Source organism: Peromyscus eremicus, chromosome 1 (assembly GCF_949786415.1).
Source record: "Peromyscus eremicus chromosome 1, PerEre_H2_v1, whole genome shotgun sequence".
Classification (NCBI taxonomy): domain Eukaryota; kingdom Metazoa; phylum Chordata; class Mammalia; order Rodentia; family Cricetidae; genus Peromyscus; species Peromyscus eremicus.
The window spans coordinates 114,756,264-114,828,352 of record NC_081416.1 but is presented as its reverse complement, the minus strand read 5'-3'; the positions used below and the strand labels follow the sequence as shown (position 1 = coordinate 114,828,352).

Below are 72,089 nucleotides of genomic sequence, written 5' to 3'. Positions count from 1 at the left end.
AGTTGTAATATAGAAAGATTTTTCAGGCTTTAGTGAAAGACAAATGAATTGCTTCAACTCTGAGAAAATCAGAACTCCATTTTAATTGCAAAGAATATACATGTTTAACATGTTTACCGATAAGTCAGGCTTTGCCAAAACTCGAACATGAAAAGCAAGGTTTTTCTGGTCCTGTAGGTAGGTTTGTAATTAATTCTGCAGAAGAACCACTGGCAAGGGTGGCTTCCAGGGACCCACACAGCTCCAGGTTTTGCCATGTCAGTCCAATCTGGATTCCCAATGTCAGTGTTAACAAAGGAAACCTCTGCCCCAAATTCCAGGTTATAGCCTCAGAGGGTGGGGCCACAGAGCTACAGGTAGCTTCAAGTATTCTGTGTCTACAGACTTTCCAAAAATGTTGTCTGTGGTGGTTAGAATAAGAATGCTCCCCATTGGCTCATATTTTGCATACTTGGTCTCTAGTTGGTGGCCGTTTGGGGAGAATTAAGAGATGGGGCCTTGCTGGAGGAAGTATGTCACTGGGGTTGGACTTAGAGGTTTCAAAAGACCATTTTGAGTTAGCACTCTCTCTGCCTCATGCTTGTGGATCAAGGCGTGAGCTCACCTGTTGCTTCCACTGTGCCTTCCCTCCACCATTAACCCTCTGAAACTGTGAGCACAATTAAATGCTTTCTTTTGTAGCTGCCTTGGTCAAGGTGTTTTACCACAGCAATAGAAAACCTAACTAAGACCCAGCCCTTCTCCTTTTTTGGCATGCAGCCAGGAAAGCACTTGGGACCACAGCACTGCAAGAGTCGCCTCAATACAGAAAGGATCAAGAGAGGGCGTGAGAGAGGACTACGTGGGGAAGACAGATGAAAAGGAGAGCACAGCTCAAACCATAGGGTTATAAGAAGAATGAGAAGATGTAGGGGGATCTTCCAAGCCTGGGAAGTGTGGGATAAGGGGTGGGGTAGGAAAAGCAGAGACACCAGCATGGACCCTGAAATGTGTAACAGGTACTTGTGTGTAGTAGGAAGTTTTCCTATGTCCTGCCTAGCCCATGGTCAGGACAAATTTCTCTCACCCACCAATCTCGCAGCCACTGAGACCCAAATAAACACACACAGGCTAATGTTATTTTTAAACTATGGCCATGACAGGCTTCTTGTTAACTAGCTCTTATATCTTAAATTAACCCATTTCTATAAATCTATATTTTGCCATGTGGCATCTTGGCTTACTGGTATCTTTACATCTTGCTTCTCATGGCAGTGGCTGGCAGCTCTGTCTTTCTCTTTCCTCCTATCTGTTTGGATTTTCTGCCTGCCTCTAAGTTACCTTACCATAGGCCAAATGGCTTTATTTATCAACCAATCAGAGCAACATATTTTCACAGCATACAGAAAGACATTCCCCTATCACTTGTGATACTGAGGAAGCCTGGAGGCAGACATGCCTTTTGTCTCTCCTGCCAGTAATAAGGGAACTGGTTCCTTTGGTAGTTCCTGAGGAATACTGACTTTTGTCTAGATACCAGTGTTTGGATCTAACAGACACTGACTCCATGGGACAATTGGAGTCTGTTCATTATAGTTGGAGGTTTTTTACTTGCCTTCTGTGGCTCTCCACATCACAGAGAAGCAAAATACAGCCATGAAATTTACCTTGGGAAACAAGTTACAACAGAGCTGGATGAATTGTAAAGCCAGAGGCAGAAACAGTCCACCCAAAAGGGTAGACCAAAGCTGGAGAAATTCAAGCCAAGTAGTTGTTAATCCTGACACTTGTGAGAGAAAGACCAGTTCGACAATATTGAGCCAAATTTGAAGCAAGCTTTAATTAAGTACTGACCAGAAACATGGACTCTGGTCAGGTCCACCCCTGGGTTCCCAATGAGTAGACCCGAGTGACATTTTGCAAGGGCTTAAAAAGGCTTAAAAATGCATAATTCATTGCATTTCTCATCAGGTCCAATTAGGGACAAATATACATCCTGATGTATTTCCTGCCTACACACCTCCCACCTATATATGATCGAATGTATCTGGTGTAGTTGGTTAAACAAACTTGCTTAGCAAAGTAAAAACATGTGGTTTGTTATTTCCAAATAACTACAAATCTCAGCTTTCCAGGAAGTTACCTTGTTTGTAGGTGGGTGGGGCTTACTTCTGCTCTTATATTCCCCCATTAAGTTGTATTCTGAATTAAATCCTTGACTCTGTGATTGGTACCTGTTTATATTGGAATCTAATAACCATTAGCTTAATGGTACCCAGACAGGAATTATCATTTATGTAAAGCATCAATGATTCAAGAGCCAACAGTAATTAGCAGAAGCAGAAGGGCCAAAGGCCTGTGGTAGTTGACATTAGAGTTACTATCTAGAAGGAGCCTGGAAATGGACTGGGAACCAGTCGTCTTTATTTTATCTCAGGTCCCCTTTTTGCAAAGTTTCTTTGAGTATAGACAGATTATAATCTTGGATGGTTTGTATAGAAACAATATTTTTTTCTTAAAGCCATATAATACCTCTTTTTCTGCATACAGCAGGCCAAGTGCCCTATCATATTGTAGAACTATTTCAGTTGAGAACCTACCTGTTGATAAATCTGGGTCCACTTTTCTGGTATGCCAATTGGCATTATAGGTAGCCATTTTTGTCCCCTATGAAGGGAGTTTCCTTTTGACTTAGCATTTCAGCCTATTGGAGGCCAAGGGACAGCAATCTCTCTACTATAACTACTTCCAGCTGAAACTAGGGTATCATTGTCAGGGCCTAGGAAGGCTGAAAGTCTAGGCAGAGGCTGGGAAATGTGGCTTTCATCAGAAGCATCTGGTTAACTGACTCAGCTGAAGAGACAGGGAGCAATCACATTGACTAGATTGGTTCACATCAGCTTTCAGCAAGTCCAGAGCTCAGCAGTTTGCAGTCTGCAGGTGGTCCTTGGATGGTGCCTGCCCGCTAAGTGGAAATTTGCTAAAACATATATAGACTAGGAACAGAAGTTAAAGTTTAGGAACTTAAAGGAAAAATCTTACATTTGGAACTTTCAGACCCATTGTCCTAATAATTGGGGTGGGGGGAGGGCAGGAGGAGTCCCAAGCCAGCGGGGAAAGAGATTCCATTCTCAGGAATAGACAAGTAGGGAAATTTAGACTGTACTTATCTGGAGTCTGTTTGACCTGTGACAGATGGATCCAAGTCTTTTGATTATCTTGGCTCTCTGACACTTACATGAATTTTTTTAGTTTACAAAGGAGTTAAAAGTTTTAGATATATGAGCATTAATCTGTACTGAAATCCACATTGTAAATCAGCAAGGATACACTCATGCCTTTGAGTCCTATCAAAAACTATAGCTCTGAGTTAAAAAGCATGAACATTTTTTTCCTCTGTCCAGAGAACCAGATATATAGACTGGACAGAGATATTTTCAGCCCAATGAAAAACACCTTTAAGTCTATATTTAGAAGACAACCAAGGAAAATTTAAAATCTTAAGCTTGTGATGAATAGTAAATAGTCAGTGCTCTATCAACTTATCAGAACTCTGTTGATCAATGTTAAAACTCAGAACCTTTGAAATCTTAGTATAACAATAGCATGGGGTGGGGAAGAAATCTAAAACATCTCCCATTTTTCAGATACCTTAAATCATTTTTATACCTTTATAACTTACATAAACTTTAAACCTTTTTTTCATCTAATCATTGACCAGATACATGAGTTGTTATTGAGATTAGTCAAGACATGCTCCTCTAGTGAAATGTTATGTCTGAAACCTAGTTATTTTTTAATCTGAAGCCTGTTGGCAATGCAAACCTGCCTGCCTCTTCTTAACCAGAGACCTGGTAACCCTAGATGAACTAAGTGGCCGCAGCTTTGGGGGAAGAAGTTAGTGGCCTGCCAAGCTGGCAAAGCTACAGTTAGCCTGGTTATCAATGCCATCAGAGATCTGAGAAGGATAAATTATAGAGTGCAATCCAAATGGCCTATGCAGCAATTAAAACGACAGAGACTTACCCATTACCCAGACAGCCACACCACCAGGCTCCTGTGCTGTTAATGGCTTCATTGGAGGCAGAGACCCAAGGACAGCATCAGTCTTTGGCTTCCAAGCACAGCAAATCTGAGAGGCCTTCCTGTGAAGGAGGAACATGGAGGACTGACCTGACTTTGTCTAGGCAAAGTGGGGCCATCAACTCTCCAGGATCCTGTTTTCCACAGTTTGAGCTGGGTCCTGGTGACAGGCAAGGCATGGGAGCAGTCTATATTAGTGGTTAGTGTTACCACAATCCAGGTGAAGCCATCATCATGCCCCATTATGTTCTTGGAGACTTAGTGGTCACTGCTAGAGTCTGTCTGTCATAGTAAGTTTTTTTCATTAAATATTTTAAATGCCATATTCAGCAGATCTCTGACAAGTTTGAGGACCATTATCTATTAAGTATATCCGAGCTACACAGCCCTTGCTTAATTTTAGTTACTTGCTTTAGGCTGTACCTTGGAAACATATACAGGAGGCTAACTCAAGCATTTTCCTGTAATCAGTTACATTAGTACTTAGCGTGACTACAAGTATAGTTCTGAAGGAGGCCCAATTTCTAATTGAAACTTTTTTAATACCAAAAGAAAGACTTTAAATCATGAGTATAGTCCATGAGGAGACTGGCAACATTTCCTTCCTGGTCTTTATATAGTGCACTATTATAGAATGTCACAATTCCTTGTATGACTCGGTTTACCAAAATAACTACAGCAAAAACAAGGGTGTTAGACATACATTCTTAAATCAGTCTCTATTAGCCTGAATAGACCTTAGGTAAGGAGAGACCCTTTGCCAAACTGCTTAGGTCATTGTCTTACTGCATCATAAGATAGGAATATCCTAGTCTGTGGTATTTAGTGTTTGGTGCTCATAACTGTGGCCCTAATTCTTTAGCCTTTTTATTTGTCTATATATTAAGATTATATATTAATAAAGACATTAAAATAAAATATCTTATAAAATTTCCATAGCCTTATAAATTTAAATATTTTAAAAGTTGTTCCTTACAAAATACCCATTTTTTATTTAAATTTTCTGTAAAACTCCAGAATTTCCTCTTAAAACAGTTTAAAGTCTCTCAACTTTAAACTCCTGTAATATCTTTTTAATTTCAAGAGTGATAATATGGGGTACAACCATAATCTGTACAAGGCAAAACCAAATGCCAACAGTGCAAACAATTCTGGGGTTCTTCTGGGGCTTTTCCAAGGGGCTTGGGTCATTCTCTGGTCCCACACTTGGCAGCTGATGACTACTACATTAGCATCACCAAAACTGTGAGGGCCTGCTACACATTGGCAAGTCTCAGCTGTTTCCCATGATCCCTTCATGTCTCTAAAACCAATACCACCTGGGTGACTCTTACTACAAAGTTTGGCTGCCAGCAAGGTACATTCTTATATATGAACACATGGAGGTACAATTTTAATGCCTCATTAAACCAGCATTGTTTTAAAATCCTGTCTTTCATAAGCCTTGTTTTTCAAGACAGGACAGGAATTACCATATAAAAATCTATCCCAATTCAAAATATCTTGGAGATCTGTTGGTTGGCCTACACCATGTGGTTGCTCTTAATCAAGATGGCAGTGAAGCATGGGACATGCTCTCCAACCCTATCAAAGATGGCTGCCAGCCACATGGCTGCCTAAGGATAGCAGAAGGCCATATGTTGCTTATATCCCCAAATGGAACAATGCCACATGGTTCTTCTGAGATTACCTATGCATAGATTCTGAATTACCAACAACATGTTATTAGTTTTAAGTTAACTTTTTATTAAAGATAATACGTATTTTTAAACATACTCAATAAACTTACAAGACAATAATCCCTTTAGACGTTCTGCTTTGCTCTTTTTTTCCCCTTGTCATAACCCCTGACCCAAACAAAGAGATTTCAAAAGAATGCCTGGGTCTGAAAAAGGGAGGGGGGGGTATAACCCGATTCCAGAGCAGCTTTTCGATAAAGTAGAAGAGCATAAAACAACTTTAATATTACCTATACCCAAATGACATTTGAATCCTATTACATTAGGTCCAATGGCCGGAAAGCTCAGAGATCAGTTCTGAGCCCTGGCAGCTAGTGGCTGGAGAAATGGAACAGTAAGTACACACATTCAAGACTAATCAGTGTAGTGGGTAGCCATTCCAGCTTTGATCTGGAAGTTCCAACCCCCATTGAGGCTTTGGCAACTGTCATGCCTACAAGGCGGGGCCAAGGGAGACCTCTGGAGACCTGAGATCCGGATGGGCCAGCGCTCTCTCTGTTCCTGGACCCTTGACGGTGGAGGTGGACCGAGCAGAGCTCCAGAGAACACCACTGGACTGTGATACACCTTCCCCAGACCCCGCGCGACCTACCTATCCCTTCATTTGTAAGTTACCCACTAAATAAATCTTCTTTTAACTACGTGGAGTGGCCTTAATAATTTCACCAATAAATCAGAGACATGTGGTGGCCACCAAATTCATATATTCAGACAAAACTTTCCCTGCCTCCTCCTGTGTTGTAATTCTGGCAGGGTGGTGGGCAGAGCAATGAAACCTTTTGATATGGCTGGAAATTGTAAAAGTGGTGGCTGGGCACTCGTGAGCTACCACAGCAGGCAATTACAGAATGTGGTGTTGGAGTTGAAGCTCCATTCACAGTACTTCAGTGAGGCCCACCCACTTGCTGGCTTCTGTGTGGGACCCTGAGCTTTTCTCCAAAGCTGCCCATTGATCCCCAAGCCTAGCCCACCAAACCCCATGCTCCCAAAGCTCCACCATTTCTGTTATTCATCCATTCAGTAGCTCTCATCAGAAATAGGGGTACAGATATAAGACAAGACACAGAGCCAAACCAACAACAGAAAACACAGAGCCAGAATGACAATAGGAAACACAAACAATTGGAGTCATTTAGGGGTCTACCAGTCTGACCAAGAGAAATTCTCTTAACAAATAGGGGGCCTCTCTCTAGCCTTCCTGCAGAACCCAAGCACTAGGAAACCATCTGAGGCTGGGCCTCTCCAAGTTCTCTGCTCCTGAACCCATGCTGGGCCTCTTTAAGCCCTTGACTTGGCCCCCAGTGTCGTGGAATACTCTATGGTTTCTTAGCTGTTGTGCAGCCTAAGCATTGGAATCCTCTCCATGTTCTTTGGCTCCCAGAATCCCCACGGGGCCCTCAGACTCCAAGGCAGGTCAGAAGAGAAAAATTGGTGGTTCTGGCTGAACTCCAATTAGCCAGAAATAACCATTGGGCCATGGAACATCTCATTTTACCCTGAATAGGAGTGAATAGACTTCTTCAGGTCCTCCTCAATTCCAGATGAGGGTACTCCATAACCAGAATCCAGACACCAGGTAGGAAAATATCACAGGAAGCTAAAAATGGCTTCTATGACCTACCAAAAGGAGGCCTCTGTAAAAACAAACAAACAAACAAACAAAAATGCTTACTACCTCTTTCCACAGTAACCATTCACTTCAGGAGTTCCTGAAGCCACTGGGTTAGCTGTCCCTAGGTGTGCCCACCCCCATGTGGTCCATCAGTCACAGAATGAAGAGCCCCACTCCAGAATCTGGGGGGAAAGGCTTTTTCTCTCATCTCACTGGGGCCTCCAAATATTAATCCTGAGATTTGTCCAAGAAACACCAGTTCCACACTTTTGAGCCAAATTTGAAGCAAGCTTTAAGTACTGAAATGACCAGAAAAATGAACTCTGGTCAGGTCCACCCTTGAGTTCCCAGTGAGTGGACCCAAGTCACATTCTGCAAGGACTTAAAAAGGCAAAATCCATAATTCATCGCATTTCCCATCAGGTCCAGTTAGGGGCAAACATACATCCTGACGTAGTTACTGCCTACATATCTCCCACCTGTATGTGATCAAGCATGCCCAGTGTAGTTGGTTAAACAAATACTTGTTTGGGGAAGTAAAAATATGTGGCTTGTTATTTTCCAAGAACTACAACTCTCAGCTTTCCAGGAAGTTACCTTGTTCTTAGGTGGGTGGGGCTTACAGATTAACTTCTGCTCCCACATAGTTCCAAATGGGATGAGAGCAACACAACTTTATCTGACAGAGTAGCTCAGTTCTGTGGGACTATGTAGTGCCTTCCTGTGTGTCACTGTGCTGATTATTCATGTCAACTTGACACACAAACTAGAGTTATCTGAAAGGAGGGAACCTCAATAAAGAAATGCCTCCATAAGATCCAGCTGTAAGGCATTTTCTTCATCAGTGATTGATGGAGGAGGAACCACTCCATTGTGGGTGGTGCTATCCCTGGGCTGGTGGTCTTGGGTTCTACAAGAAAGCAGGCTGAGCAAGCCATGGTGAGCAAGCCAGTAACCAGCACCCCTCCATGACCTCTGAATCAGCTCCTGCCTCCAGGTTCCTGCCCTGTTTGAGTTCCTGTCCTGACTTCCTTCAACGATGGACTACAATGTGGAAGTATAAGCTGAATAAACTCTTTTCTTCCCAACTTGCTTTTTGGTCAGCAACAGGAACCTTAACTAAGACAGTTACCTTCTTCACTCCTGTGACCAAATTCTTTATGGGAAACAATTTAAGAGAAGGTAATATTTTGGCTCATAGCTTGAGGGTGCAGTCAGTTAGGGCCGGGAACAAATTGCAGGGTTCATAGCAACAGAAGCATGTGGCTGTGTATCCTCAGCTTCAGGCAGTGCGGCAAGAAAAGATGAGCACTGGCGTCCTTTATTCCTTTGAGGGCCCTAGCCCACGAGATGGTACCACCCACATTCACAGTAGGCCTCCCTCCACTCAGTTAGCTCTCTGCAAAGGGCCAGAAGTCTATCTCCTGCGTGAGTCCAAAATCATTCAACTTGACAGTGAAAAATAGCCATCGCAGAGAGGATGGATAAAGGCTGGGTCGCAGAGCAAAGGTGCAAAAAATGGAGGGGGGGGGACAGGAGATGGGTTCTTTCTCTCTGGCCTGGAAGGTAATGTCTTCAGAGTGGGATTATTTAACACCTATTTTATTAGCTCAGATGTCCCCTCTACCCATCCCCTGCTCCTGATTTGGACAAGGTCTGGATTGGCTGATTGTTACATGGGAGGGTTACCTCAGAATTCTGAGACAAATCTCTTCTGATGTCGAGCAGTGGAGGAAAGCAGGCATCTGGACTCACCATGGTTACACCATCAGATGTGTTTTCTTTTGCCATCAAGATGAAACTATAAATGTAGAGCACTCTACATTGTCCAGAGAGAATGATGGTTTTCAGAATGTTCTCAAGCCTCCCTTGAACTTACCCCATGTGTAAATTCCTATAATATCATCCAGGACACATTTCAGCAAAAAATTAATTAATTAATTAATTAATTAATTAATTAAAATTAAAACAAAAACATGACAGAGCCCTTGAGCTCCTAATGGTCTTGAAGGACAGCCCTTCCACCAAGATGATGGGAGAAGAGGCAGAAGAAGAGGAAAATATCCCTTTACATGACCCACGATGCACGCTCCATGTGGTTGTTACGTTTGTAATTGTGTCAGGGGAAGAAGTAATCGCCCTAACCAATGCTGGGAGCAGGGCTGGAGCTCACATTAGGTCACAGTGGCTGTCGGAATGCGCTGTATGAATGTTCATTTCCTTCAGACACATCCTCTCCAAGACCTGGAAACAGGCTTAGAGAAGGGGAGTGTAAACAAAATGACAATAACTCCCTCCCCCTCATTGTTAGATAAGAGCATATGTTTAGTTACACAGGAAACTCCCCCTCAGTTTTACATTTCTACCAACATGGCATGGAAATGCAGCTCTCCCTCATCCTCACTGTCCTTTGCTTTGATTTTTTTCCTTTCTTTCTAACAGGTGTGTGTCAATTCCTTGGTGTTTTCACTTGACTTTAAAATGACTCCTGCGAGTGGATGCCTTTTCACGTACTTACGTGCTATCTGTGGGCATCCTTTGGTACAGAAGGGATTCATAACTTTGAGTTAAATCTCTGTTTAATTGGGCTGTTTGTTTTCTTACCATTGAGCCTTAAAAGTCTTCTACATAGTCTAAACAGAAGCATTTTCTTAGATACGTGGTTGTGTACATATTTTATCCTAAACATTGGCTTCTCTTTTCGTTTTCTTAATGAGGATTCTCGAAGAATATATACTTTATTTTTTGTGAGTTGAATTTAGTAATTCTTCAACTTTACAAATGATGCTAGAATTATAAAAGTTTATATTTCTTCATTTGAGAATGGTGTTAGAAACCAAGATCTGGATGCTGGGTGCTGAGTGTTAGGCGTGCTCACACCTTCTATCTAGGTCCTCCTACTTGACATAGCCAGTTTGTGTGTCTGATAATATAAGCACAAATATACAAACCTAGATTCATTAAGAATGTGTGCATAGCTGCCTGTCTGAGTCTATAAGAAGCTAAACATGAAATCGTATTCAAGTCTAATTCATTGTCATGGTCATTCCTGTCTTCTCCCATGCTTGTCTATAACCTTCACCTCCAGTGGTAAGAAACCTGGCTCCCACCACCTGCCTTCCACTCACTTTATTGTTAAACTCAGTCTGCATGGTAGCCTGGTTTCAGAAATGTGAACCCATGCCCTATGGGGAACAACATCATCAACTAGAGGGCTGGTTGGGTGTTGTTGCTTTTTAGAGGGTGGTCTTTAGTCTTAGAGAGCCTATCCAGTTCCAAGGTCATACGGGCCAGCATCTTCCCCCTACCATCTTCGCAGGGGGTTCATGCATGCATCTACCCTGTGCTAGGACCCTTCCCCACAGTCTGCTTTCTGTCATAGGATGATAGCCTTTCAAATGATTTTTTTTGTCTACATCAAGACTCATTACATAGTAAAAAGCTTAAAGAGCTTAAGCATAAGCGTATTGCCATGTGTCTTTCACGTTAGTATAGAGCAGTTTCCCTGTCTTAAAAACTTCCCACATGTTATCATTTTCCCCACCCCTAGGCAGCAAGTAACACCCAGATAACCATGGAGCTGTTGCCTAACGCCATGCCGTCGTTTGTGCCAACTGGGCTTTTCTTCACTGTGACAAAATGCTGTGACACAGCAGCTAAGTGAAGAGGTTGATGTCAGCTCATGTTTTCCGTGAGTGCTTGGCTGACTCTGTTACCCGGGGCCTGAAGAGAGGCTGAGCATCGTGGTGGCAGGAGGAAGCAGAGGAGGCTGCTTACCTCATGTGTACAGGAAGCAGACACGCCCCTAATAAAATACTTTCTCTGGCTAACTCCCTCTTTTTCTTTTTCTTTTTCTTTTTTTTTCTTTTCTTTTCTTTCTTGTTTTTTTTTTTTTTTTTTTTTGTTGTTGTTGTTGTTGTTGTTGTTTCAGACAGGGTTTCTCTGTGTGGCTTTGCGCCTTTCCTGGAACTCACTTGGTACCCCAGGCTGGCCTCGAACTCACAGAGATCCGCCTGGCTCTGCCTCCCGAGTGCTGGGATTAAAGGTGTGCGCCACCACCACTAGGTTCCCTCGTTTTCTATCAGTATGTCAATAGCACATGGACATGCCTCGTTCAGGAGCCTCTGTGGCTGCAAGACTTCCTTGTGAGACTCCAGAAATCTGCCAGCCAGAAATGCTGGAAAAGGAACTGTTGTGGGCTGGACATGTAAATCTGGAAGACAGAAGAAAGTGAAGCCAGAAAAAATGTGAAAATCAAGAGAGGTACCAACGGAGATGAGAAAAAAAAATGCAGAGGTGACCTCATCGTGGACCTCCTCAGAAAGACAGTTCAGAGAAGGCCTTTGGGGGAGCCATGGTAATGATTGTGGAAGGCTTTAGGGAGAGCACTGAGCCCCAGATAGGGAAGCAGAGGAGAGGAGACTGTTCTGATGAGGGAGAACCACGCAAGGGAGTGTGTTATGGTTTGTTCCTTTTATTATTTTAATTGTTTTATTTTTTTTATTTACTTTTTTTTGAGATAGGGTTTCTCTGTATGGTCCTAGCTGTCCTGAAACTCACTCTGTAGACCAGGCTGGCCTCAGCCTCAGAGATCCACCTGCCCCTGTATCCTGAGTTCTGGGATTAAAGATGTGTGCCACTACACCCAGATTATGATTTGGTTCTTGAATGCCCCCCAAGATTCATGCATTAGAGGCTTACTTAGTCCCTAGTCCCTGGCACCGGTAGAAAGTGATGGAAACTTTTATGACTGGGGCCTTATTGGAAGAAGTTAGGTCACTGCGATGTTCCCTAGAAGGGAATATTTAGGCCCTGGTCCCTGGCTCCTCTCTTTGCTTCCGGTCCACTAGAAAGAGGGCCCTTTCCAGGGCTTGTTGCTTCCTGACACGATCTGCCTTACCACAGGCCAAACAATGGAGCCAGCAGGTAATGAAGGGAAGCCTGAAATCGTGAGCCCATAGTTACCTTTCTGGGGAGCTGTTTCTGTCTGGCATTCTGTCACAGCAGTAGAAAAGTGACTAAGTTGGCAGTGGGGAAGAAAGCCACTCTGCAGAGGAAGGCTGGAAAATGGAAGTGCAGGTTTCTTGTATTGAAGATGGCGGGAATAGCAAGGGTATTTCCTTAGAAGAGGTATAATGGGATAAAACAGCAAGGACGATCCCGGTTGGCCAGAGCCATGTAGCACGAATCTTAAAAAGGTCTTATTAATAAAAACAAACCTGGAGCCAGGTATTGGGGTGAATGCTGGAAGATCAGAGAAGCAGAACAAGCCACAGCCACCTCACCTTGCCAATTTCTCAGCTGATCCTGTTTCCTCAGACTGGAAGCCTCTGAGTCCTCATCCAGAATGAATCTCAGCTGAACTGCTGCTCAAAGCCTAAAAGCTTAGCCAGCCTAGTTCCTGGTTTTCATGCCTTGCCTTATATACCTTTCTGCTTTCTGCCTCACTCCTTGGGATTAAAGGCTCACTTCCTGGGATTAATGGCATGAGTCACCATGCCTGGCTGTTTCCAGTGTGGCTTTGAACTCACAGAGATCCAGCTGGGTCTCTGCCTCTGGAATGCTAGGATTAAAGGCGTGTGCTACCACTGCCTAACCTCTATGTTTGATATTATGGCTGTTCTGTTCTCTGACCCCCAAATAAGTTTATTGGGATGCACAATATATCAACCACAGAGCCATGACACAAGATTCTCAGATCTCAGTAATAGATGCCTGGGGCTATGGCTTAAACACATTCCTTGATGTCTGTATCATGGAAACAATCCCCAAATTTGTGTGTTGCTAAGAATTTGGGAAGGCATACGGGAGTAGATTCAGTCTTGAGGCTGGGGAGGGGTCAGATGATGGCTTTATAAAAAGAGAAAGGAAGACACACATTGGCAAACTCTCTCCCTTGTCTCGTCTCACCCTCTTGTGTTCTGCCTAGGGATGAGACAAACAGGATTGACCTCACTAGGTGCACACTCCTTGATCTTGGACTTCCCAGCATCTAGAACTTGAGAAATAAATCTATGCTCCTGATAAGTTACCCTGTCTTAGGTAGTCTGTTGTAGCAGTACCAAACGGTATAAGCCACCAGCAATGATGTCCCGCAGAGACAATAGGGTGGCATATTGTGAATGCCAATCACTGTTGATCAATAAATTACTGAATGAATGAGATTGCACTTAATGAATGAGTAGGTACACTTCAGACCTTCTATAAACTCTCATTTGGCTTATCCAGGTCTTAAGGTTGAGCCATCAACTCCCACAGTCCAGGTTCCCTGGAGGGCCATAAGCTAAGCTGTGGATTCTGGATCCTTTGATCTGCATCTTCTCAGGTCTTCAAGGGTCCAGACCCTGTGACTTCTGGTGTATCTTTGGGAACTCTGCCCTGCCAACATGGCCTGGAAAGGAATCAGTGGGCTGTCTGGGTTCTGAGGCATGGTCTTAAGCTGGAGAAGTACAACAGATATCGTCTTCCCCCACAGGCCTTTGTAGATTTCTGTCTTGACTGGCCAGCCTCTATCCTCACCTGCCTGCCACTGTACTTTCAGAACACGAATTTACCCCTCCAGACTGAAGCAAGGCAGCCCTCCATCTCTCCCTTCCTCTTCTCTTCCTCAGCCCCGAGCATCCATCCAGCATAGCTGTTAGCTCACTTTGCTCAGTCTTTGATTTGTCTGTCTGGCATGCAATAAGCTAAATGCCTAGCTGCTTCCAGGAGAAGGGAGGCAGGGAGGAATTTCATATTTCCATCTCATTTCCTAAGGAAGTGTACTGGGTCAGATACAGGCCACTAAATGCTTGTGCAAGTACGAACGTTTTTCAGTAGATGAACACTGCTTCACCTAGATAGGGCATCAACGGGAGGAACAAAGAAGTGATTCCTTCCAGATATGTTTTGGTGAATTGGTGGATTTATTCTGAGTTACAGGACTATGCAGGAGGGGTTGCTTACAGAAGCAAAGGCAACTATACAATGGAAGGAAAAAATAACTCTTCCCCACCACTATTTAGCAGCTAATAGGTAAATCTTCAGGCTGGATGTCTCATATGTCTCCTGTTAGCTTCTTTTAAAAAAAATTATGAGTATGAATGCTTTGCCTGCACATATGTCTGTGAACCTCGTTAGTGGGTGCTGAGGAAGGCCAGAAGAGGGCATCCGATCTCTGGGAACTGGAGTTAAAGATGGTTGTAAGCTACTATGTAGATGCTGGGAATTGAACCTGGGTCCTCTGGAAAAGCAACAAGAGCTCTCAACCACTGAACCATCTTGCCATCTCACCATTCCCCTGCTCAGCTTCTTATGTATCTCTGGGGAGGAGTGAGGCTTGTAAGCCTCTCCCATCCTTTATAACAGAAAGCCTCATCTTGTGCAGGTCTCCTTGGGGTAATCGCAGCTGCTGAGGTCAAAAGTGCAGGAGCTGTGTCATGCCTGGAGGATGTCATTCTCCATCAGCTTGTGGGAGGATTGATGAGCGAATATTCTAATTCACTTTAGATTATACAGAAAGATCTTCTCATTCTCCTCGCCCAGACCATGCCATCTCCCACTTTAAATAACTGTACTTTAATCTGAGGATGGGCTTGTAAGACACAGAGCAGAGAGTCGTAGACAGAAGGAGAGAGAAAGAAATTCTAGAACTGAGCATGCAGAAGAACTCAACCGCAGTTTCCGGAATCACGAGTTTTAGCAAAAGGAACCTCATCAGTTTTCCTCTGCTGACTGCCATCTCTGTTTCATGGCCATTTGGGGGATCATTTGAAGTCCATCCTTTGATGTTTTTTCTTGCTAAGTTTCCTTTACACAGAAAAATGATAATGTGGTTAGGATGCTTTCAAAATCCCCTAGGGAAATTAGTTTACAAGGTTGGGTATCACACAGTGAAAAATGACAGCACAGGACAGACTTCCCCCTCAGTCCTGTTGTAACTCCTACCTCATGAGGTCAATACACAGGGGATGAGTGCAGGGTCCTAGGAACTGTAGCCTCCAGTCCTGTCCCATGACACTAGTTCAAGTCCTCACTATGACGCTGTTCCTAGTAACAGTGGCTTGGCCCTCTGCTCAATCTGAACAGGGCTGATGTGTGGGGCTCAGCCCTCTGCTCAATCTGAACAGGGCTGATGTGTGGGGTTCAGCCTTCTGCTCAGTCTGAACAGGGCTGATGTGTGGGGCTCAGCTCTCTGCTTCTTCTTACAGGGCTGGTGTGTGGGGCTCAGCTCTCTGCTTCTTACAGGGCTGGTGTGTGGGGCTCAGCCCTCTGCTCAATCTGAACAGGGCTGATGTGTGGGGCTCAGCCCTCTGCTCAATCTGAACAGGGCTGATGTGTGGGGTTCAGCCCTCTGCTCAATCTGAACAGGGCTGATGTGTGGGGCTCAGCCCTCTGCTCAGTCTGAACAGGGCTGATGTGTGGGGCTCAGCTCTCTGCTTCTTCTTACAGGGCTGGTGTGTGGGGCTCAGCTCTCTGCTTCTTACAGGGCTGGTGTGTGTGGCTCAGCTCTCTGCTTCTTCTTACAGGGCTGGTGTGTGGGGCTCAGCTCTCTGCTTCTTACAGGGCTGATGTGTGGGGCTCAGCTCTCTGCTTCTTACAGGGCTGATGTGTGGGGCTCAGCTCTCTGCTTCTTACAGGGCTGGTGTGTGGGGCTCAGCTCTCTGCTTCTTCTTACAGGGCTGGTGTGTTCAGCCTAGGTCAGCATTTCTTCCAAGTCCACCCCTGATGCTTTCCCAAGAGGGGTCTGGAAAGTCAGCCCTCATGAACCTTCCTCTCCACCTTCCATCACCCCGGTGCTCTGATGGCACCTGCCTTCACTCTTAGCACTGGAGGAGAACCCAGACCACATCGAGGCAGATGGTGCGGCAGGGTGATAAATAGGCACATGGAATTGAGATACAATAATTAAATGAATGCAAGGCCTCCATCTAACAGCACAGCCTAATCCAAAATTTCCAAATGATAGCACTTAACTCTTCATTTTTATCCTCTGTTATGTATGCCAAGTCTGAATTATCTGTTTCCAAATTAGCAAAGTAGGGATGTGATAATATCCCTTTTTAACTTCATCAAAGACACAGTTACCAGAGTTGTTGAGGTCAGATCCTGGGCCCTGGCAGTTCTAACAAGCTAGGCTTGCTCATCTTTCTTCAATAGGTTAGTTAAAGAAACATGTAACAGTAAAAAGCAGAAAAGAGAGTTATAATCAATGTGGCCACAATGGGAAGAGAAACAAAGAGGTTTGGTGAACCTACTCCCCAAGTCCATCTTCAGAGTCCCAACAGGAGGTTTAGGTTTAAACAAAAGGAGGAGGAATGTATAACTAAGCAGTCCTGGTTGAGGTGTGGTCCCGCCCATCCCTGATCCATCATCTCAGCTCCAGTCTCTCCTGAAACAGTGTGCAATCTCTTTCCAGAGAAAAGCCCCTCCTCCTCTGCCTGGCACCAGGCTTCAGCCTTTTCCTTCTCTCAGCATGAGACTCCTGGGGAAATCTCAGTTCCTTAGGGACCACTGTTTCAGTAGTCTGAGAACCAAAGAGAAGGGTACAGAATACCTGAATTCCTGCCAGGATGGTTACACCACACTTAATACACTTCCTCTTTCTTGCAGTTGGGCTGGGACCACATGCTCAGCTACCCAGCCAGCCTCACTGGCCAGCCAGCGGGCCTCCACAGCTCTGGGAATGAGTCTCTGTGTCCCCCCTCCCCCGCCCCCGCCCCCACCCCCCACCCCCACCCCCGGCTTTGTGAGCTGCTTCCTTAGTCCACGACAAGATGTAGTAAATTTAGACCTGAGTTAACGCCTTCCCACGGACTTGGATCGTGTTCAGGCTGGTTTCTCCAGGTCGGGGGAGATATTTTCAGCGTTCTGCCTGTCTGTAGAATAGGCTAAAAGAGCATGTGGAATGTGTCCATCCAGGAGTAAAACCAGGGTATAGTTCAGAAACACAGTTGCAACATTTCCTTTGTAAATCCCCTACATGAAATCGGGTTGGTTATCAAAAACATAACTAATCCCAAGCTCTCTAGTCAAACTTCTGTGCTGATGTTAAAATAATTTTAAGAGTCGTGGTAATCATCACTGTAACAACAATTTATATGAAATTAATAAGCCCAAGGCATCCCAGCCAGAGTTTCATGATGAGGTTCAATTAATAAATAATGTTGTAATTATAGACATAGCGAAACGTGGTTGCCAATCTGGGAACTCCACTATGCCCAGGCACTGTGCTGGGCCCATGACACACAATATTGCTAACAGCTATAAACTTACCAGGTTTCAATGTGATAACCCTACAGGATGATCTCTCCATTGTATGTAAGGAAAAGTCTCAAAGACAATCACTGCTGGCCCCAGGCAAACACAGGGCAAAGGCTGTGTTCATGGTTGCACATCAAGCAGATTATTTTTGGTTGAAAAATTAGATTTTTAGGACAAACCAACTAAGTCACAGACTCAGTTGTTGTTCTTTTTAATTCACCCAAATACAGTCTTTTTTTGAAATAAAGATGAAATATACAAATTGGCATGTTCTGGTTTTTTTTCCCATTGTCATGTAAAGGTATCATGCTATAAAAGGCAAGCTATCAAGGAGTAGATGTGTGTGTATATGTGTGTGTGTATGTGTGTGTGTGTGTGTGTGTGTGTGTGTGTGTGTATTTAACACCTAGAAGGGACAATTGTTGTAAAGAAAAGCATAATTTGCTATCATTGTATCTGTTCGCTGTCATAGGTACTGGGGATGAAGCAGAGACTGAGTGAGGGAGAACTCCGAGTGAGCTGTGTTAGTCAGAGAGAAGAGGGCAATGTGGTCAGAATAGCGAGGACCAGAGCCAACTTGTTTTAAATGAAGCTACAGATGAACAGCGTTAGCTTCTCAGAAGAGGGGATCGTTTCCAGGGTTCTAGCGTATCTGTAAGTGGCTAGAAGAGCACAGGTGGGATATTTATAATAAACGTATCTGCAGGACTTTCCTTCTCCAGTTCTCTAGACAGTCGGGTCAGTTCTGGAACAGCTCATCTCAAGCTTCCTTCTCAAGCTTCCTTCCCGAGTTTTTGTGTGGATAGTGAAATGTGAATGTCGTGATAATCGTGGTTGTCAGAGCTTCTGACTGTGCTTCTGTGTTTAAGTGACAATGCCATTGCAGACAAAGAACAAAGACAAAAATATAATTAAACCAGGCTTGGTGGCAAAAGCCTAAAATCCCAGCTAAGAAGACTGAGACAGAGGGATCACAAGTTACAACCCTGCCTGAGCTATGGAGTGAACTCCTAGCCAGCTTAGGACCATTTCAAAAATAAAAAAATACACATGTGCCAGGGATAGAGTTTGGCAGCAGGCATTTGTCTAGCATGTGTGATTTAATCTCTAGTGCTGAAAAACAAAACAAACTAATTTTTTTTAATGACAAAAAAAGACATTAGCCCTAGGTGAGAGGTAAGAGCATTAAGAATTGAGGCAAACCCTGTACCCAAAGACATTTGTTACAAGGACATTAAGGCTGTTGTTCCTTTTCTGTATCTGAGTAATAAATAATCATGGTACTCCTGTGCACACATTCAAATACCCATTTTGTCTTTCTGACAAGATATCAAAATTAAAAATATTTCTTATGAAACTGCTATCACCAAGGATTGTATCAATTTACCTGAAGTGTGCTTCAGGTAAATCTACCTTCCTAAATCTTGACAGCTTTCCTAGTTAACTTGAGCTGTCAACCTCGTTGTCTAAGGGCTCAGCCGACCATGGGTGGTGCCATCCCTGAGCCAGTAAACCTGAGCTATATAGAAAAATCACTGACCGTGAGCTGGGCAGCAAGCCAGTCAACAGTGTTCTGCTGTGGATTCTGCGTGTACTTCACGCTCCTGCCTTGAGTTCCCTCAACGATGGACTGTGACCTGGTAATATAAGCCAAATAAATACTTTCTTCCCCCAAATTGCCTTTGGTCATGATAGTTATCACAACAGCAGTAAAACAATCAGAACATCAGACTTTGACATTGTCTTTCAAATATCTTCCTTATCAAATTTTACTTTATTATTGTTTCATTTTTTAGTGCAGTGAGTACCAAGAGGGTACAACTTAGGGCGGTAGGGTGGCCAAGCAGTCTGAAAGGGTAAAATTTCACCTGAATTTGTTAGTCATTTATATTTAATTTCAGTGAATAGTTTTTATTCACTTAAAAATCAAGTGCCTTAATTTTGTGTAACTTTCTATATATTAAATATACCAACTCCTTGACAAAAATGAGCAAATCTATCACAGATATTAGCCTAATATTTTAAAATGAATTTATCACAAATACACATAACATTTATGAATAGTTTCTAAGCCTAACACTCTTCTGGGCCTCTTTTAGAGTTTTCATTCATTTTTATCTTTACAAAAATCACCTCCAACTATAGACTAGTACTGATTTCATTTTAGAGATAAAGTAAATCTATTAGTTGTCTACTGTTGTTATAAAAAATTTCCCTGAGGTGGTGTTTTAAAACAACAGAAATCAGCTAGGTGTGGGTATGCCCATCATCCCAGCACTTAAGGACCCGAGGCAGGTAGACTCTGAATTTTAAGGCCAACTGTGATACACAGCAAATGCCACACCAACCTGAGAAGCACAGGAAGATGATGTCTTAGTTACTTTTTAGTTACTGTAATAAAAAACCATGACCAAGACAACTTACAGAAGGGTTATTGGGGCTTACATTTCAGATGGTGAGTTCATGCCCATCATGAGTGCAGGAAACCAAACTGGTTTCTTCGGAAGAGCAGTAAATGCTCTAAACCACTGAGCCCTAAACCACTGAGCCATCGCTCCAGCCCCAGAAAACAGACTTGAAAAGGACTTTTAAAAAGCAAGAAATGAAAGTGTTCCATGTAAAATACACATGTGACATGAACACAGTGTCTACATCCATGGTGTCAACTCATCATACATCTTAGTCCATTCAATCTGTGTTGGAGTCTTAAGCACCTTAAAATAGAAATAAATAAATGAAAAAGGGTGTCAGCAAATCTTAAAGGAAACAACGATAATTGTCCTGGAAGAATTTTCAAATGTCACCTTAAGACCAAAGCAGAAACCTGGAAGGCAGCAGAGCTATAGCAACAGACGAACGCAGCAAAACTGTTTTATCTGGTACCTGCTCTGTTCTGTTCCCTTGGCAACTCCAGATACTCTGGCTTCCCTTTTTCTGTTGATGGGCACACAGCAACTCTGCAAGAAACCTACAGAGATGCTGTCAGAGGTGACACCCTGTATTGGCTAGCTTTTTTTTTTTTTTTTTTTTTTTTTTTTTTTTGTCCACATGACACAGGCTAGAATCATCAGACAGGAAGGAGCCTCAGTTGAGGAAATGCCTCCACAAGATCCAGCTGTAAGGCATTTTCTCAAGTAGCGATCAATGGGGGTAAGGCTCAGTCCATGGTGGGCAGTGCCATCCCTGGGCTACTGGTCCTGGGTTCTGTAAGAAAGCAAGCTGTAGCTGGGGCGGTGGTGGCGCACGCCTTTAATCCCAGCACTCAGGAGGCAGAGCCAGGCGGATCTCTGTGAGTTCGAGGCCAGCCTGGGCTACCAAGTGAGTTCCAGGAAAGGCGCAAAGCTACACAGAGAAACCCTGTCTCGAAAAACCAAAAAAAAAAAAAAAAAAAAAAAGAAAGAAAGAAAGAAAGCTGAGCAATTCATTAGGAGCAAGCCAGTAAGCAGCTCGCTCCCCATGGCCTCTGCATCAGCTCCTGCCTTCAGGTTCCTGCCCTGTTTGAGTTCCTGTCCTGACTTCTTTCAGTAATTAACAGCAATGTGGAAGTGTAAGCCAAATAAACTCTTTTCTCCCCAACTTGCTTTTTAGTCATGGTGTTTCATTGCAGCAACAGAAACCCTAAGACACCCCCTCCTCAACAACAGCATCCGCTGTGCCAACTCAGAGTCCCTGAGCAAAAGGGATGAAACAAAACCACCAAAAAATCATTATGGAAAGTCTCAGTCAACTCCTGAACAGTTATTTGACGAGGAATTTGACTGGTTTTTGTTTGTTTGTTTTTTGCTTTGATTTTTAAAGAAGTTCCTTCTTTTTTTTTTTTTTTTTCCCTTTTCTGAAGACGGTGCATATGCTTGATCAGACATGAGAAGAATTTTCTTCTGTGACCAAGTTTGACAAGAGGCAGGGCAGAGAGTTCTAAAGCTCACATATGTGTCAGCTGTATATCGTCTTTGGATCAGTTCCTCTTCATCTTTTTAAAGGTTGCATTATATTAATTATTTTTCTAAGTTAAAACATAAAAATTGTATGTATTTATTGACTACCGTGTGGTGTTTCTGCGCATGTATACATACAAGCTAAACATGCGTGTCCCCCATTCTTCATGGTAAAAAGTGTCTCTTTTTTTAGGAAGTTGGGGAGAGATGGGGTCACATTGTAACCTAAACTGGCCTCACACTCACAGTGATTCTCCTGCCTCACCCTCCCGGGTTCTGAAATTACTGGGCTGGGCCGCCAAATTCAGCTAAAAGCATTTCCTTTGAAAGGGTTGTGTGGTGCCAACAATCTGTCTTCACTTGTTTTAGGGGACAACTGTGGTAAAGACCAGCCCACCCATGTCCCTGTCACTGCTCTAAAAGAGCAGAGTTTCACTGTCCCCAGGGAATCTCCACATGAATGCTGGGTTTCCAGATGATTTGTAGCTGGTAACAGCTAGAAACTGTTCTCATGACTCAAGCAATTCAGCTGTGGCTCAGGTCGCTGAAAACTGTTTTGACTGTCTTCCCCAAATTACAAACCCTAAACATTTCTCATCTTCAAATCAAAGCTTTCAGAGTCACTAAAACAATGTAACCAGCATTCAGCTAAATCCCAAGAGGAGGAAAGGCTGCCTTCTTATAAAACCCAAGGCTAGAAAACTGTTACCTGAGAAGCAGGCGCTTGGCAGATGGAGGCAACAGACTAATGTCTGCAGGTCAAGATGCTCTCGGGGATATTAGTGCCTCGGAATAGAATTCCCTCAGCAGGACAGAGAAACTTAACCGGCAATGTAGGAAATGAACGTTTGTGTTCCTGTAAGCTAAGCCACTCGGGGACTTCTACCCACCTCTTCTGAGATGTGTCACTGCATTTGAGTCTGTTTTCCCGTTGGAAACGACAGGATGCACATGCTATAGAGCAAGGCCATGTCTTCTCTCTTCATCTCCCTCCACTGCTCTGCTTCTCTCACGATGTAGACCCTGTAAGCGGGTATGGTGTGTAAAATAATAGCTGTAGGTCCTTTTGATATTGTTTCGGTCCCTTTTAAGAAGAATGTTTGACTTGTAAGTATTCAGGGGGCGGGGCTTTTCAGTAGTATCACTCTGCAAATGCTGAGCTGACTTAGTTACCCAGTAGCTCTCAGGCTTCCAATCATTCTCAGAGGGGGCCGAAGGCATGCAATGGCATTCGTCCCTGCGTTCAGAAAGACACATCAGTATTTATACTTTCTGCCCTGATTTCTGGAGTCCCAAGGGGGCAGAACCCTGGAGGAAAGGGGGTAATGAATCTGAGTTCATCTGAGCTCATCCACAGGACAGTAAGGACCAGCTACCAGGGCCTCGTTCACATGTCCTTAGCAGAAAGTGGTGAGGTGCCACGCCGGGGGTGGGGGTGGGGGTGGGGGTGGGGTGGGGGTACCGGTTGGGGGAGGATTTGGGATCAAAGAAACCATGAAGAGACCCTACAAATGTCATCATGTGAAAACTTCTATTTAAATTGATTGTACACTTGAAAATAGCCAGAAAAATGGATTTTGACAGCTCCCAGGATAATGAAATGGTAAACACTCCAGACCATGTTTGCTCACTATCCCTATTTGACTCTATTTACATGTTATTGTATATAAATATAACACACAATACCCCTTAAATGTGTACAATCATATATCAATTAAAATATTCTAAAGTTAACAATTATTGTTAAATTCATTTTATCAATTTCCATAAGAACACATTAAATCAAAACAGTTGTAAAAAAAAAGAGAATTACTCATTTGATACAAGTTCTCTCTTGCCTTTGACCAGAGTTTTTGCTCGTGGCCAGTAATTAGAGCAATGGAGTTTTGCTAGTGCGTTAAAGGGGTAGTGAATAAGCAAGTGAATGAGACCTTCTCCCTTCCCACACTTGCAGCTGCCAATGCCTGCCTTCCTGCTCTGTTGTCTGCCCTGACCTCTGCTCACCAACATGTGGAGTCACAGAGGGCTCAGCAAAGCCCAGGCATGCTTTCCAGAGCTGCGTTATCTTGTTCAGCCACACACAGGTTAGTGAACTCAACTGCAAGCAGCGAGTATTCTGGAGATTCACCAGCAAACAGGTTCGTAATTCACAAATGTGGGAAGGTCCTAGGGTTGGGATGAGATGTTTGGCTGAGAAGCCAGTATACAGCTAACAAGGGAAATGTGCAGGAGACACGGGAATGGGCTCCATTTTGCCTGTAGCTGGGACAGGGAGGAGTTTGGGGCCTTTGCCCAAGGCCTAGTATGGGAAAGGTGTCTTATTTTCAGAGGCTAGTTATATTTTGATCTCCAACATACATGGATCTCCAGAGTCTTATTTTCTAAAGATTTCTTTTTGAAGAGAGAGAGGGAGAGAGAGAGAGAGAGAGAGAGAGAGAGAGAGAGAGAGAGAGAGAGAGAGAGAGAGCATATGCAGATGTCCACAAAAGACAGAATAGGTCATCAGGTTCCCTGGTTTTGGAGTTACAGGGGGTTAGTGAGCTGAACTCAGGTCCTCTGGAAGAGCAGCACATTCTTTTAACTGCTAGGCCATCTCTCCAGCCCTTAAAAAAAAATCTTAATTTTTCTCAAACTCAGTTTTATGGTGTCATTGTATGTATTGATATGTCCACACTTAATACATGTAAAACTATAAAGTAATTCTGTTTTTATTACTAGAACACAGAAGTCTTTAAGGTTGAAATGCCATTATTTCTGACATTTCCTCGCAAATGGTAGGTGGCAAGGAAAATGTGGGTAGAACTAAGGCAACTGTGACAAAATGTAAGTGGTAAATCCATGTTGGAAGTAACCAGATGTTTATGGTACTGCGATGACAGCTTTCTGTAAGCTTGACATCTTTCAAAGTGCAAAAACAAAAGGATGTGAAGGGAGCAGGGAAAGAATAGAACGCTATTGTCTGGGCCTGGGTAGCAGTGTGCTTGCTGTTTCTAAGCCTCTTCTGGTGAAACAAGAATGAGAACACCTCACCCTGCCTTCTGTGGTCCCTAAACATTCAGTGACTGTCAGTCACGGTGAGATGGAGTGGAGTTTGCAAGTCTCTGAGTCCTGTCTGGGCAGAGCAGATTGCAGATAGACTTTGGGAAGAACCAAGTCATCCCTAGACCACCAGGCCACGCCTCCTACTGTCCAGATCCCAGCCAATGAATATGGGCACGCCCACCTCACTATTACATATGTATGACCCTGGCTGGCCTCCTGGCTTCTTTTCTGCCCCAACACCAGATGCAGGCTGGCTTTTGCTCCTGCTGCTGAGGGAGGAGAGCAGATCAACTCTGCAGGCCCCTTTCCGAAAGCTCATTTGCAACAGACCCCTGCCGGCAGGCTCCCAGCATCCCAGCTCCCTGGCTATCCCCAGGGACCACTGGCAGCAGACCAGGCCTCATGAAAACCTCAAAGGCATCCCAGCGCTACAGAAGCATCCGGAGAAACGCCAGCCAGTGCTACCTCTACCAGGACTCTCTGCTGCTTGGGTGAGTGCCCTGCTGGGGTCTCCAAAATGAATGCAAACACTTACTTCTCTGGGGTCACATGGAACTGGGGTGTCAACCACAGCCATGCTCCGAGAGGGAGAAGCTGCAAGCTGCTGCTGCTGACAGGAGCTGTATGCTGCATGCACTTCATCGCCCGCCAACTCCACCATAGGCTTTTTCTGCCTGTCCCTGCTTCCTCGATTGCTAGTGTCAGAAGAGAACAGACAAGACACCTGCCACCTCAGACAATTCAGGTGTTCACTGGAAAGGCTTCTGATGACATAGACGTGGGCAAGGGTGGGAACTGAATGTGTTAGGTTTTTGCCAGGAATGGTTTTTGTTAAATACTGAAATCTCCGCTAACTCTGGAGAAATTTTTCCTTCAAGGATATAAAAGACATCTCAATTAGAATTCAAGGAAATGTTTTCTTTAAAAAGTCATAGATTATTCATCTCCACTTAAAAAAATGTATTGAGTTACATATTAAATATAACTAGGGGGAAAGGCTCTGTTATAGGTTGAAAAGGTGTTCTTCTACACAGTTGCTATACCCTGGAGGAGTCTGCCCCATGCATTCGCTTAACTCATTTTTTCTTTGAAAACAAAAACAAAAACAAACACACACAAAACACTAACTTTCTTGTCTTGGGTTTAAAATGAACACAAGTGAACAGAGAGGCATCTCTAGGTGATACAGGTTTGTGTTCATTTCTTTGGCCTTCAGTGCAGGAGAAGGAGGAATTCCTCCTCTAAATTGGCTGGTCACCTTGGTGAGCCTATAAATGAGATTGTATCCCCTACCAAAAATGCTACTCAAGAGTGAACTCAAACAGGGAAATTCTCCTCTGCTCTCTCCTTTGGTGTCTCTTACCTTGAGAAGTCATTCTTTTTCACTTACCACTGAAGTAATAGAATCCCACAAATGAGTTTCAGTGGGCTGCTAACTCCTGGTCTATGAACACACACACACACACACACACACACACACACACACACACACACACACACACATACACACACACACACACACACACACACACGCCATACAGTTGACCTCAGGATAGTGAGATGCAGAAATTACTCAAGAAAGATGCTCTTTGCTGGAAGCAATGCTATAATCAGATTTCCTCCATGATGCCCCGTTTCCATTCAGTAACTCGGATGACAGCTTTAATGCTGATGAAACGGGGGACAGCAATGATCCGGAACAAATCTTCCAGAATATACAGTTCCAGAAAGACCTCATGGCAAATATCCGCTGCAGACCCTGGACCATGGGACAGAAGCTGCGGGCACTGAGGTAAGGCTTCCACGGCAATCGTTAATAAAAGGGAATATACTTTATGATAAACAACCACATCCTGCCCATGGAAGCTGGGGTGAAGAGCTATGCGAGAACTGTGACTGTCTTGCGTCTGACTCAGAAAAGTCCTAAAGATGCTTGAAGGGACCATCTAGTCACGTAGCTGTTACTCTGTGTGTGTGTGTGTGTGTGTGTGTGTGTGTGTGTGTGTGTGTGTGTTGTGTTGTGTTGTGTTGTGTTGTGTTGTGTTGGCAGACAGTTTGGGGTTTCTATACTCTTTTCTAAATACTAGATTTTCACGTTGTCTCCCACTCACAGGAGACAGGGTAAGAGCCAGAATCAAAGATACATCCCCTTAACTCCCTGCTTTATCTCTCCTGGGAAGGAACTCTCTTCAGTGGCCAGGTTATTAGGATATTTTGAGTCTATTAGAGACTCTGCCTCCCTCAAAGTTAATTCATAGTTATGAATTCCAATACTACCTCTTTCCACCAGCTGTTTGACGTTGGACAAGTTTCCTAATTTCTTCAGATCCGGGATCCTCTCTTTGAAGCAGAAGTGATGGTAAACAAGGACTCCTACCTCCTGCAACAGTGTTGCGGGAAATATCAACAGCTAAGCACTCAGCTTGCTGTCAAAAACACTGCCTGGGGTGCCTCTCGCCAGAGCCAGACACTACCAGAGATGAACCCAGTCTTCCTTACCCTCTCTCTCTCCTCTCATCTCGGTGACACTGGGGATGGACCCCGAGGCTTCATGCATAATAGTCCATACTGGACCACTGAACTACATCCCAGGTCCCCAGCATTTTTGATATTCATTCAGCTTAATCCTTTTGTCCACTCAAGTTTGAACTTCTGAAGTTTGAGCTTATTGAACATTAGATGTGCTAAGCATTGTGGGTGTTAGCTATGTGTTCAATATGTAATATGCATGCCTAAGAAAGGAGTGATTGCCACAGATCCCATAAGAGAGCTGGCGGCATTGTCTTTGTGACTGATGCTACTGAGCTGTGGTGGTGAACTTTATGTTTAGAGGATAAATTTACTGTACAGCAATCCCATACCCGCTGTTCAGGCACCTCCTGTGTATCCAGAACTACTGTCCCATTGTGCTCTTCCGGGTGGTTTTCTAGATGCCAGTGTGCATTCCTTTTCCTCCATACCTCCCGTCTATCAGGCTGGTACATCTTCCTATCAAATCACCCTTTCCTGAGATTTGAATCCCAGTCTGACCAACAGGCCCCTTTGGCTAAAGACATTCACAATTTCATCTCAGAAGGCTAGAGTGGGTTCTCCTCTGCCCACTTCCCATGTCTGTTTCTGGATCTCATCATCTCCATTCTTTGGGGGTGGGGCAGCACTGTGCCCACTTGTCAGATGAGAAAGATCGATTGAGACCTTAAGAAAGCAGCCTGAGCAACTGCAGCCAGTGAGTGCCCAAAATAGAAGAGATTTCCTGGGAGGACTGAGGGCAGGTGGGGATGGGAGCCTGAGCGATCAGGTTGGGGGTGGGGTGACGAAGGGGGAGAGTGCTGAAGAGACTACTGGAAAGTGGGAGCATTTCCTGGTCAGGTAAAAACCTGGCGCAAGGGAATCACCCAGGAATCTTCAAGGATGACCCCAGTGTAGCTAGAGTTTTCCTGCCTGCCCACAGTCAGGACAAATCTCTCTCACCTGCCAGTCCCACAGCCTCTCAGACCCGACCAAGTAAACACACACAGAGACTTATATTGCTTTCATACTGTATGGCCGTGGCAGGCTTCTTGCTAACTGTTCTTATAGCTTAAATTAATCCATTTCCATAAATCTATACCTTGCCACATGGCTCGTGGCTTACCGGCATCTTCACAAGCTGTTTCTCATCGTGGCGGCTGGCAGTGTCTCTCTGACTCAGCCTTCCACTTCCCAGCTTTATTCTCCTCCTTGCCCCGCCTATACTTCCTGCCTAGCCAATGGCCAATCAGTGTTTTATTGATTAATTAGCAACACATTTGCCATACATCCCACAGCACCCCAGCTTACACTCCTAGCAATAGTGGATATGTAGCCTGAACTGGCCATCTCCTGTGACCAGATTGGTGCCTAGCCCAATTGTTATCAGGGAGGCTTCATCCAGCAACTGATGGAAACAGATGCAGACCACAGCCAAACATTAGGCAGAACTCGGAGAATCCTGTAGAAGATGGGAAGGAAGGATTGTAGGAGCCAGAGGGGTCAAGGACACCATAGAAAACTCATAGAATCAACTAACCTGGGCTCATAGGGGGTCACAGAGACTGAACCAACAACCAGAGAGCCTGCATGGGACTGACCTAGGCACTCTGCATATATGTTACAGTTGTGTGGCTTGGTCCTCTTTGGGACTTCTAACAGTGAGAACAGGAACTGTCTCCAACTCTTTTACATGCTTTTGGGACCCTACTCCTCATACTGCGTTGTCTTGCCCAGCCTTGAAACATGGGGAGGTGCTCAGTCTTACTGCAACTTGATATGCTGTGTTTCGTTGATACTCATGGGAGACTTGCCCTTTCCTAAACAGAAAGGGAGGAGGAGTAGATTGGGGGGTGGGAACAGAAGAGGGTTGGGGGGAAAAGCTAGGAGGAGAGAAGGGAGAGGAAACTGTGGCCAGGATATAAAATAATAAATAAATTTATTTTAAAAAATAAACTATATGCTCTGACCCCAAGTCCAGGTTTGTGTTAACCATAGAGATCTTTCATAATCTTTGGAGCAATCAATTTAAAGCTAAAGATTAAGTTCTACCAGAACTTTCAAACACCATTCAGAAATGACAGGTTTTTTATCTGAGTGATGGGAAGTTAAACTGTGTGTGTGTGTGTGTGTGTGTGTGTGTGTGTGTGTGTGTGTGTGAAAGACAGAGACAGAGAGAGACAGAGAGAGACAGAGACAGAGACAGAGAGAACTGACTTGTGTGTGCACTAATAATGCCCAGGGTCAACATCAGCCATCTTCCTGTCACTCTCCACCTTATTCTTCGAGGCAAAGTCTCTCACTGAACCTGGAGCTCACTATTCCAGCTAGACTAGCCCGTCAGTGAGTTCTCTATATCATGTCTTCTCTCCCACCCACCTGGTGCTAGGCTTACAAACATCTGATGTTGTGCCCAGCTTTTACCTGGGTTGGGTATCCAACTTCAGTTTCTCATGTTAACACCATAAGCAATTATAGTGGTTTGAAAGAAAATGGCCCCCAAAGGGAGTGGCACTGTTAGGAGGTGTGGCCTTGTTGGAGGAAGTGTGTCACTGTGGGGGCGGGCTTTATGGTCTCTTTTGCTTAAGCTTCCCTCAGTGTGATTATCAGTCGACTTCCTGTTGCCTGCAAGATGTAGCACTCTCAGCTCCAGCCCCACATCTGCCCGCATGCCTCCATGTTCTCCACCATGTTAATAATGGACTGAACCTCTGAAACTGTAAGCAAGCCAGCCCCAATTAAATGCTTTCTTTGTAAGAGTTGCCTGGGTCATGGTGTCTCTTCACAACAATAAAAACCCACACTAAGATGTGATTCATTCCCTTGAGCCATCTCCCCAGCCCAAATTAAACCTTTTTAAATATTGAGACCAGAACAGAGGAGCTGCTTACCATTCTTTCAGATAACTTCAGGAATAAAACACAAACTTGGGTGTCTGGTGAACTCAGTCATGTTGCCTGACTCACCAGAGCTCCAAAAATGCCAGACCCAGGCCACAGCTCAGGCTGACAGCAAGGCTCCTCTGTCATCCCCTTGTGACCGGAGTCTCTTGCTCTTTATCTTGAAAAGCTACTGGAGCACCACTGCTCTAATTGGACCCACCCGGACTTGTCCTGGTGTCTCTGGAGGCTGCAGAAGGCACTGAACCCTGACTGCTTAGAAATCAAGGAGGGAGTCCAACACCAGTAAAAGCTATCTGTCTTCGAAGATGCCACACACGCTTGCTCCCTGTTTCTGGGCCTGCATTGTGTTCACTTCGCTCATCTCTCTACACCTGTCATCCTCCACCACAGAGCTGCTGTGACCTCCTCTTCATCACTGCATCTTGACAGCTGGGTCATCTTTACTGAGTAGGAAGCCCTTCTAGGACAACTCTTTTATAAGAGGGCTGGGGAGCCAGACCATATCCACGACAGGTTTCTAAAAGCCCCGCCAGGGACCAGGCCTTAGTTTCGGGTTACTGGAACTGGCTGGAGCTGAGCACACAGTCCTCGGGAAGACCACAACTCAGGGGCAACCAATCAGCAGGCGCCCCACAGCCTTCTGCTAGCTAAAGAGAGCTTTTCCTGCCCTGTAGCTGGAAGGTCCCTAACCACTAGAACCTCCTACCAATCAACCACCAGACTAATCTTTCCTTCACCAATTAGTACCAGATTAATCCCTCCTCCCTGGAATTCTCCCAACTCTGCTTAAAAGGAGCTTGCAACCTCCCTTCAAGGTCACAATTTGCCACCCCAACATGTTGGAAGTAATAAATGCTCTTGTTGATTGCATATGTGACTGATGATCTCTCTTGGGGGCTTCTCTCAAACCCCAACATTTTATGCATGTCTGTATTCCACTGTCCTTGACCCAAAATAAGAGTGCAAAAAATACATGCAAGGAACAAAGTTACAAATAAAATGATGAAATTATTTGCCATTTTGACTTTTGCAGTATTTTATTTTTTACATGCATACTGTATATGTGTTTAAAAGATCTCCCTAGTGTGAGGGGCATGGCATGGGCTAGGACATCAGCTTTCATCCTTTCTGTACCTGTTACTTTGATCAGAGTAGAGCCAGTGAGTGTGGGTGGTAGGCTACAATAATGAGGGCATTAAAACTCAGAAGGGGGAGACAGGAGGAAGAGGAAGTGCAAGGTCATCCTTGGCTATATAGCAAGTTCAAGGCCAGCCTAGGCCACACACGAGACCCAGACTCAACAAAAACAAAATGTAATGAAGGTATTGCAATTAGTGGAACAGAAGTCTAAACTCCAGAATTTGGTGAAGTAATGATTTGGGGAGGTCACCTTGTCTGTGGAAACAGGAATTGACTTGTCCCTTGTGCTCCCAAAGGATTTATGTTCAGTGGGTGTTATCAGGACGGCTTGGGGAAGTACATACAGGAATGCCCTATTAAATAAACCTGTCAAACCCACAAACGGACTGAGTGGAACTGAGCTCTTCAACACTGAGTGTAACCCCACAGAGAGGCTGATCATCAGGGGTGGATGAGGGGTAGATTATTATATGTATGTATGTATATATATATATATATACATATATATATATATATATATATATATATATATATAATCATTAGATTACTTGAACAGTGTGCATCTCTGAGAGCCTCTGACATCAGCTCAGCTCATGGTGCTAACACTCACATTCCAACCCTGTTACTCATTCAGTTATTATTTTAACCATAACTATCCCAGTGAATTCAGCCTACTGTGCCTATGTACATGTGAATACTTGCATGTGTATGTGTGTGAGTATATGAGTGGGAGAGAGAGAAAGAGAGAGAGAGAGAGAGAGAGAGAGAGAGAGAGAGAGAGAGAGAAGGTACATGTCTGTGTTCTGTGTACATACTGTGGAGACTAGAGGATGGACTCTGGTGCCATGCCTCAGGACTCTCTCAACCTCATTTATGAAACAGGTGTCTTACTTGTCTGGATCTGGCCTCACCAAGCAGGCTAGGTCGACTTGCATGTTTCTAGTACTGAAATTCCAAGTGATCACCATCACACCTGGATATTTATGTGGATTTGGGAGATTGAATTCATGTTTTCATGCTTGTAAGGAGAGCATTTTATTGACTAAATTATTCCAATTCCAAATGCTGTCCATTTTTAAGAATCAAGCATTTTCTGGGTATAGTGGCATGTGCCTTTAATCCCAGCAGTTGGGAGGCAGAGGTCAGGTTCACAGGCATATAAACGCAGCTTCGTTACACTCATTAACTTGACAGTGCCCCTTTCTTGAAGCAGGCTCCTTGAAGAAAGGTATGGCTTTCACTCCTAAAGAAGTGACTGAAAGGGGCTGGGGAGACAATGATCTTCCAGAGAACTGGGGTCAGTTCCCAGGACATACAGTAGCAGCTTGCAGTGGTCCATAACTCCAGTCCCAGGGGATCTAACTCCCTGACCTCCACTGGCACTGCATCATTCATGTGGTACACAAACATATATGCAGACAAACATTCACACGCACAAAAATAAAATCTCAAGAAATACAATAGGAAGAAATGCCTGGAAGAGCCAAGCCGTCAAGTGGAGGAGCTGATGCATATTAGCTGCTCTTGGGATACCCAAAGCCTGTGATCCCCAGCCGGCCATGAGCCTAAGAAGCACTTGGAGAAATTCAGTCATAACTACTGGTGTGAATTCACTATTTCCAATTAGTTCACCCACATAAATGTTATGACAGTTGTAAGATTTGTATGTGTGTGTATGTGTGTGTGCACACACGTGTGTGCTTGAGCACACTGCATGATTTTCTGTGCACCATGTGTGTACAGGTGTCTGTGGAAGTCAGAAGAGGGCATCCAATCTCCTGGAACTGGAATTACAGGGGTCTGTAAGCCACCATGTAGGTGCTGGGAGGAGGGCTCGGGTTCTTGGAAAGAGCAGTAAGCAGTCTTAACTCCTACACCACCTCTCCAGCCCCTTAGAATAGTTTTAAAGGCATTCTCTTGTTAGCAAAAGTCAGGAAATGAGATATGTTAATTCTACTCCTCTATCAGTTGGTATTCTTTTCCTGTTGTGCCTTCTCATATTTTGAAAAATGTTGAATGTGGTAAAGTTGTGGTAACTTTTACGTTTTTCTTCTCTCAGACGAGCAAAGGAGATTGTACTGAAGTTTGAAGGGAGGTTGACTAGGACCCGAGGCTACCAAGCAGCAGGAGCAGAGGTAAAGAGCACACACGAGGCCCAGTCAGCCTCCTCTCCTGCTGTGTCTAGAACCCAGAAGCCGCCATTGCCCCAGTCATCACCTGTAGGTTAGGAGCACCCAGCGTTAATAACTGCAGAAGAGGGGATGAGTCAGCAAGTTCGAACTACACCAAACCTGGCTCTTAGTCCTGGGTACCACCTGTTATCAGGTGCATGCTATAGGTAAGCCTAGTTCATGGGGAAAAGGAAATTTTTTGTGAGAATAATCCAGAACCCTTCCTGACTGACTCAACCCCTTACCTGTAAGTTGCACTTGCTTTATCCCTATATTTGGCTATATCCCCATGGCCCTCACATTGAAGTCCTCAGACAATTAAAAATGGGAAAAGGACTGGGTGCCACTCACTGAGCTCTGCTGCTCCTTCTACAGATGAGCCACTGGCTGCCCAAGGAAAGAAAAGAACTTGCTGGGGGCTCATGATAAGACAGGTATATAGTGAGAACTGGAGCTCACATCTGACTCCTGCCCTGTGCTTCCGTGACTTTAGGACCTTAAAACAGTGCAGAGACCCGATGCTTACTAAGCCCAGGCCTTTGCTGAAGGATGCTTGAGCAGCCCTGCCTTTGAGGACCATAGGGATGGGAAGGGTCAGAAAGTTTGGTGTATTTCTGGGCTCTGGATATGAGGCAGGTGTGCAAAATGCAGATAGTATCAGGCAGACATAAGACAATGTCAAGAAAGACCAATGACCCTAACAAGGTCATAGACAGAGACATCTGCTCCTGGCTGTTCACATGCGGTCTGCGTGATTGCTCACGGGAGTAGCGCCTGTCATTGACTTGATTCTCAAATCATGAGCTAAAGACAGTTCCAACTTCTGATAAAACTCAGATGTCCATGTGCAAGCGGCTGTCTGGCCTCAGCAGATGCATCCAGAATGACATTATCCTGTGAGTCTGTGTTAGGACCGTGTGCTGTCTTACAGTTGGGAACGCGGTAATTACATTTGCGGCTCTTCCTTGTACAGTGATATCATTTGCCTCCAACACAAAGCGGGACTGTTTGTGTGTTAGAATGCACAACCTGTCAGTTTTGCTGGAGAGCAGAGCCGGCATAGGCCACATTCTGCTTTGTTCTCCTCTGAGAAGGAGAGTAATGATTTCATACTCTTGGCAATGGTATGGCAAGTCCACAAGACAAAATTCCCGAGCTTATTCTTGGCAGCTTTGGCCAGGACCAAGGCCAGGAACTAGCTTGTAGGATACAAGATGAATCTGGGGTGGAGCTCATTTTCAAGGAAGATTCTAGACTTTTGGTCTTTTAAAAAAGGGTGCAGATAGAATCATCTGGGGAGCTGGTGAATCAAGTGGATTTATAGGCTCCACTCACCTATAAATCTACTAGGAGCTACTAGGAGTCTATGGCTGGGTCAGATGGGTATCTTGAGATAACATTCTTTATGTGATTTCCACTTTCCTAGTCCTCGACCCATGAATAAGGCAGACTTTGACCCAAAAGAGTATAGATCTCATGGCTGGGGTGTAGCTCAGGTGGTAGAGTGGTTGCCTAGCATGTGCAAAGTCCTGATCTCAATTAGCATCACACTAACTTGATGTTGTGGGGTCCCCATACTTGGGAAATAGAGACAGAAAGATCAGAAGTTATACTTAAGTACACAGTGAATTTGAAGCCAGCCTAGAATTCTTAAGAGTCTGTCTCCAAAAAGAAACGCAGACCCCATAGCACAGAGTGCAAACTGGTGTACCTTGCCTGGTCAGGACACAGGGAAAATACAGGGCTATTTTGGTCTTAGAAATGTTTAAAGGCCTACGAAGCCATAATTAAAGGCTCTGTGGGTGTGTCTGGGAGCCCCTCCTCTACCCAGAACCCCAGAGCCCTAGCCATTACCAAAGTTATGAATGAGAAGTTTTCTAATCACGGCCTCTCCTGTCTAGCTCTGGCGGAAATTCGCTCGTTTGGCCTGTAACTTTGTGGTCATCTTCATTCCCTGGGAAATGAGGATAAAGAAAATTGAGAGTAAGTATCCACTGGAGGAGTGGAGGGGGGTGTGCAGCTGTGGCCAGCACACAGCCTAAGGCGTCTGGTGAGCCTTGGCCGTTTATGACATAGAGTCAGCCAGGGTACTTACACAGCTAGAGACCCTGCTCATGTGCGGATGAAGAGATGGAAGACCTGGTGCCTTCACCACCTCCCAGAAAGGGAGCACAACTCTGAAGGATCAGTGAAAAACTGTAAGGAGAAGTAAGATGTAATTCCCAGATATAAACATGAAAATACGTGTTTTCATAGAAGACTGTAAGCATTTAGAAGATCCAGGCTAAAAATAAGTAAATCATACTCCAAATCCCTTTCTCCTCCTGGCCCACATGCACAGAGGATAAACAAACTTTAAAATGTCCCGAAGTGAAGAAAAGCATGAAGCTGGAGCCAAGATGATGATGTTCTTTTGAAGAGACAGGGGGACATTTATTCAAAGTTGGAGACTTTCCCAAAAATCAGTTCCCAAGTTTAATGCAATTCCACAAATATGCTCAGTGTATTGCTTAGAGTCCTTGATCACATGATCATAAAATGCAAGAAGGAAAACATCCAAGAGATAGATTGGGAGATAGGAGTAAGAAAATATTGCCAAGAAATTACATGAACAGAAGGTTAAATAAAATATATTAATAAAAGTTAAAAACCAAACAGCACAGAGCAGCACAGTGTGAGGACTGACCGACATTCAAAGGAACAGGCAAACATTTCAGAAACAGATAAAGAAGGCAGACCACTCCTTCTATACCCAACTGTTACTGGAGTCAATAGAAATCACTCTGTAAATATTGCTGAGACAATTGATTCAGCCATTTCAAAGAGTAAATCTAGTCCTTTCATTTTAATATTCTATTAAATAGTATGAATATACAGTCAGAAATCATGAAAAAATCATTGAAGAAAACATAAGAAATGAGACCTTAGCACAGAAACCTGTTTAATCATAAAAGTGAAGGGGGAAGTTATCCAGAAAACTGCTTTTTAATTTACTTATTGGAAAATGCTTTTTAAAGATTTGTTTATTTTTCAAGTGTGTGGGAGCATTACCTGCATGTATGTGTCTGTTCACCACATGTGTGCATTGCTCACAGAGGCCAGAAGAGGGTGTCTGGAAGTGGAGATGGTTGTGAGCCACCATGTGGATCCTGGGAATCACACCCAAGTTCTCTGGAAAAGCAGCTGGATACTCTTAGCTGCTGAGCCATCTCTCCAGCCTCAGAAAATAGACTTCATATACATAAAAAATCAAAGGCTAGATGGAAAGTTAGAAAAACCATGTTTGATATTTCAACGGAGTTAAATGCTCTCTTACCTTTAAATTTAGAGGAAGTGTGTGTATACAGAACGTTACAGAGTTTCTACATACCCTTTATCTGGCTTCCTCAGTTGTTAACACCGTGATATTTTTAATGTTGAAATTAAGACAAAGGATCTTAGAGAAACCTTGGAATGTGCAAAGTGATTCAAAATGGGACAGAAGTATATGAAAGTCTCGAAAGTTTCTAACTTTCCAAAACATGCATAAGTTAGTAAATTTTTCTTGGCATGTTAGCTGAGTACAGCACCAGGGACTTTATCAGATAGCGGTCCTGGTGAACTAGAGCTAGTCTTCCGTACGTAGAGCTGGAGACCAGGCACAGGATGCTGACCCAGCCGGTGGGGGGCATCAGTACAACATCACTCTTCCTGTGTGTGCTGCTGGTAGAGGTGAAGGCAGTTCTGATGAGGCAGGCATTCTGCTCTGTGAGGCCTGAGCCGAGCCATGCTCCTGTTGTCTGCCCATAGGTCACTTCGGATCTGGCGTGGCCTCCTACTTCATCTTCCTGAGGTGGTTGTTTGGAATTAACATAGTGCTCACGATGATGACAGGTGCTTTTGTTGTCATTCCTGAGGTAAGAGTTGCGCCAGGAGGTGCAAGGCGTGTGAGAGAGGCAGGTGCTATAACCTGCTGCCCTCATTGACATCATAGGAAGGCTAGGCAGGACATGGCAAGCTTTCTGCAGAAGAACACAGTGAATGTACCAGACTCAGTCACCACTGCTTAGATTTGCCATGTATCACAAAAGAAGGTTTGAGCGTGGCAGAGACCCATGAGGGTGGCTGGAATCTGAATTTCATATTATGTTGGTTTTCCTTTGATTATTTCTCCCAACCGCTTAATGATGTAAAAACCATTCCTGTCCATATCTCTCCAGTCATACAAGAAGAGGTGACACACTCTAATTGGTCTAGACGCTGGTTTGCCTCCCCAGTATTCCAACTGAACTCCTTCTTATAAATAGAACTGTTCCTTTCCTCAGGGAAAAAGAGGTCTGGGGACCTCAGTGATGTAGCCACAGAAGCCACTACTAATTCTCTCACATGGGTTTGCACAGTAAGAGCACAGGCAAGCAAGCCCTACTCATGGCATCTCCACAGACACATGGGGAATCCACCATCCCTCTTATCTAGTCCCCTAGCCCAGAGGAACTTCTCAGCCCTTCCTCTCTTACCAGCTGATTGCAGGCCAGCCCTTTGGAAGTACAGCCAGCAAGACCATCCCCCAGGAGCAGGTCATGTCTGCACAGGATCTGGACACTGTCTGGTCCCTGGGGGTAAGGCTAATGTCGGCTACACCCAGGCCTTCGGGGGGGGGGGGGGAAGCCTGAAAAGGCCACAGTTCTGGGATCTGGGAATCAGAGACAACTCTTTGCTCTCTTTGCAGGGTTACCTTCAGTACTCTGTCCTGTTCTACGGGTACTATGGAAGAGAGAGGAGGATTGGGAGAGCCGGCTACCGCCTGCCCTTGGCATATTTCCTGGTGGGGATGGCAGTGTTTGCTTACAGCTTCATCATTCTCTTAAAAAAGTATGACTGTTGATTTCTCAAAACCATGTCTGGAGTTTGGTTAGAACATGTGTGATCTCACATCATCCCATCAACAGCCCTGTTAAAGTTATGAGTCACTGTGACCATTTTTGTAGAGGAAGAGACCAAGGCTCGAGAGTTATATAATTTTAACCAGCACTTACAATACGTTGAGTATTTTGTGCGAGGCTCTGTGAGGGGTTTGGAGAGACAAGTGTAGTGATTTATGTGTAGTGTGTGATTTTAGAAAATGCCATAGCTGCACTAATAAGATACGATCAATGACATCTAGGTGACTGGAGGTGGTTGAAAGCAGACAGCTCTCTTTGGTTTGTGACCAGGTGATAAAGCATTGATGCCTCCTATCCATCATTGAGAGGAGGTCACCATATAAAAGAGAGCAAACTGGCCTGAGTCAAGAGTCCTGCAGCGCCCACTGTGAGCTCCACTAACTTCACCCAGAGCCCTGGGGCAATTCGCTTTTCCTCTTTGCACACATAGGCTCAGAAAAGCGCCAAGTTACCAGGCTCCCTTCCAGATTAACATCCTCTGTTTCTGTGTAGAGCTGGGGGAAAGAGAGGAGACAGAGACAGAGACAGAGAGAGATGTGAGTTGACAAAGGACCTCCGAGCCTAGGGAGAGCCTGGCCCCCATTACCTCAGCTGTTATCTGTGGTCTCCTTTGTACTTTCACCCATTTGTCGCCCCGCCCCCACTGTTCCAGCAGAAAAGTACACATAGAGGTGTTTGGGATCAGAAACTACATAGCAAATAAATAGGCAAACCCACAAAACTTGAAGAGATGTACAGTGACTTGCAAGCCTGCATCAGATGACTGAAGTCTCTCTAGCTCAGCTCCTAGTGGCCTCAAGACCCCACCAGAACAATTCCAATCCTTTACTAGTGTTACTCTTTAAAAGCAACTCAGAACGGATGTGAGAGCATGAGATGTAGCTGAAGAAGAAATCCAATGCTTATTACTGGAGAAATGGCCTAAAAGTCAGAGAGGGGGAATCTTCTGCCTTCAAATATCTAAGGAATGTCCTATGCAGGAGGAACTTGGTCGTTCTTGGGGAATCCCATGGGGAGGAGTTACCACAGGCAGAAGCGACAGGAACATGGCTTGATCTCAGAGGGATGGAGACCACTTTACCATCACAGCTGCAGACATGAGGTCTCCTGGGACAAGCATACCTCGATGGCCGCTGGTCACCCTTGTGCCAATGGGAATGCCTATCAGAACGACTCATGAGATAGTTACCGTTGCCATTTTCGTCCCGTGAAAGGATGGGCTGAGGGTCCAAGTGTGGTTAAAGTGCAGCCCATGCTCTGCTCGCCAAGCAGGGACAGAGGAGCTGTGTCAGAGGACAGCTTTGCCCAGGTCCCACAAAGTTTCCGTGTCAGGTTGTGATATCCTGGAGAGAGCGACCCCATCCCTGAGACCTAGTCCTGTGGCTGACGGGAGCCTCTCTTGCAGAATGGCTAAGAACTCCCGTACCAGCCTGGCCAGTGCTTCCAACGAAAACTACACCTTCTGCTGGCGGGTATTTTGTGCCTGGGATTACCTCATCGGGAACCCGGAGGCTGCGGAGAGTAAAACAGCCGCCATCGTGAACAGCATTAAGGTGAGTGAAGGCGGCACCATGGAGTCCAGACTCTCAAGACTGCAAGACAGTCTGCACCCCCTGCTGGCCGGGCCAGCACACCCCCTTTCCTCCCCACCCAGGGCAACAGACCCAGTGGAGGTCAACATGACAGCAAAATGTACCACAAGAACCCATAGGAAATTAAGAATAAAAGCTCAAAATGACTCTTTTATTTCTTTTTTTTTTTTTTTTTTTTTCCTGGTTTTTCGAGACAGGGTTTCTCTGTGTAGCTTTGCGCCTTTCCTGGAACTCACTTGGTAGTCCAGGCTGGCCTCGAACTCACAGAGATCCGCCTGGCTCTGCCTCCCGAGTGCTGGGATTAAAGGCGTGCGCCACCACCGCCCGGCACGACTCTTTTATTTCTATATATGGTTTCTTCTTAAATTTTTGATTTGTGTATTTTTTTTATAATTTACACGGTGGATTCTTAAAGCCTATAAATGAAGAAATACTTCTACATTATGTATATAAGCTTTTATCTTCAACTTAGAAGTCAATGTGATCAAAATCAGTCAGAGATGGGGGTCAGCTGAATGTCATAGGCAACTAAAGGAAACCTTATTATGAGGGGAAAAGATTTCAATGATCCAAAGTATCACAGCCTTTTTTTCTCCATTCCTTCTTCCCACTCTCTGTTCTTTTGCTTAATTATTAGATAATTGATATCTAATTCATTGTTGTCAATAGAAACTTATAGAAGAAAGTCATAGCCATTGAAGATAAGAATTAAGATAATGGATCAGTTTTGGGGGGATGATTTTGTTGATGTTCTTGTTTTTCTTTTGGCTTTTAGACCCAGGCTGGCTCCATACTTATTAGTGGATCCTCCTAAGGGCTGGGATTATAGAGTGTACCACCATGCCCAGCTGGACACTTTACTCCTAGTGGTTATAATTGGTTGAGGCTAGGCTTCTAACGCTGCCTGTGTTTTTTCCTTCCAGGAGGCCATACTGGAAGAGCAAGAAAAGAAAAAAAACAAAAACATGTAAGTATTAATATGCCCATTCATTAATTTTCACCTCATTTGGTACAAAGAGCTATCGAGTTATCTATATCTTATTTTCATAATTGTTAGGCAGCTCCTCCTTCCTCTCGCTGTCAATCTCCTTAGTGATGTGACCTGTGGGAACCTGGTTCCTTTCCCATAGCTGTCTCTAGGAGTGCTTCCTCCTGCTGTATCTTCTGCACCTGGACAGAGGGTCTGAAACTGACCAGTTTCCTGTTCTTTTACTTATGCAATACAATGGCTATCTTTAGTAACAATATCTAGTTTGCTAAGTAAAGGAAGACACATGAGTATCGTTAGGATTAATTTTATTTAGAAACAATTCTTTGAGTTCCTAAGATACAAGGAGCATCCCATTCACAACCAGAGCCTTCTGAGATGACCTCCTGGGGGCCAGGTTTGCCGTGAGATCTTTAAACGGAGACTCAGCAGAATGGAAGGATGCTGCCATGAAGGGGCGACTGCCCTGTCCTCATTAGGACGGGCATGATGTCCACCTGCCTCATTGCATGGTCCTGTTAAATTTGTAGCTACTGGCTACTGGGGCAGTGCCAGAAAGAGCTGTATGCAAGCAGCTGGGAGAGGTGGATTCTAGCCCTCCCTGGCATAAACCCCAGTGACCCAGAAAGCTGACCCACAACTTATTTGACCAACACATCCTCTCCAGTGCAATGGCAAGATGGGCCCCATTAGGCCTCTCAGAGGCTAGAGCACAAGCCCACCACAGTCATCTACAGTCTCTGAAAGCACAGACCTCAGTTTGGGTTAGCATCCCTGACAATGGGATACAAAGTCTATGTCTTTATCATATACAATCAAATGGTTTAAATGACCCCTGGAATTTGAAAATGATCGCCACCTTTAAGTTCATTCTAGACCCAAGAGGTCTTACTCAACAATTCATTACTGGTGAACCAAGGAAGAACCAGTTTTCAAGTCCTGGTCCTCATCACTTTGTGCAGAGGAAGACAGAGATGCAGCAGGTACTCGGGACCAGGGGGGAAGCAGAGAAAGAGGGGATTATTATTTGTCTACTTAACTCCAGGCCCAGCATACTTTGACTGGTATGATCACCAGGAAGGACGCCAGGTGCATGGCCGTAGGGCGCCAGCCATTGTGTCCCTATCACATTCCTCCTAACTGGTGCCTTGTGAGTAGTATGATCCCGGCAATGGTGACTGTGTGCTTTGGAGGCAGGAGGATGGCGTTGGTGGACCTAGCTGGCTCGGTGTTTTCTGTCCCAGTACTCCACAGCTCTGAGTCTGCGGTGTTCCTCTTCCAAAGGAATAACCCCATCGTTGTCGAGCACACTATATTTTCCTTTTTTTACCTGGAAGATACCATTTACCATTTCATTCAGGAATCAGTTTTCTTTATGCAGACGAAGGGCAAAAGTGTACATAAAGGGAAATACCTTGACCTGCCCAAGCTCCCCAATAGTGGGACTTCATGGGAGGGGTGGTACACTTCTTGTGTGCCCCTTCAAGTCATCTTGGCCCTGTCTCTTTCTCCGGGCAGTTAAGCAAGCTTGCTCATACCTAGGCCAGCTACTCCAGTGCTGCTCTGGGAAGTGCTCACAGGGTCCTGGTCCACACTCACGTACAGTCATCCACAAGCTGGGTACACTCCAGGTGAGACTACCTATGGAGTCACCTGGTGCCACAGGAAATGGAACGAATGCTTTTCTCTCCTATGCGGGGTATGCTGGGAGCATTCTATCGCTCTCAGAAGGCCTCCAGCTGTCTCCAGCGGTGGCAGACTCTACCACTGAGCCTCATGGTGAGGGCTCATCTCACCTCCACTTCCTCAGCCTCCACTCCAGCTTGCTGGAATTATTTCCCAAGTCAACTCTCTGCAGACAAGCCTTTGCCTGGAGCATTGGTTTCAGGGAAGCCGGGCTGAGGCTGGCCCCGAAACGGACAGAAGGAAATGCTTTGGGAATAGACGGACTAGTCAGTTGCCTAGTACTTGCAAAGGGCGGGAGTGGGGGATGTTCTATGTAAATTCTAGAATCATTAATGATTTATAATCTCCCCACACTATCAGAGGAAATGCACCCAAACAAGGGAGAGGTATTCCCAAATCCACCACACGGTGACTGAGTTGCCGGTTCATCTAACGCATATCAAAGTACTTAGATGTGCTGGGGGCTGTTCTGAGAGCTGTGGACACAGGGATGACAAAGACTGGAGATTCTGAGATCTCACACGACCCAGGGGAAAGACAACTATTAGCCAAGTAAATACATGGCAGATACCAGACTCACAGTGTGGAATGATGGGTGGGTCCACCAACTTCCTTCTGAAAGACAGGAGGCCAGTCTTTCCCCCTTCCCCATTCCTCTTCTGCTGGAAATGTTATGTGAATTCCTGTCTGCGTCACAGAACTCTAATTGTGTGTGTGTGTGTGGAGGGGGAGGTACGTATGTATTGGTTAGTGTAGGTGTGAATACACATGTGTGTGCATGGATGCCAGAAGTAGATATTGAGCATCTTTCCTCAATCCTCTCTACCTTTATGGTTTGAGACCCAAAGCTCATTTTCCTAAGCTTGCTGGCCAGTGAGCTTCAGGGATCTGCCTGTCTCTGTGCCCCCCAAAACCAGGTACTGGGGCTACAAGTACACGCTACCTTGCCTGGCATAATTTTAAACATGGGCTCTCAGAATCTGAACTCAGGTCCTCATGCCTGCGTGACAGGCACTTTCCAGTGGAGTCACCTCCCCACCCCTGTAGTGATATAAATGATAAACTTCGGACTGAAACCTACAGACTCAGATCCTAAAACAAATGTTTGATGGCATCTTAGAGTTCCGAGCTGCTGGCTCACTGAGTTTACAACTCTGTTGATGTCTCAGAAATGAGAAATTGGAGGTGGCGGGAGCAGAGAGGACCCGAAGCAGGGGAAAGGCCCCTATCCCGAAGTCACACCATCTGCAGCCTTGCACTGCCTCTCTTTTCAGGGCGGTGACTGTCTGCCTGAGAATCATCGCCAACATCCTGGTGCTCCTGTCGCTGGCTGGAAGCATCTATCTCATCTACTTTGTGGTGGACAGGTCCCAGAAGCTGGAGCAGTCGAAGAAGGAGCTGACACTTTGGGAGAAGAACGAGGTACCCACTGACCAGCAATTACATTAGCAGGTTGCACTCTATTGGCGGTGGGGGTGGGGGTAGTGACAACATTCCTCTTCTCTGCTTCTTCAGTGAATTACACTGAAATGTCTCGAGAAATGAGCATAGCCTGCTAGTTCCAGAGTAGGGACCAGGGCCTTCAGGTCCAGTAGCATCAAGTCCTGGTGAAATGACTTGGAAGATCTTCATTTAAGAACTCTGCCAGGTGCTCATACCGACCCTTCTGGTTCAGCTTTGTCCTGCTCACTGCTATTCCTTTGCATCCTCACTCTCAGGCTCCACCCACAGACCTGTATCTGTGACCACACTGACCCACAGCGTGTGCCTCCAATCCCACCAGCTGCCTCATCCAACACTTAGGTAGTTTCCAGAATCAACCACACAAACTGTTTGGGTATTGAACAACCCACCCCCAAGTGTGCGAATATCTCCGTAAATAGAAAACTACCAAGTAGGAGGGTAGGGGGAATTTCAGAATTTCTAATATTTGTTTGTGACTGTTGTCTTGAATGTTTGGTCCAATTTACCTACCAAGATTTGAAGGACAAAAATAATTCCAAACCACCTTTTGGATTACTCTGATAAAAATAACTAGCATCCACTTTAAAAGCCATTAGATGGGCATACATCTGTCCTGTGTGTGTCCAGCTGTGTCTAATCATTTCTTAGAACCTGAGAGTATAACAGGTGGCCTCCTTGTATTTTATACCAGTTATGTGGGTTATGTAAATTTGTACCTCTTTGCGCGTTTATAAAGTGGCAAATTTTAAAACATCTGTTCAGGAATTATTTCTTAAGTTAGCTCAAGCATCTTGTGTACCAGCTTAAATTCGCTTTTCGTTTGCCATAAGTCCAGACAAACAAGAGCCAGGCATGGTTCTCCAGATAATTAATCCCCCGTGTGCAGAGGGATATTCAATTACGTCTCTGCCTTCCCCTTTCTGATCATAATAATCCCAATTATTTCCATCCTCCATCCAAGGTCAGGGAGGTATAAATACAATGAATTAGTGATTGGTAAATGTGACAGAAATGCTCCTGAAGCCCAGACAGCATGCATAAGCATCCTCGTGGGACCTTAAAGGAGAGTTCCAGAAAGGAACAAACTCATGATGGAGTGGTGGGAGCCTTCTGAAAAAGGACAGCTCTCAGAGGCTCGGGGAGGTTTCTAAACAGGAACTCGGTGTCCCTATGAATGGTAGGTAGCCATATAGAAAACCAAATGTGGTTGAGGGAACTGCCGTGAGGAACTTGAGAAACATTTACTCTCTCCACAGGTGAGTGTGGTGGTCTCCCTTGTCACCATGCTAGCACCGTCTGCCTTTGACCTCATCGCTGCCTTGGAGATGTACCACCCACGGACAACACTGCGCTTCCAGTTAGCAAGGTACATAGATAGCATCCTAGGTGGAAGACCCCCAGTGTGGCTCAGCCATCATCCACCCACAAAGGGACTGAATACCTGCAGAGCTAAGGCATGCTTCTCCTCCGAACTCAGCATAAAGCTTTCCCTAGGGACATAGCTCAAGAAAAGCTGGGGCTAATGGAGATGAAAGCAAAGGAGTCAGGGAAGGAGAGAACAGAATGGTGCGGGGTAACCCAGCTGGAATGATGGGTAATGAAGAAGAGGAAGCAGAGAAAGAAGAGGAGGAGGGACAGAGGGAAAGAGGGGGAAAGCAGGCAGGAAAAGCAGACACAAAAGAGCAGCAAGATGATGGAATGCACGTCTGGGTTTCCTCGTTATTGAATTCTCTCTGTGGTCGGACTCTGAGTGGCCAAATAGACCCCCGTTGTTTGCCAGACATGGGAGAGGCAGCCCATGCTCCGCTACTAACTACCCAAGCACAAAGCTGTATGATGCTCTGAGCTGTACCAAGACAGCCAGTGGCTGCAATAGCAGATGTAGATGTGGCCCGAGCCGCAGCAGACTGTGTGTGCAAGAGAACATCCCAAGACTGCCTCCTCGAGAGTTAGCGCCACAATGCAAGGGCTGGCTTTCTGGAAACCTGCTTTTCTTCCCTGGAGTTCTTTCTCCTCCACTTGAAGTGATGTATTGGTAAAGAGCAGGGTATAGGCGCTATCAGAGCCCTGAGCACTTACCTTAAGTATTTCCTCACCCTGTCCACACTGGCTTCTCCATGCCATCTTCTGTGACACCTCATGACACTCCTCAAACCTCAGACCACTCAGAGAAGGATTGCTTCCACTCTGGAGTCAGTCGATACCTTCCGGAAAAGACATAGCCGCCAACATTTTATAATCCGCCATCTATGCATACGTCTCATCCCAGCTACAAGCTCTAAGGGAGAAACATAAAAGTATCCTCTGCTGATAGGGCAAACAAAGGGCTGGGCTGTCTGGCGGCATTTTATTTACTAAAATAGGTGAGGGTATCGCTTGGCTTGAAGAATCCAGTTCCTCGACTCCTGAAATCCTACTGCCCTAAAGACAGAAAGCCACCCCTAGAAAGGTCAAGGAGTTGACCAAAACCCCACAGCACAGGATAGACTTGGGGCAAAGCTTGGGGCTCACTCACCCTGCTGTTTGTTTTCTGTTCCACTCTGCACCTCTCCAGCCTGGATAAGAGGTACCTTCTTCAGTTCTTTTCTTGCCCATGGGCACTGAGGAGAATCAATTCCATTATTGCATTTGGTGTAACAGCAATCCTATTACACAGATCGGCCTCGTTATTCATACTCAAAACTAGAGAAACAGAGCCACAGAGAGACATAACCTCAGACAAATGAGACATAATTTTGGAAATAAAAGCAAGACAGATTATTTTAGTTCCATTAACTCACCAACAGACCAGGATACCTTTCATCCAAGATGCAGTGAGAATACTAAGCTCCAGCTGTGTCAAGAACTCATCAGGCCCTTCTTCCGTCAGCACTCGCCATGTACCACTGGAGGGGCTGTGGCCCAAACAGGCTAAGGTACATGCTGAGATCATCCTGGGGTGATGCATAAGGGAGTCCCTTCATAGTTTCAGAGGAAAAGTAAGTGGCAAGGGTGTCTCCTTGAGAAGCTGTCTACCTACACGTGGCGTTACCTGAACCCCATAGAGATGAAGGAGGCTGGTGTGGATGTGTGCGTCATTGTTTCCATGTGAAAGTAGTCTCCTTAAGATAAAGCTGTTTGGGGCTGGAGAGATGGCTCAGAGGTTAAGAACACTGGCTGCTCTTCCAGAGGTCGTGAGTTCAATTTCCAGCAACCACAGGGTGACTCACAACCATCTATAATGAGATCTAGTGCCCTCTTCTGGCGTGCAGGTGTATATGCAGGCAGAACACAGTATACATAATAAAAAAATAAATTAATTGGGAAAAAAGATCATCTTATAAAAAAAAAAAGATAAAGCTGTTTCCCTATCACTGGATTTGATTCCACATCTGCACATCACCGACCCAGTGAAGGATCTGCAGAGGCTACTTTCCTTGCCCATCTTATTTCTTTAGACAGGTTTCTCGTAAGACCCAAGGCTCCATTGTGGGCAGTGCCAAATATTCCACTCTGGGAGAACAGACACCATGTCTATAGTGATTGGCACAGACTTCCACAAGCAGATCCCACTCTCTGGCAGCTACTCGCATGGTGTGACTGTAATACTGCCCCTCTGTGCTCCTGTGGAGCCCAGCCGGTATTTCCAAGGGTGGGTGCTGGGATCTACAAGTGGCATGCTGGTCCTTTCAGTCTCATGGACTGGACAACTCTCAGTGTTCCACGTTTCTGTTCTCTTGTCCCTTGAATGGGGAGTGTAACATAGACTTGCTGAGAACTGAGTGGAATGATGCCAGGTCATAAACTTCCAGACCAGAAAGCATGGGCCAGATGTTATATCGCCCCACAGAACCCATGTTCTTCTGCTACACTAGTGTTTCTAACGGGCTGGTCCAGGGATGGCTACTGTGGGATCACCTGGGAAAGATGTAGACTCCAAACCCCACCCACACCTGCTGAAGCTAGATGGTTTGAATAGTCTGGGATTTTTGTTTTTTACATTAGTGTGTGTGTGTGTGTGTGTGTGTGTGTGTGTGTGTGTGTGTGTGTGTGTTATTCATGTGATGTATGTGGAGGTCAGAGGACAACTTGTGAGAGTCAGTTTTCTCTTTCTACCATGTGGCTCCTGGAGATCAAGGTCAGAGGTCAGGCATGACCACAAGTACCTGTACCCGAGCCATCCCATCTGCCCTATAATCTATGGTTTTTCAGTAACACCCAGGTAACTCAAAGAAAGCCATGTGCAGCAAACACTGTCTTAGTATCATGTCCATGATGGCTTAGAACTCCCAGGAGGCCCCAGACTGCTGGTCCTGTGTGTGGTGATCTTGTTTCTCAAGATGTCTTGTGGTTTTCAGGGTCTTGGTACTGTACCTAGGAAATCTCTACAGCTTGATCATTGCTCTTCTGGACAAAGTGAACAGCATGAACATTGAGGTGAGTGTCCAGATGGGACAGCACCTGCCGTCACTACTGGGTGGTACCTGTCATAGCTGCCTAAACTGTACAGTACCTGCCATCACTGTTCAGACTGGATAACCTTCCTCCCACTACTGTCCAGATTGGACAGTCACCTGCCTCCACTGCCTAGATTGGATGTACACCCAACATCAAGGCCTAGACTGAACAGTCCCCCACCCATCACTGTCCAAACTGGACAGTCTCTTGTCATTGCTCCCCATACAGCACCCAATGTCAGCATCTTCATCATCGTTGTCCTCTTTGCTGCTTATATTTGTGTCTCACATGGCATATCTCAAACCCTGCCACTGTGGTCCTTTTAAGGTGTAGAGAGAAATTTAAGCCCCATTTCCCAGATTTAAAAAAAAATGAACAGTGCTGTTATGATAGCCTGGGCTGTTGTCTCCATGTCTCCCTGGGCCATGTGATCTTATTTTCATGCCTCTATCAGGAAAGACTGTCAACAGCTCTTTCAAATAACTCCAGGAAGATGAGCAGTCCCTAGGCTCCTCCAGAAAGTGAAAAGAGAATAGTCTTCCCATACCAAATAGCTCAGTGTATGCTCGAGTCCCAGCCTCACAGACAGATTTAATGTTCATTTCAACCTACTCAGCCCTCCAGGACACCCTGAGTGGGAGGCGTAGGGAGACAGGAGGAGGAGCTTGCTGAGGGTCGTTTATGAAAAGTATATCATAAATTTCAGCGCATATGGGCCAAAGGAGCCGTGGAGAGCTGGGGTTTGAAATCCCATAGACCTTGATCCTTACCTGCCACTTACTGGAGCATTAGTCTACCAGTTACTGGATCCTTATGAACTTGATCTAAAATTCCCTTGAGGTTGAGAAGAGAGGACTGTGTCACCTAGAACCACAGACCCATTTCTGACCTTACTAGGGAACAGTGAACGCTGCCTATTTCAGCCCGTGTCTTGTGAGTGTGGTCACTTCTAGTCAATGGTAAGAGGGAAGGAAAGAGAGGAGAGAGGAACAAGGAGTGAGGAAAAAGCAGACTAGAGATGGAGAAAGAGGCAGATGGCGAGAGAGTGAATGGTTACTCCTGAGTCGTGGTTCCTTTCGTTTGTCCAAGCTGCATTCTTGCTTACAAACATGGAAACGGCCTTTATTTCTTCCTTCCTTCTCTCCTTCCCCTCTCAACAGGAAGCTGCCACCAAAAACATCACAAGCCCTTGGGCAGATCTTTTCCCCTTCTCTGGCACCAGAACAGTGCCTGAAGAAGGGCAATGGCCCACACCTGGGGCAGGAACGAAGCTCCGGAGAAACACCAGCACGTGGGTCTTGGAAGAGACAAGCATTCTGACTACTATTATGCCACACACAAAGGCCAACAAGACAGTGCCCTACATGCAGGGACTGCAAGGACAATGCTGGGAGACATATGTTGGCCAGGTATTTCTCTCTGTCCCTTGCGAAGTCCCTTCAACACCTCACGTGGCAACTCTCTGGGGTATCACTGTTCCTTTTTCATAGAAAAGGAACATAGAATCCAGTGATGTTTTATTTTCTTATGTTCCAGGTCTCAAAATTAGTCATAGTAATCAGAGCAAAGTTACTGTGGAGTAGTAACTAAGAGAGGTCCTTGTAAGCTGCTGGCCTCAGCCTCCTAGGCACAGACAAGAAAACTGAGGCACACATGGTTAAGAACTTGTGTTTCAGAACCTCAGACCTTAGGGTCTTCCCAAGTTTTGTATAGTGTGGGCTTTGCCTTGGATCTTGTGACCCAAACTCAGAATAACAGCTACCCTCCAAACAGCCATGATGTGGTAGAAGCCACCCCCTCTGCCACTGTGCTGTATAAAGATGTGAAGGGAAGATTTTAGGTGGCCCTGGCTCTGGCTCCAGGGAAGGGACAGAGACAGGGTGGACCAGGGAGGATTGTGGAGAAGACAGAAATGGGGAGGACTATGGGGGGCATGGCATGGTGGCAGCAGGACCCAATGTGTTGCAGGAGATGCTAAAGCTGTCTGTCATTGACATGCTCTTCACGGTGGCCAGCATCCTCCTCATAGACTTCTTCCGAGGACTTTTCGTTCGCTACCTAAGTGACTATTGGTGTTGGGACCTTGAAAGCAAGTTTGTAAGTGAAATACCGTGTGCTTGGGGAGGGGTTTAGAACTAAAGCCACCTTTCACTGTTGGCTTGTCTAGGAATTAGTCGGGCATGTGTTATGTGACTTTTTCTGAGAGATCTACTTCTGTTCATCTCAAATAGAGGGAAGCAGACTCAGAAGTGATTCCATTTGAGTCTAGCTCAGTGAACCCATGAGCTTCTTGGGGTTACTTACAAGGGCGTGGATGAAGGGTTACTTATAGGCCCACGGGTGACTCAAGCAGCTACTTCACCAAAATGCCCACCCCAGCATGGGCAATGACAGCAAAGCTTGCTACATACCTTGCGGGCAGCTGCCCCCAAGAGTCTTTTGTCCCCTTCTTAACGGCTTGTATAGCCTAGTGGGGGAGGCCCTCCTGAGCCTTGGACATTTCCTGAGTCTCTAAGTCTTGACTTTCCTGGGTCTTCTGACCCTCTTCCTTCAGGAGAGAATGCTTCCATCCAAGGAAACAGCTACATAGGAGCATGGCCCAAGTGGGGCAGAGATACCTCAAAGGGAGTTCCTGAGGGAAGAGCAGGGGGTGTGCAAGGCTAGCTCTTGCCCCACCTTTCTATTTCACCATTTGCTGGGGACCAGCAAAAGGCAGTGATCTCTGAGTATCTAAAGAGCAGAGAAGTCTGTGCAAGTGGCCGCAGTGAAGCGCTGTGTGCAAAGGACTTCATGACTTTGTTTTTAATGCAGATGCTTTTCTCTAACAGCCTGAGTATGGGGAATTCAAGATTGCTGAGAATGTGCTGCACCTAGTCTACAATCAAGGCATGATTTGGTAGGTCTCAAAGTCACTTCCCAGCTTGGCTTACGTCATCTGGGCTAAGGATTTGATGAGCCCAGATGGACCCATGACTACACACACAGTCACAGTCACCATCAGGAAAGGATATTGACAAGGGACTGTTTCTCAGGGTAGGTGACTTTATTAGTGGCTTTATGAGGATTTTACAGAAAAGAACTACAGAGGGGGTGGTTCCTTTTTAAACTACTTCTGGTCCTAGCCCCCAAACATCTGCGTAGGAAGAGGTAGAGTCCCTCAGCTGGGAAAGGGGTGATCCAGGAAGAGGGACTTCTTGCCAGGAAGGTGTCAAGGACTGTGTGGTTACACTGGAACATTTCCCATCATTTCTTTCATGTAGACATGGGGGCCAGATGGAGGGCTATTTTTCAGGATAGCTGCCACATCCTAGGGGGTATCCAAGACCCTGACAAGCCTCTTTGGCTGGGGTACTTCCAGCCAAGTAGACCCCGTTCCTAGGGGCACCAGGGCACTGGCAAGGGTCATCTTGTCATTCTTTCCTCAATAGTGTGTCTATGCGTGGGGGCCTCCAGCTTTATCTGTGAGACCACAAATGGCACTGTAGGTCCAGATACTGTCAGCCAAAGAAAAAGAGGAAGCTTGGATAGTCTACACATTCAGAACCATCGTCAGTCACAGAGCACACAGGGAACCCCATAGTATAAACAGAGGCACAAGGAGACATGCCTGCCAGAAGGAAGCAAACATTTATTCTTAAAACATTTTTATTTATTAAACTTCATTTTTTGGCCACGAAATCTGAATTCCACAGGGATCGGTTCAATTGCATAGCCAATACAAATGGATTTTGAACTAAAGCGGAGGTCCTGGCTTTCGTTGTGTACTTGACATTTGTACCTTGGCTAGATGCCCCAGTGTGTCTGGGATAGTTGAGTAGTTACTCCCAACTCACTTATTTTGCTCTTAAAAGTGTCCACATCTAGACAAAGGGCCACATAATTGGCAACATGTCTTTGATCAAATTGATTAATTTTCCCAGATTTGCCTTCCCGATCTATTAACTTCGGTCGTCTCTCCTTCTTTTCACAATTCCAGAAGAATAAATAAGCTAACATATGCAAGGGTGCTGAGAACAACAGCCAACGAAAGTTGGGGGGAGGGGGCGGTGCTTGACCCGTGTTGATCCAGTCTGAAACTCAGTAACGTATTAACTTAGTCCTTGCCCCAGAACTGCAAAGTCTAGAGTTTAACCCAGGGCCTAGTTCTCCAGTGTCTGCTTCTCCCCAGAGGAGGCCCTTCCCTTTGCTAAGCTAGGAGAAGAGAGACAAACACATCACCATTGCCCACCTGTAGGGACTCGCATACCTCTGGAATGTGGGTACTGTGTCTCAGAGTTTTCTTCAGTTCCTGACATGTAGAGCGTAAATGTCATGGCTCAGACCCTTGCTCCCCCATGGGGCCTCTGGTATGCAGCCCTGAATGTGGACACACACAGACTGACTTGACCTTCTGCCATTTCAGGATGGGGGCCTTCTTCTCCCCGTGTCTACCAGCCTTCAATGTTCTCAAGCTCATTGGGCTGATGTACCTGAGGAGCTGGGCTGTGCTGACCTGCAACGTACCCCACCAGCAAGTGTTTCGAGCCTCCAGGTTGGTAGCAGTAATGTCAGCCTTGGGCTGAGACTGTATATCCTCTTCCGACCAGGGGCCTCCTAGCACAGCGCCTCTCAAAACCCTGTTTCCCCCCTCAGCCCCCTCCATGAAGTCACTGCCTATGCTTTCCTCCTGGAATCAGTCATCCTCCCTTTGAAGCTCTTGGCACATTTTTTTTTTTAAGTTTTTACTGATACCTAATAACCATTTGGAAAAAGTGCACAAGTTAGAAATATCAGGCTTGATCTTTCACAGACTGCACACAAAGATACAACCAACCAGCATCCACATAAAAACAGAACATTGAGGAGTCCCCAGAACACATCACTTCTGCTTCCCATCACCCCTGACTTCCATAGAGCTTGCCTGGTTTTGTTGTTTATGTTAAATGAGACATGCACAGAATGTGCTCCTTTGCGTTCGGGGTTGTTTGTTTGTTTGTTTGTTTGTTTTTTGTTTTTCTTCACTCAACATTGTGTTTCTCTGCTTCCTGTCGCTGAGGAAACACACAGAACTGGCCTTCTGGTTTCTTTCTCTGTGCTGTGGCTACTTCCAGCTGCTGACTGTAGCGCCCAACACCCCTGAACATTCTGCTTTCGTCAGGAATACACCACAAAGTGTAATGCTGAGTTTTAGGGCAGGTACACATGAGTTTTCATAGTTGGTTAAAAGTTTGAATTGTTCTACAATCCTGACAATGCTAATTCTTTCCTGCATTTCATTTTAGCCACATGGGTGAATTCATAACACATTTTGAATCTCACGATGAGACCTCAGTTACAGTGCTTTGCCACAGTAATTATCTGTGTGTCTGTCTTCTCTGTTGGTGGCTATCAAATTATCAAACTTTTTAGCATGACCTGGATAGCAGTCTATTTATATTTTACCTGGTGACCAGTACACACTTGTGCTTATGTTTGGATATATGTGGTTTTATATACTTACATGTAGTTATTTAATCTATAGTTCCTAAAGACCCCACAAAGGCAACCACATGTCAGCATGAACTGTGGAGGGTACAAGCATTAGCACCTACTTACCATAGTCCATGCAGGACTTCTGGTTAAATCTTTTTCATCGGAGAAGGAGAAAGGTGGGGAAACCAATGGACAGGGTAGTTGAACATCACTAGACTGATAAACTATATACAGGGCCTTACATACCAAATTGGTCTGAGCTACCACTGGGAGCGCTGAAGGCCCTGATACCAGCCTGGGACCATTCACTCTGAGCAGTAAGGAGCAGAGAAAGAAACTGAGAGCATATGTGATCCAAGTTGGATGGCTGAAGGTTACAACCAACGGAGCCTTCCTCCTGAGACCTAAGAAGCACGCTCCAGGCTGGCAGCAGGCAGAAGGCACTCCACATCAGTGCTCTAAGTTACACTGGTCAGTCAAAGAGAGAGAGAGAGACACTGCAGGATGAATTCAGGCTTAGCAAAAGCAGCAGAGGAATCAGTCGCCATGGACTGGCTGACCAGGAGCTCTGCAGAAGCTCTTTTTATTGATGCACAAGAGGCCATTTAGCAAGTCAGTTCCCAAATACCGAAATCTCTTATCTGAACTAGGAGTTGTCTCAAGGAACCATTACTTAATCAAACACAGTCATAAGAGTTCCAGGTGTGCCAGGAAGGTCTTATGACTGAGATTATGGTAAGGTTCTGAAATTCCCAGGACAAAGCAACCCTATAAATCTCAGATAACAATCACTGATATTTATGAGATAATTCCAAGGCCTAAGTGGCCATCAGTCCAGAGTAAATGCCAGGTGCAATGGCCTGGTTAATATTCCACCACAATTAGGTAAGGCCCCAGATGAAGGACAGCAGTTCTAAGATTGTCGTATGTAGAGCTAGCTGGGAAGAAGTCCCACACATGGGTGGAGCTGCTGCCTTCTTCCTTTACAGCTTAGTGCCCAGCCAGCGTTTGTAAAGAGAATTTGCTGGGCTGGAAGGTTTTTTTGAAAGTTGAGTTCGAGGTTTCTAAGCTGTGCAAGCCCCTTAGATATGTGTGTGTGTGTGTGTGTGTGTGTGTGTGTGTGTGTGTGTGTGTGTGTATTTGTGTGCACACATGCCCCCACACTCAAGCACATGTTGGTCTGTGTATGTAAGCAAGTGCATGTGCACATGTGTGTGCACAGATGTGGAGACCAGAGTGTGATATCAGGCGTCTTTCTCAATTACTCTCTACCTTATGTTTTGCCGGTCTGGCCAGCCTGAGTGGACAGTAAGCCCCAGGGACCCGCCTGTCTCTGCCTCCCCAGTGCTGGGATTTCAAGCCCCCAGCCTTTTTACACACAGGCTGGGGATCAGACTCAGGTCCTCATGCCTGGGCCACAAGCACTTCACCCACGGAGCCGTCCAGGCCCCTGATGAGAGACTGGTCCCAACAACAGAGGTGCTGGCTGCTGCTGGGTGGGCTAGTAGGATGCACTCCTGCAGACCCTGGAATGAATGCTGCGGCATGATATCTGGTCTTTCTGCAGATCCAACAACTTCTACCTGGCAATGCTCCTATTCATGCTGTTCCTCTGCATGCTGCCGACCATCTTTGCCATTGTCCACTACAAGCCATCTCTGAACTGTGGCCCCTTCAGGTAATACGCACAGGGGAAAAAAAAAAGCAAACAAGTAAATAAATAAATGAAGATAATATAGTATTTTTAAGTAAGGGGGGGGGAAGAAGCCTGATATGGCTTGTCACATCTCTAATACTAGTAGTACTTGGGAGGCTGAGGCAGGAGGATTGTCAATAGTTTAAGGCCAGCCTGAGATACCCATAAGACTCTGTCTCAAAACTGGAAACGTACATACAAGTAATATACAGACTAGGCAGGTTGTATTAGGTATTTAGGAATATGTGTATATGCACATATGACAATTAATGCAAAAAGGGACCATGTGTTTTAAAGAGAGCCAAGAGGAGATCTATGATAGGGTTTGGAGGGAAAAAAGAAAAGGAGGAAATGATATAATTATACTATAATCTCAGGCATAAAAGAAATAAAGAGAAAAAGGAACAGCTGGCTACATGGTTGAAGCCAGACGCTTTACTTGAAGACAGTCCATGTCAGTTTTCAGTCTACAGTATCTCACTGTAACCATACAGAAATCTCAACTAGTCCCCACTGATGCCTAAGTCGGTTTTGACACACAAACGCCCGGAGGTGTCTTCATTTACTCATTAAAAAGCCTGTGCACTTGAGGAGTGATGGACGGCCCCACCTCCAGTCCTGCTGGGTAACTAGATGACCCCTTCACAGAACTTCTGGGAACACTAGGCATCTTTGCTATTTGGAGATTTGTCTCTAGCTTCTGTAGCTGGTTTTGGAGATCCGCCTCCAGACACCCAAACAGTTTTGATAGGTCTTGAATCATTCCATAGCCAAAAGCAGTTGAATCTGGAGTTATCTTTTTCTTTCTCTCAGTGGACAAGAGAAGATCTATGACATCGTGTCAGAGACGATAGAGAATGACTTCCCCGCATGGTTTCACGTTGTGGTTGGACACATCAGCAGCCCTGTGGTGATACTTCCAGCCGTACTGCTTCTGTTGTGAGTGCTACACCTCCCAGCCTGCAGGGGGCATTACTCCAACCTACCTCCAGGGGAGACTACAGCTCCCAGCCTCCAGAGGGTGTCATACCTCCCAGCCTCCAGGGGGCATCACTCCTCCCAGCCTCCAAAGGATGCCACACCCCTTACCCTTCAAGGACAGCTGTGTGTGTGGCCATATGATCACACTGCTGTCCAATAGTTAAATAAAATTAGTCCATTCAGAAAGCACTTACAGGAGCTGATGATCTAAGCATGGACTCTGAGCCACCATGCCACAGAGACACAGCTGCATAGGTACTGATTCCACCACAGCATCTGGTGGATTTCTGTGGCCACTATAATGTGACTGGATACTATTATTACCATATAGTATTCTGCAGAAATGTAGATACTTTTGAAATGTCACAATTCAGCTGAGTAGCTTCTGTTTATTAGTGCTTTCAGCACAAGAAAAAGAAGGGGGCAGGGGGCGGTTGAACTTTCCCAGTGGCCACAGGCTGTGAGAAGGCAAGTACATTTTTGTTTGGGGTTCAGGGGTCAGTGGGTAGCCCACATCTGACCTGGGAACCCTCACTTCCACTGCCACCTGAGCAGGACCTGAAAGCTAAAGAGCCAGTTGAAGTCTACTCACTACTCCATGTCCTTCCATACCAGCATGCTCATCTACTACCTTCAGAGTATCGCAAGATCACTGAAGCTCAGCAGCCAGCAACTCAGGATGCAGATCCAAAACGCAAGTATCACGTGAGCTCAGCTCTCATCCGTGATGTCAACCCTGGCCCTATGCCTGCACCCTCCCCAGCACGAGAGTGCAAAGAAGCTCAAACCCTCGGGTTGTAGTGACACTTGGCCACGTATTATGGTCCAAAGTGTATGGATACCCTCAAAGTCCCCTCAAGTTATTTCTAAGACTATCCAGTGGTTGCTTCCATTGGCTGGGAACAAGCTGGCTTGCTTGAACATCCTTTGCATAGCCACACCAGGCTCCCAGTGTGCCAAGAACCTTGTTGAAAATCCACTCTTAATCTAACCTGGGTCAACTTTGACCTTTGAACCCCTAGGGCTGTTTGTACCCCCAAACACTCTTCTCTCCTATTTATTTATTTATTTATTTATTTATTTATTTATTTATTTATTTTTGGTTTTTCGAGACAGGGTTCTCCTCTTTCTTATCCTTTAGATTTTGACTGGCGTAGACTCCTTCACACCCGGGGTACATATCATCTCCTAAAGTAACCAGGTTGAGGCAGGCACTCCCTGCCCTTCCATGACTGCTCCTCTGCATCCCCTCCCTCAGGGTCAGGAGGAGGCCAGGGAAGCACCCAGGGTACCAAATTCAAGAAGGCTTTCTCTGGGTCCAGTCTACCCTGCCTTTCATAACACTGAGGGTCATACTTCCTTAAGTGTGGCATCCTGGTCACCTTCTTTGTCTCCCTGTACCCTTTTCACTAAGGAAAGAAAAAAGAACTGCTCCCATAAATTCAAATTTATGTAAAGGGGTAACAGACTAGCTTTGTGAAATGTCAAGTTAGAAATCCATTTCCAGTTGCAGGGCGTTTTGCCCATGGATATTTCCCTAGTGGCTGATCTGTGTTTTTTTTGTGACTCAAGCCATTTCAGGCTGAGCCTCCCTAACCTAAAGATCTGAACTGCTTCGAGACCTGAAAGTCTCTGGTGGTCAACATGAGGCCATGAGTGGAAAATTCTACATCATGAAAATGTTTTGTGCACAAAATTATCAAAAATAATGTTCTATCAGATCACCTCCAGGCCCCATGTACTCAGTACAGGTGAAGTGAAAGGAATGTCATTTGAGACTTGGATCTCATCCCTAAAATAACCAGAATATGAAAAGCCACAGGTCCCAAGTCCTTCAAATACAGGATACTGTGCCTGCCTTGGCAGAATCTCACACACCCGTGAATTAGTCGTCCTTACAGGAAATCCATCATGTGTAAAACCTTGGCTCTTCCATGCTTGCGTTTATTCACTCAAATAACAGGTCCGGTTTCTATGACCATTCTGTTCTCATCGGTGCGATCATACCTAAGGTCTGAATAATAGCATATAAGTCTTCTCTCTCCCCAAACTAAAATGTGAACTGCCTCCTCTCACAGCTGAAGCAAACTGACTATCATTCACATTTCAGGCAAGAGCTGAAGATAAGAAAAAGGTTGCCCAAATGGTAGAGGGTAAGTAAATCTCCAAACACAAACATCTACTCTCTAAGTTGATGGGCATTTTGAGAAAGGGCAGAAGGCCCACCACTGGTGAAGATTCCTTATCACCAGTGCTGGTTTTCACAAGTCACTGGGCACACGACAGTAAAACCAGGCCATCTACTGCTCTGGGCCCTTGATTTAATCATGCCCAGGCCTGGAGCTAAGCCCCAAACCTCTGTAATCAGAAAGGGGCTTTGAAACAGGAGAGAAAACTCAGTGTGGTAAAGTGGAAAATGCTCAAGAACCTATTTGTCTGACCGCTTTGGTGTGTGTCCCTCAGGCACCCATCTCTTCCCACGGGAGCCCACATGCCAGGCCTCTGCCCCAGGTGCCCACATCCCTACATTCTGTGCCCTCTGTCCTAGCCTCACCTAGTGATGCCACCCAGGCAGGCCCAGCCACTGAAGCAGATTCCAGAATAAAGACCCAAAGCCACAGACTCTCCAAGGCCATACCTTCTTTCCTCCAATTCTCCAAACTCAGACCCATCATGAAGAAGAGAAAGCTACGGCCCAGAAGGAAGGAAAGTGTGGGGAACAAGATTTGGTGTGGCTAGAAGGCTAACTTCGGGAGGGGGGGTGTTACAGATCAAAACAGAGGCAATGACTGCCCCTTAAGGCCACTAGTAGAGACCACTGAGAGCCAGGATGCTGAGTGGGTACCACGGGGCTGGCACAGTTCACACTTAACCTGCCAGAGCATGAAAGAGAACGGGCTCAGATGTTACCATAAGCCAGTCGCTGTAACTATTTTAAGGTGAGCTATCTGGAAGAGAGCTCTTAAAGGTCACACTCCATGCAGAGTCACCAGGTGACAATTTCACACACACAAGGTGACTGTGGCTTATGTTATAAAGTCCACTGTAACTGTGAGAGAGGACTTGCCAATTGAGAATATTGTTTAATCTAGGCAGAGCCCCCCAAAGTCAGGATCCACAGAGACTTTCTCGAATGGCCTGCCTTGCCTTAAGAGTATGAGATTGACCGGGCGGTGGTGGCGCACGCCTTTAATCCCAGCACTCGGGAGGCAGAGCCAGGCGGATCTCTGTGAGTTCGAGGCCAGCCTGGACTACCAAGTGAGTCCCAGGAAAGGCGCAAAGCTACACAGAGAAACCCTGTCTCGAAAAACCAAAAAAAAAAAAAAAAAAAAAAAAAAAGAGTATGAGATTGTACCTCACAGTCTTGAGGTACCTTGGGTTCCTCAATTTCTTGCTTAAGCTCCCTGAACACCATGTTTCAAATGGCTGAATGTGTGTTGCCTTGGGTCCACTGTTTTGGGGTGCATCTGATGACTATAGATCCAGTTGTTATGAAAGTGCTGCAGCTAAATCAGCTTTGTGTCAGCCTGCTTTCTGTCAGGATAACAAACACCTGACATCACTTTCTTATAAAGACAGAGAAGTCTCTTTTGGATCACAGTTCCAGGTTCTAATCTGTGTTCCATTGGACCCATTGCTTAGGGAGGGAACATACCACCCTGCGAGTGTGTACCAAGCAAACCTGTTCACCTCACAGTCCAAAACAGAACGGGTTCTCATAATCCCCTGAGAGCACATGACCTCTAAGGCCAGAGTACTTACCACCACTTAAAGGTTGCACCTCTCCCCAAGAGTGCCAGCTTAGGGACTAGATCTTAGCATGAGGGCCTTGCGAGGGATTTAAGGTTCAAAGCATAGACAGCAAACCTGGACCTGTCACCTGTTCTTCCCTCTGCCTGCAGCTCGAATCCAGACCCACGAAGAGAGCACCAAGAGACTTCTAAAGGATGGTGACCTCATCAGCCAGCTGTCCTCAGCATACATGGCAACACCCCAAAACAACGGCAACATGGTCAACTTTGACTCGCTGAGTAGCAAGAGCCTCAGGATGGAGACGGTCACAAGGTCCCTACCCCAGAGTCCTGGGCAAGGGTCCAGGGGCCTCTGCTCTCCTCTTCCAAGTAGATCTAGATCAAAACCAGAGCAGGATGCCAGTAGGTGAGGGTGAACTCTGACACAGAAAGTAAACAGGCTTCTTGAGTGTGGTACCAGTGGCAGATGAGAAGAGCTATCAGGAAGCTGGGGCCGTTGAATTCCAGATCTGACAGAAGGAGTCAGGGGCCAGGGACTGCTGGGATGCTGAGGATGTAGGAAATGGTACGAGGTGGAGGTGGGGAAATCAAGACTTTTCAAACCTTACATTATCATATCATCCATTAAAAACCCTTTCTCGAAGCCTAGTATACATATTTTCTGTAGCCGAAGAAAATAAGCTGTCTTTTTAACAGTCATGTCCCAAGTCAGGATTTGGGGGTGCTGAAGCAGAACGCACACCATCACCCTCAGTAGCCTCAAGATTTTCCCAAGAGTTTTTGTTTTTTGTTTTTGTTTGTTTGTTTGTTTGTTTTTTCGAGACAGGGTTTCTCTGTGTAGTTTTGGTGCCTGTCCTGGATCTTGCACTGTAGACCAGGCTGGGCTCGAACTCACAGAGATCCACCTGGTTCTGTCTCCTGAGTGCTGGGATTAAAGGCATGCACCACCACCGCCCCGGCTTTCCCCAAGAGTTTTAAGGACCTGATTCAGGCTAAACTAGGACCCATGGCTTCCACCCAGGGAAGCATTTCAGGACTAGCCAGTTTATTGAAGTAGAGTTGAGGTTAATAAAGGCATTTTAACTCAGGCTTAAGCAGGAGGGTTAAGTGAAAGAGAGGTACACTCTGAAGGAAAATTAAGATGCTCTGGAGAGCATGGATGTGGGCTCCTCGTAGTTTTTGCTTTTCTGTTGTTGTTTGTCACAATAGGGGTTGAAGTTGTTACATGCAGAGGGTTATGATGAAATGTAAATGAGATTCCTAAGGCGCACCTGGCAGGATTGCAATTCTTCAGGAGAAAATGTGTGGCTCTCAGGGACACAGGAAGTCAGGGTATCGTCACTGGAAACAAAGTGAGCAGGCTTGTTTGAGGTTCTCAGGCCTTGTCTGGGGAAAGGAATGACCCTACCCAAAGTCATATACATTCAGGCCTTAATCCTGGTTCCTAACTACACATAAAAGATCTATGTATGAGGGCAATATGAACCCCGTGTCCCAGCCCTCAGAGCCAGTGTTGAGTGTGCTGGATTCCTGCTTCTCAGCTGATGAGAGGCTCCTATTATACCCTAGGGTCATGCACACCTTCCTCTCTCCCATGTCCCATTGCTTCCCCATCTTTCTGTCCAGCCTCGCTCATTATGTCTTCAGTCCCAGAATGGCTGTATTAACGGTAAATGGTCTCTGCTCCGCATGAGACTTATCAAGTTATTGGCAAGCTCTTCAATGCATTTCTATATGGGCCAACTGCTTCAGTGTCCTCTTCAAGAAAGCAGGAGAATCCAGCTTCCTTTAGTGTTTGTACAGCACCCAGAAGAATGAGGGGACAGAACTATTTCGGCCCAAAATCATAGCCAGAATTATATTCATTTGTAGCACAGTGGATACCATAGAGATAAATATAATTTTTCTTTTTCCTTTCTTCAAGTTATCACAGAACTTGAGATTCTGTTCTAAGCAAGTTGTCTTCATATCCTTGTAGTACCTTGACAAGTAGTAGGGGACCTAAGTCCTTCTTGGGAGGTCATGGAGGATGGGGGAGGTGTGTCAAACCACAGTCACTAGTCCTTGGGGGCAGGTATAGCTCCCCCCAGTGGACACTTAAGGAAGTGCCTGAGAAGCTGGAGGGCAGTTTAGGCACTAGAGCAGTATTCCAAACATGCATTCCACAAACACTGGTCCCATGAAATGTCCCTAACAGAACCAGTGCTCTCTGATGGGATATGTGAATGAGGCACACTTTACCATGCAACCCCATGGACAGTGGCATCCCTTGTTGTATCAGGGCTCTAAGATTTCCAGTGTGGTCCCACTCCCTGAGTGCACCCACAGATCACCAACAGACGCTCTGGAATTCCTGGAGATGTGGCAGGAGACAGAGGCTATAACTACTTAACCATTCCTGCCTTACAGGTATCCACATGGGCCATGTGCCAGCACAGGCAACCTCCACAAGAACAGATCCTACGCATCTGTGACACAGACACAGCCCCTCAAGGATGTTCGCTCAGAGCCTCTTTCCCGAAAAGACTTTCAGCCAATCAGACCTCGTTTCTGTGGACCCAGGGTCTCTTCCTTGATGACGCCTGGCCACAGACTCCGTGCTCCCAGATACTATGTTGTGAATGAACGTGACTGTCACAAAAAGACCAACCCGACTTTCTGGCCAGAAAGACATTTCAAGATAGATGCTTTAGGTGACATTGTAGAGCTGTACCCCAGGAATGTGCAGCAGTATGTGTCCTGGGCCCCCCACCAGCCTTGCTCACCACAGCTGAGTGAAGAAGAGGAGGAGATGCTGAGGACAGATTTGGTCCAATGGTCCATCCCCCCTGGCTCCCTGACGGACCTCCCTCGGCCTCCTCGTTTTTACACGGGTGACAGATCAGAAAGTGACACCAGAGACCCTGAGTACCAGCGAAGGATGTACTACAGATCTGGGGACAACAGTTTTGAGGGCCAGCCTGAGAGGCCCACATTTGTTCACAAAAAGCCACGATCCAGGAATGTCCAGTACCCGCAGCATCCTCTGAAACCCAGGGTCAAAACCAAGTTCGAGCCATCCTTCACGGAATCTGATTCTGTGTCAGCGGCATCCAGCAGCGACCAGCAGAACAGCAACAATGACCAACACCTGCAGGTCATGTCCAGCCAGGGCAGATTCCCGGGGTCTGCCAGCCAGCTGGGCAGGAGGAAGGCAAAGTCCAGGCAGGCACTGCCCACAGATCTGAATGACCTAATTTGTTCAAATGTCTAAGCTTCTTTCAATTCCCTTCCTAAAGACTGGACCTCTTTGGAAGAGTTGGGAGCACACAGTCCCACCCTTTCTGGAAGAAAAACCAGCTCTGGGGATGTTAGAGATCTGTGGAGCTTTTTCAGGCTTATGTGCCACTGCTGTCTGAGGCTCTGAGACCCTGGGGCTATCATTTCCCATTCACAGCAATGGTGTGTGAGTGGCAGTTCCTGGTGTTTCCTTATGCCCAGCACATACATCACCACATCAGGCTGTCCTTTCAAGAAAACATCAGGCCTTTGATTCCATTCAGGGTGGCTGGCCATGCGCACCAACAAGCTAGACATCTCACCAGGACTGCAAAAACCAGCCTCGACACTCTGTTTATCTTCAATGATATGAGTGAGTGCTTTGCACTGTGGTATTTGAACATACAAGTATCGAAACTCTGTAGTGAGCACCCAAACTCAGGCGGCCACCCTTGAGCGTTCACAGTATTTAGTTTATGAGGACTAATATATCAGTTTAGTAGTGGCCACTGTAGTGCACTGCAATCTTATTTAACTCTGTATTAATCAGGACACAGATTAGACATGACCCCAAATTTACACCTGGGGTTTCCTGGTTCACTTCACTGAGAAGGATGGAGACTGAGACTCAGTACCACGTTCAGCTGGAACCAAGGCTCAAACATCCCCAAGAATACCTGTCTTCTCAGCTCTTGGTTGTTTCTGTGTTTGCTGACCTTGTTCTCTCCCACGGCCAATAGTTCTCCAGGTAGGAGGTGAAGAATTCACAGCCACAGAGACGCCAGGCTTCTAGCCTCCACGCAACAGGCCCAAAGGAAAAGAGCAGAGCGGACATTACCTGCTTCCCACTGTGTCTGCTCTCAAGAAGTGGTTCTCTGGATCCTCTGGCTGGCCTTGTGCAGGGCTTGGCAGCTCTGCATGCTCTACCCCATGGTAACCAGCTTTTTAGAAGCTCTGACTTCTAACATTTCTGTCTCCTCTACTATACTCTTGAGTGTCTTTGGAACTAAAATGGCACCATGGTTCGACAGTCCCAGTAATGGACAGACAATAGATACCACGTGTGTTTTCCAGCACTGTCTCATTGGAATAACAGTGGGGACTCTCCCCACATTGAAATTCTCTGGAACCAGAGAGCATCGCATTGACGATACAATAGCATTGTAAGCCATGGGCATATGCAAAATCTGGAGCAAGGAAAAGGTTTCACAAGCAAATGAACTTTGCGTCAGCTGTTTCAGTCAACTCCCCATGTCAGCAAGATCAACAGAGAGGGTGGCACCAGCCCAAGGTCAGAGGGGTGTCCTTGCAGAGGTACTGTCTATACAAAATTGGGGTGGCCTTAGTGCTAGGGTGTGGTCTAGCCAAATTTTGTGGTCATCATCTGTTATCCGGAGCACATGCACCAATCTTCCCACTTAACAAGCCTCATGCTTCATTTACTTTCTTGTCAGGGCTCAGACACAAGCAAGCCCATCTTGATTTTTCTGATTTTCACCCCACAATACCAAACTGAGTGGCTTAATAGGATGCACACTCACCACCCTGCAGTTCCCATGGCGTAGGAGCGCAGACACAGCTGAGTCTCATCAGACTGAGGCATCAGCAAGAATTGACATCTCATCAAAGATCCCAGGCCCTCTTCCAGTCTCATGTGGCTCTTGGTCAAATGTCCAGTCCTTGAGGTTCTAGAGGCTTCCTGCATGTCCCGGCTGCACAACACTCTACACTGCATGGCTGGTGGACCTTCACTGGCAGCTGAGCATGGCTATTTGGCTTTCAGTCCCTTTTGGCAGGGAAGACATGAGCCCTCTTTCAATAAGTCCCTTGAGTAGGCCAGGGCCACCCAGAAAACCCTTCCTTCTGATTCCTAAAAGTTGTCTCATGGGAGATCTTAATTACAACATCAAAATCACTTCACCTTTACTGTACATCATAACCCAGCCATGGGGTGAAATTCCATACTATTCAGGACATTCCACAAGCCATCCATTCCATGGAAGCAGGAATCCTGGAGGTCTGCACAAATGCTTAATACCTAGCTAGATGTAAATGGATGGATGAATTAATGAATAGACCATACTAATAACTGAATCACATATGACAAGGCAGCTGGATTAGAGGCCAAGATAACTCCCAATTCTAACCAGGAAAGTTTGTATAAATATTGCCGTTTGTAAAGTCCACACAGATAATCCCCCTCACAGAACTCCTGAGGAGGAGTGCACAGGTTTTCAAATGCTATGCCATGCTGCCTCTAGGATCGATGGTCCAGACTTAGTGTTCTGCAGTGTCTGGGATGTCCTTCAGTGACAGAGGTACCCACAGCAGTGTCATAGTGAGGAGGCCTCCTACCCCAGATTCTGGGGTTAGGGCTGAGACTAGAGTTCCCTGGGACATGGAATTAGGTTAGGAAAATCAGACCTACCTCCAGACACCTGCAGGAGCAGCAGCTTGTGTGGCAAGGGGAGGAGGGAACATGAGCAGACCTTGGAGCATACCAAGAAAACAGAGTCATCTAGTCACATACTCAGGGCTGAAGTGTGAGTTCAGAGCAGGCGTATACGGCTCCTTGTATGGGGTTATTCCCACTTAGAGAACCTTAGGACACACAATAATACAAAAGCGAGTGTGATGAGCTCCCATATTCCCCTTGTAAGGGTCATCAATGGTTTGTATTTTGTTTCCATGGAGTCTTTTAGTCTTAGAAATAAAGAAAACACTATAGAGCTGACTTGGAAGACTGATGCAGGAGGCCTGAACCACAAGTTCAAGGTCAGCCTGAGCTACATGTGCCAGGCTAGCTTGGACTGCACAAGAATACTCAGGAGAGGGGGGGGGGGGGTGGGAAAAGAGAAAGAAAAAATCAGATTATTCTTTAGCCTCACACTAGAAGTTCTTCCTTTCACACTGTCATGAACTTGGTGTATATCCAATCAATAGACTGTCATATTTATAGACATTGTATGTGTGAATATATGTATATAAGCATCTATAAGCAATATATCTCTTAAGTCAATGCTATTATCCTAGATCTATCACTATATTTATTTGTGTTTTGAAATCTATTATAGAAATATGCATAGATGAAACTCCCTATGACATATGTTTAGTATTTCATTATTTGGATAAACTACCTAACATCTCTTCCTTTTCTTCACAAAGGGTATTGAAATAATTTCCATATCTTCCCTATTAAAAAGGTATACTAAACTGCTTCTGTATACTTTCTTTGAATTTATTAGTCTATAAAGAGAAACCTGAGCTTGTTGGAAACAATCATATCACGCTTTCCCAGTTTCCTCTTTATTATTTCTGTGCAAGCCCAGATGTTGCATCCCCTACCTTGGCAGATGGCTGGAATGTTTTCCTTCCAGTCTCACCAAAGACTTGATCTTGCCACATTATGTAATTTCTGTCCATCTGATGAAAAAAATAATCAATCATGTGGTTTGAATTACTCTGCTCTTTTTCCTTCTTCCTGTCTCTGCTCGAGCTGCCGGGTGATTCACATCTGGACACTTGGGCTCACTCTCCTGCTGCAACCCCATCATCACTGTGAAAGGGCTTCCATGAAGCTCCTAACAAACGCTGATCACTCACCTCCCTCCACTTCGGGGATACCAGCCCTTATCTAGGCTTTATTTAGAACAGAAAGCTACCATGCTGCCTTATCAAGCTTGCTTTGCATAACTGTGGTTTCACAAGATGCCTGTGTAGTTTAGTAATGGCCCATGGCAAGGAAGATTGTCTGCTTCCTCACCCTGTCATCAAACCTATTGTAGCGTAATCCACTGGATTATTCCAAGTCTGGGGTCTGAAGGAATGAATACCTTAGTGGTTAAAAGAGCATACCCTCTAGTAGACACCAGAGCTGAGTTTCATTCCCAGCACCCATATTGGAAGGCTTACAATTGCCTATAACTCTACTTCCATGGGATCCAGTGCCCTCTTCTGGCCTCCTTGAACACTGTGTTCATGTGTATATGTACACACACACACACACACACACACACACACACACACACTTAAAAATAAAATGAATCTTTAAAAACCTCTATCCTAAAAATTACTACATAGTAAATGTGCTTTCCCCTTTTTATTTGTCTGTCTGTCTGTTTGTTTGTAAGTGATTGGTTTCTTTTATCTTTTTCCAGTCCCTGGAGCCACTGGTCTCTACCTCAGTGTGCTATGACTAGATGACTAGATGCTAAATGACTCAATCCAGGTAAAATACGTGTGTAGGACAGCAGCTGGCATGCAGTAAACTTGAGCAAACAGACACTGTTGCTAAGGGAAAAACAAATGGGCAGCTCCATGTTTATTTACTAGACTCACGGTGTCCTGAGCTAACGCAATAAATACTTTGTGGCACCCCTGCCCTGAACAACAATCTCAAAGTCAGCTAGGGGTCCTGTGAGGTCTGCCAGGGAACCTGGTGGCCTGAGAGGCTAGGACCTTGTGGGAGGGCACTGACCAATAAACCTGCAGAGCTCAGTTCTTCCTCTTCCCAGTCAGCGCTCAACTGCAGCCCCAGCAGACTTCAAAGGAGCGCCTGTCTGTGCCCCTCGGAGTGGTGTGTGGGCACTAGGTCCTCTCTGCTCCAGCTGGTTGCTTTTCCTCCCCTGGGTCTGTCTCCAGCCACAAAACAGATGGAGCAACTCCAGGCTACCTCAGATCTCAGCTTCCTTCTACAGGAGTTTGTCACAGGCCTTGGGTATAAAATTTGCTTCTCTAAAGATTTTGTCTACCCAGGACCTCCCATTTTTTGGAGAGCAAGGATCAAAGTTAATTGGGATCGACTTTGGTTTTGGTTTTGGAGGGTCTGGAGAAAAGGCTTAGCAGTTAAGAGCACATCCTACTGTTGCAGAGGACCCAAGTTCGGTTCCCCGCACCTGTCTGTGTTGGTTAGCTCACAACCAGCTGTAACTCCAACTCTGGGGTATCTTATACCATCTTCTGGCTTCTGTGGGCATCAATACATACATGCACATATGCCCATGTAGACACACACATACACACACATATAAATAAAAGTAACACTTTTGTAGAAAAAAAACCTGCCCACTGCACTCTGGGCATAGCCATCTCTTGGATATTGATAGCTACTAAAAGTCATTTTCTAGAGCGACATTGGCTTTCCTGGACTGGTCCGTAGCTTAGCGGTAGAGCATTTACCTCACATGCCTGAGTCTGTATCCAGCATAAAGAAAATAAAAGGCAAGACTTACTTTCCTTCACTTTTGTTCTCATATTGTTGAGGTTAACCAAAATTCTAATAGGCCCCAGCCTGACTCTAGAGTCAGCTAGAGTCACAGAACTTTATAGAAATACATTATATTGAATTGTAATTAGACATTGTGGTGGTTTGAAAGAAAATGCCCCCCAAGGGGAACGGCACTATTAGGAGGTGTAGCCTTGATGAAGGAAGTGTGTCACTGTGGGGGTTTGGAGGTCTCTTTTGCTCAAGCTTCCCTCAGTGTGACAGTCAACTTCCTGTTGCCTGCAAGATGCAGTGCTCTCAGCTCCAGCACCATGTCTGCCTGCACACTGCCATGCTCCCTGCCATGATGATAATGGACTGAACCCCTGGAACTGTAAGCAATCCCCTCAATTAAATGTTTTCTTTATAAGAGTTGCCATGGTCATGGTGTCTCTTCACAGCAATAGTAAACCCTAATTAAGACAGACATTTAAAATTTTAAAAAAGTGTTAGTAAATGAAATAATGAGGCAGCATGTAATGATATAAAACGAAAAGGAAGTGTCTAGCTGACTTTACACCGTTCTAAGATCACACCTTACTAGACTGGAACATTCTGAGCACTGAAACATATAAACATCCCTAGCATGCAGTGCTTCATGGGAGATAAACATCTTGAGAGAAGTGTCATGAAGTGATTTTGTCACTGTGTGAACGTCATAATGTGTTCTTATGAAGGGCAAAGGGTCTCTACAATGTCATTGGTCAATATCATCTTACAGGACAACCGTTGTTCATACTGCCTATGATTGACCAAAATGACATCCTTATGTGGTACACAGCTATCTATAAACATTAGCAAACTCACACACATGTGCATATATATACACACATACACACAAGTACACACATACTTCTTTCTTACTCAAGACATATTTGTACTTAATTGAACTTAGATATGGATATGTTATAGTGTGTAAATGTTTACTGCACATCAAATGCCATTCTGATTACTAGTCACTATTAAGCCATTTGACCTGTGTTTCAGCTGCTAGTACTATTACTATTTCACTTTTCAAATGAAAAAAAAAGAGACAATTTTAAGGTCTGGAATGCTACTCATTTTCCAACAATGCTATATACTTGCCAACACAATGTGTGACCTGAGTGATCTGATGTGTGCTGGCTTTACCTTTTTTTATTACTTTTATATTTTAATTTTTTTGAGTGCTGGAAATGCAACCCACAACCTTGAGCATGGTATGCAAATATTGTATGGCTTAGCTGTACCCACCTGCCCAAAGGCTGGCTGGCTGGCTGGCTGGCTTGCTTGCTTGCTTTCTCTCCATAGGGTCACACTCCGTAGCCCTGACTAGCCTGGAACTCAATATGTACATCAAGTGAGCATCAGAATTGGGTAATTCTCCTTCCTCTGCCTCCTGAGTGCTCAGAATACAGACATGTGCTGCCATGCTGGGCTTCTAAGCACAGGCCTTTGTATTCACAACACTGTTACCATTCACCTTGTATTTTTGACTTGTTTATGTGATGTAACATATGACCATCTTTCCCTTTCATTCTTAAACAGAGATCACATTTGGAGAAAGATAAGAACTTATAATATATTCAGTTAAGCTTTACATTCTACCCACGTCCTCCAAACAGCAAATGGCTGTTGAGAAGGGCTGCCTCCTATCAAGGCACGTTAGAGTTAGACTCAGTCTGGGCCTCTGCTCCTCCGCTCTCTTGAGCAATCCTCTTTGGCGCCAACCTCAGTTCCATCAGCTGTGTTATATGAGTTTAATGGTTACACAATATCCCACATAATGGGTATCTTGTAACTTTGCTTAATGCTTTGACAAATAAGTTAGTTTCCATTACAAGGGCACTCTTCAGTGCCTCTGTGCAGGTGAGGTTGTTGGGTTAAAGAGGAAATACAAACAACTGTTAATATGTATCACTGCTTTGTTTGCAAAATGTTGCATCCTTGTATGCTGTAACCCGTGGTCAGGAAAATTCCTTTCTCCAATCCTGTTCCTAACACCGTGAACTAACAAATCTTGTCCTGTTCGTCTACTAGATGGGTCTCCTTATTGAATTTGTAATTCTCTGTGACCAGGGTTTCTACATGTTTTGGGTCATGGTTGTTTATTTGTGACAACAAAGCATCTTTCCATGTGTGATGCTGTCTCAATGATTTAAAGCCATGTTTTTTTTACAGCCAAACATTTTAGCTAAAATGTATCTCAATTTTATCTCTGATTATTATCTTTTATGGTTTTATGTGCTTAATTTTTAAAGCACAACAAAGTGAGCCATCTATTTTATGACTCCTAGAATAATGCACATGTGTGGCTTCATGTACTGTACTCTTCACAGTAGCACAGGGAGACATGTTATTATAACATTTCACCTTGGAGCAAACTGCTATTCAAAGATGTTAAGAGACCTGCCTTCCCAAACCCATACGGTCAATAATACTGGGTCTGGCCCTCAAGGTGCCTGGATTCCTCACCCAGCCAGACAGTCCCTCACTTCTTCCAAAAGGTACTTTCAAGCCACATAACTGCCTACATTACCTCCCTAACCTTTGAGGAAAACAGTGAACTAGTTTCAAACAACTCAGTTGGACATAGGCTTGAAGAGGAGGAAACCTGGGCTGCTGTTACAGAGGGGATGGCCTTCCACGCTCTCCCACTGGCTGGCTACCTCTCTGTCCAGAGGTTACTGATAATACTCTGATCTGCTTATTATTTATTTATTTGATGATTCTGGGATTGAACTCAGGTCCTAGCACAGGCTAGGTAAGCATGCTGCTACTTCACTTTGTCGCAGACCTCCTTTTTACTTTGAGATGAGGGTCTCATTAAATTGCTCAGGCAGACCTTTAATACCTGATCTTCCTGTTTACATCTCCCTCCGGAATCTGGATTAAATTTCTCAAGGGAAAGCCAGGGTCTCCCCCTGGTGCCAATACAGGGCACTTGCCTGTTGGATGTGTAGGTCTACTTAGAGCTCCCTGGGCATCTGGGACTAAATAGATCCGACATTGGTTTCACCATTTTCCCCAACTAAAACCCCATCCCTTCCAAGTTGTCTCTTCCTCTACTCAGCCAAGGCACCAGCTTGTCAAGCCCAAAAGGTGGGAATCACGGCGCTTCCACAGGCTTCAGCCTCTACTGTCAGAGGCAGACCTCCCTGAGCCGACCTCCTGAACAGTCACAGGTGAGTCGCTCTCCTGCCTGTCTCCACGGCCAGCTCCTCCACATCTCCGGGGCCACCCCCGCAGAATCTCCCCCCCCCCCC

General features: G+C 45.4%; 1 protein-coding gene across 1 annotated transcript; it reads left to right on the top strand.

The window, feature by feature from the left end:
* The first annotated feature begins 25,034 nt into the window (after positions 1 to 25,034).
* On the top strand, positions 25,035 to 63,576 carry Tmc3 (transmembrane channel like 3). The gene is given in 24 exon segments (XM_059253288.1): positions 25,035 to 25,123; positions 26,278 to 26,424; positions 33,243 to 33,318; positions 35,256 to 35,337; positions 37,144 to 37,250; positions 37,854 to 37,952; positions 38,063 to 38,205; positions 39,682 to 39,829; positions 40,792 to 40,835; positions 43,817 to 43,964; positions 45,263 to 45,372; positions 48,344 to 48,422; positions 49,604 to 49,852; positions 50,412 to 50,540; positions 51,272 to 51,339; positions 52,846 to 52,974; positions 55,462 to 55,572; positions 56,404 to 56,529; positions 57,187 to 57,265; positions 58,682 to 58,724; positions 59,120 to 59,169; positions 59,172 to 59,202; positions 60,474 to 60,729; positions 62,733 to 63,576. Coding segments are annotated over 24 exon segments (3,387 nt in total).
* Positions 63,577 to 72,089: the final 8,513 nt, after the last annotated feature.